At 39.1% G+C, this 72,089-nt stretch overlaps 1 protein-coding gene and 1 pseudogene across 1 annotated transcript; both read left to right on the forward strand.

Annotated features, from left to right (window-relative positions):
- Positions 1 to 8,651: 8,651 nt before the first annotated feature.
- LOC121989653 lies at positions 8,652 to 13,393 on the forward strand (annotated as a pseudogene).
- A 35,983-nt stretch (positions 13,394 to 49,376) lies between these two features.
- LOC121991571 lies at positions 49,377 to 49,796 on the forward strand. The gene is made up of 2 exons (XM_042545561.1): positions 49,377 to 49,565; positions 49,626 to 49,796. Exons 1-2 carry the CDS (start codon positions 49,377 to 49,379, stop codon positions 49,794 to 49,796), a joined length of 360 nt encoding a protein of 119 aa, XP_042401495.1.
- The last annotated feature ends 22,293 nt before the right edge of the window (positions 49,797 to 72,089 follow it).

Genomic DNA, 72,089 nt, shown 5'->3' on the forward strand with positions numbered 1-72,089 from the left:
CTACTCAATACACTCTAAGTGTACTAGTGTAATTATATAGTTAAGATAAACTAATACCTAATTACACTACGACCTTCCAATGGTTTGTTCCTTTCCATTATGATCGTGAGCTACTGTTTATAATTTATAAGGTACTGATAACATGATCCTCTGTGTGTGACACCACACACCATGTTATCTACAATATAAATTAATTGAACAACTACATTTATCATAAATGTAAACATTTGACCAATGTGATTCTTATTTCTAGAAAAATGTTTATACCAAAAGCTAGGCTTTTAGTATACACTCTAACAATCTCCCACTTATACTAAAAGACTAAGCTGCCGTATCTGCTGCCATACATCTGATTCCCATGCCTTTCAAAAAGCTCTTGCCTTAAGGACCTTAGGTTATCATCTGATGTAATCTAGGCGGCAACAACTTCTCCTCGTTTATACGATTTCTCGTATTGGGTGGTACTTGCGCTCTATTGTGTTTTCTTACTTTATAGACTTATGGTTTCTTCAAGTTTGCTACTGCACCAATGTTATTACAATAAATTGTAATAATCTTTGGACAAACCAGAAATCATATCTAAGTCTATCTTGAGGTTATTGAGTCATTCAGCTTTTATGGCTATCTCAGAGGCTTGCCATATACTCAGCTTCTATGGTGGAGTCCAGAAAAACACCTATGCTTATCACTCTTCCATAGTTATGACTTTACCTCCTAAAGTAAACACAAAACCCCGAGGTTGACTTATTATTGTCCCTATCCGATTGGAAGTCAAAATCCATGCAACCCACAGGACTAAATGCCTTGTAAGCTAGCATATAATCTCTAGTTCCTCTAAGGTACTTTAATATATGCTTTACTGCAGTCCAATGTCCTTGTCTAGGGTTACTTTGATATCTACTAACTATGCCCTTGACAAAACAGATTTCTGATCTCGTGCATAGCATACATTAGGTTGTCTAACTGCCGAAGCATAAAGAACTGCCTACATGTCCTCAATCTCCTTTGATGTCATCAGAGACATCTCTTTAGATAAAGACACTCCATGTTTAAAAGGTAAGAAACCTTTCTAGGAGTTTTGCATGCTTAAAACGAGCAAGGATTTTTCTGATGTATCAAGCTTAGGATAAGTATATTTTTCTTGCGATCCTTTGATCTCAAAAATATATACATTCTCCCAAGTCCTTTATATCGAATTATTTGGACTACCATACCCTTACTTCTGACAATATTTTGATATTGTTTCCAACTACCAAAAATGTTATCTACGTATAGTACAAGAAATACCACCACGTTTCCATCACACCTTTTGTATACACAAGACTTATCCGTTTACTCAATAAATCCATAGGTCTGGATTACTTTGATAAACTGGATGTTCCAAGACCTTGAAGCTTTGCATCAGTCCATAGACTGATTGAGCTTGCACACAAGATACTCTTAGCCCTTTGCAATGAATCCTTCTGGTTACTTTATATGGATGCTTTCTTCAAGACTTCCATTAAGGAATGTTGTCTTGACATCCACTTACCAAATAGATAAAAGTATCCGGATAGACTTAAGCATGGCTACCAGTGAAAAAGTTTCCTTTTTCATCTAGCCTTGCTTTGAAAGTTTCTACCTTCCTGTCTATCCCTCTTTTCCTATTATAGACCTTTTTATACCCAAAGGCTTTTACACCATTTGGTGGTTCTACAAGCTTCCAGATTTTATTAGAATACATATATTCTAATTCTGTTATTCATTACTCTTTGCCAAGATATTGCATCTTTATCTTGGAATGCTTCGTCATATGTCCGGAGATCAGGTTCATGTCCTCCAGGGATCGAGTCCAAAAACTCTCCCAAAACATGAATCTTTTTAGGTTGCCTAACAACCCTCCCACTACGACAAGGCACTTTCTGCAATTGTGTATCATTTGTGATACGTGTTGCAGTTTCCTTGTGGTATCTCATCTTGTACAATTGGTACTAGATTGGACATGCCTTTTATTATTTCCTTAAGAACAAATTTTCTTATGGGCACGTGGTTTATTACATAGTCCTTTTCTAAAAATCGGTCATTGATGCTAACAATGACCTTCTGATTTTTAAGACTATAAACCTACTTTCATTTCTCTAGGATAACCCACAAACAAGTGAATTCCTATCCAACTTATCATTGTCTCTCTTCAGCATATGTGCTGGACTACCTGAATCCGAATATGCTTCAAAATAGGCTTACGCCTATTCAGCAATTCTATATGAGTAGAGAGTTCTGACTTTGGAAGGTACTATATTCACTTCCGTTTCCAGAGTATATCCTAAAAATGATTTTGGTAATATTCTAAATAACTCATCAATCTACTTATTTCCATAAGAGTCCTATACCTTCCTTTTTCTACACCATTCTGTTGGGGTGTACCAGGTGCAGTTAGTTGGAATTGAATCCCTACTTCTGATAAGTGACTCCTAAATTCTCCCAAGAGGTACTTGCCACTATGTTCTAACCATAGTGACTTTTACATTAACATTTCTCCGCATCAGCCTTGTACTATTTGAACTAATCAAAGTACTTAGTCTTGCGGTACATTAAGTAAATTTATTTGTATCTTGAATAGTTATCTATAGACGAAATATTCAATACTACCTCTTGTCTGGATAGTCATAGGATCACACAAACCAGAATGAACCAATTTCAATATATCTTTGACTCTATACCCCTTAAACTTAAAAGCTTCTTGGTTATTTTTTCTTCCAAGTAAGACTCACAGGTTGGAAAGATTTCCACTACCAATGAACCCAAAAGTTCATCAGCTACCAATGAATCCTACTCAAGTTAATATAACCTAGCCTTAGATGCCAAAGATATTAATGGTTCATTTCCAAAGGTTGCTTTCTCTTAAAATTAGAAGATATGTTACTAATTTCCATTTGTTGCATCGTGGGAGTTATTGGATTTATAAATTGCCAACCAACGTACCAGAACAGATAACTTCCCTCTTTTTCTTAATAACAACTTTGTTATTAAAAGAGGCAGAATATCAAGTTCTTTGAATAGTTTAGAAACTGAAAACTAGTTCTTTCTAAACTTGGTGCGTAAAGACAATTACTCAAAAATCCATGTTTTATTCTTATCAAAAGATAAACATCTCCCACTGTAACAGCTACCATTTTTACAGTAGTGCCCATGTGGACGGTGTTTTAATTTTCATTTAGTTGCCGGATTTCCTGGAACCCTGCAATGAATTGTGGACATGATTGATGACATTTGTATCTACACTCAAGGTTCTGGTAGATAACACCACTAAACATGTTTCAACTAATGAATTAAATACACCTATATTGTTCTTAGTTCTAAGAAGACAGTCTACCTTAATGTCCAAGTCTTATTTCCAATCATTACAATTGAGACTACTAAGTCTTTTCTATAGTATAACAACTAGGGGATTGACAAACATTTTAAATCCTAAGAATCACAAAAATATTTGGTCAAGATCAATTCTTTAAAATCCCCATGAATTTTGTATGCCACGATAGTGTGGACGTATACAAAATCAAAGAGGAGATTTTATCCATTAATTTTATTATCTCGTCAACTTTACTTTATGACGAATAAAATTAATAGTTGATCTGTCTTTGATCAAATATTTAATCAAAACTTTTTGAATTTAAAATAAAATATTGATTTCTCAAATAATATTATTTAAATTCACCAACACCTCAAACACCGTGAATTTTACATGCCACGTTAGTGTGGACGTATACAAATTCAACATTTGTAAAAGGAGGGTTTTACCCATTAACTATCTTGTCAACGTATCTTTATGACAAATAAAATTATCTCAAACACCGTTAATTTTGTATACCACGTTAGTGTGGACGTATACAAAATCAATCATTTGTAAGAGGGGTTTTAGCCCTTTAATTTTATTATCTTGTCAACCTAGTTTTATGACAAATTAATAGTTGGTTTCATTTGGTCACACAAATAATAGCAGTGACTCCGATGGGGAGGATACTATTAGATGTGTCTAAGTGTATACCATTACTTGACACTAAGTCCATTAATAAGATTATGCCCCTTCCGTTGGGGAAGATCACACGCTCTTAATTAACTTCCTATAGTCATCCAAAAATGGAAGTCTGTTCTAGTGATCCACAAACAAGCTCATCCGTTATGGAGGAATGCACTCAGAGCCAACGCGCAAGCTTGTTTGCATCACTTACAAACCAGTAATGGAGACCATGGGATTTATTTAAAAATCCCTCTCCCACTTAGTTATTTATAAACGAAGAATTTTAACTATGCTAGCCTACTAGTCATGTATACTAACATGCACACACAGCACAATATAAAAGCAATAAATAGAAAATCTAATTTTCAACTATTATGGCTTTTATCTCTAGTTGTCCTCCGTGTGTTGTCATCCCAAGCTGCTGCCATATTTGGCCACCGCCACCGGGTCTAGCTGTCGCATCCATCTTGCTCCTAGTTCCGCTGCGCCTCTGGTCCTTAGAAGGTTCCACGCTTTGCAAGATTCGATCCGCGACATAAATAAAATTTTACATTTTGATCCTATATTCCATAAAAGGAATGTACATGTATCTAGATCAAAAATAAAATCCTAATAAAACTAAATACAGCTCCTGCTGTATTTTAATACAATCATGCACACACAGATAAATGCCATTGACATGTCCAAGGGTCCAATCACACACATAATAACTAAAAGCCATAATAGTTGGATCCTGCATCCACAAAGTTAACACATCCTACTATTAACCTGCCTAAATTATGTATGACATATGCATAATTAAACTAATACCAAATACACAGAGGCAAAACCCTAGCTCTGATACCAATTGTTGGTTGCTACTCGGAAAACCTAGAGGTTCCACTATACAAAAATTTTGTACAAAGGTCTGAACCTTTTCCTAGCTACCATGTGTTCTTTTAAATTAAATTTTGGATCGCCTGCGGAACTTAACACGTTTGATCCAAAACTTAATCTATTTATTCTTTTAGGTTTTGACTTGGATCTCTTGCGGAACTTAACACGTTCGACCCAAGTCACCTTAAGTTATTAATTCCATTAAATATTAATTTCCATAATTGGTTCCCAGTACTGACGTGGCGAGGCACATGACCTTCTTGGATATGGGAGCAACCACCACCGACTAGACAAAACCTTTTATAGAAAGCTAATATTTAATTTCCTAAAATAACTTTAGGTTAACCGAAAAGAACAATCAAATCACAAGGGAAAGAAAAACAAAAGAACACTATATCGAAAACAAATTCGAAACTCTAGAATCGTATGCCTCTTGTATTTAGTATTATTTCCAAAAATAACTAGTATGATGCGGAAACAAAAATTACTAGTTATACCTTTTAGAAAGACCTCTTGATCTTCTACCGTATTCCTCTTCTAACCTCGGACGTTGTGTGGGCAACGATCTTCCGAGATGAGAACCACCAAGCACCTTCTTCTTCCTTACAAGTTTCGGCCATCAAAACTTCTCCTAGGATGAAGAGGTTCGACCACCACCACCATGCTCCAAGGGATGCTAGAAAGAGGCTTCTTTTCTCTCCTTCTTCTCCTTCTTAGATCCGGCCACCAAAGTTATCTCCACCATGAGAAGGTTTCGGCCACACAAAGGAGAGGAGAGGAAAGAAAGGGCCGGCCACACCCAAGGAGAAAAGAGAGGAAAAATAGAATAGAGTCGTTCACCTTGAATCTTCCTCTAGCCCCTCTTTTATAATCCTTGGTCTTGGCAAATAAGGAAAATCTAATAAAAACTTCCTTAATTCTTTTACCATTGAAAAGAAAAATTTATTTAATTAAAATAATTTTCTCTTTTCAAATTATAATGGCCGGCCACTCTTCTCCCCAAAACAAGGAGAGTTTTAATTAAAACAAAAATTAAAACTTCCTAATTTGTTTCTAGAAATTTATAAAAATTTCTCCAATAATTTTAATCCCTTCATGATTGGTTAATAAAAGAAATTTTATAAATTAAAATCTTTCTTTTAAACATGTGGATAATTTTCAAAAAGGAAAGTTATCTCTAAAAATTAAAATCTCCTTTCAATCTACATATAAGGAAAGATATTAAATCTTTTCTTAATCTTTTGTAGAAACTAATAAAAGAGAATTTTTAATTTTCAAACTTTCTTTTAAATCATGAATATAATTAAAAGGAAAGTTTTTACCAAAATTAAAATCAACCTTTTAATCTACAAATAAGGAAAGAGATTTTAACTCTTCTCTTAATCTTTTGTAGAATCTTATAAAAGGAAGGATTTAAAATTTTAAACTCTCTTTTAAATTATATTATCCACATAAGAAAAATTTTAAAATTAAAATTCCTTTTTATTTTAATAGGGACGACCACATGAATTCACCCATGAACATACCCATGGCCGGCCCTAGCTTGGTCTCCAAGCTAGCTTGGCCGGCCCCTATAGGATGGGTAAGAAAGTGGGTATAGTACTCTATAATTAAGAGGCTACGATAGGGACCGAGAGGAGGAATTGGTTTTGGTCTCCCGATAAAATTAAGCATCCCGTGTTCGCCCCGAACACACAACTTAATTTTATCAATAATAATTCATTCCACTAGAGAACTATTATTGAACTACCGCACCAATCCCAAATTACATTTTGGGCTCCTTCTTATCATGAGTGTGTTAGTCTCCCTGTGTTTAAGATAACAAATGTCCACTAATTAAGTAAGTTACTGACAACTCACTTAATTAATATCTAGCTCCAAGAGTAGTACCACTCAACTTCATCGTCATGTCGGACTAAGTCCACCTGCAGGGTTTAACATGACAATCCTTATGAGCTCCTCTTGGGGACATTCTCAACCTAGATCACTAGGACACAGTTTCCTTCTATAATCAACAACACACACTATAAGTGATATCATTTCCCAACTTATCGGGCTTATTGATTCATCGAACTAAATCTCACCCATTGATAAATTAAAGAAATAAATATCAAATATATGTGCTTGTTATTATATTAGGATTAAGAGCACACACTTCCATAATAACTGAGGTCTTTGTTTCTTTATAAAGTCAGTATAAAAGAAACGACCTCTAATGGTCCTACTCAATACACTCTAAGTGTACTAGTGTAATTATATAGTTAAGATAAACTAATACCTAATTATACTACGACCTTCCAATGGTTCGTTCCTTTCCATTATGGTCGTGAGCTACTGTTTATAATTTATAAGGTACTGATAACATGATCCTCTGTGTGTGACACCACACACCATGTTATCTACAATATAAATTAATTGAACAACTACATTTATCATAAATGTAAACATTTGACCAATGTGATTCTTATTTCTAGAAAAATGTTTATACCAAAAGCTAGGCTTTTAGTATACACTCTAACAGTCCAGTCTTCCACATGATGTCCGCGACCTCCAGGACTTTCAATTACTAGTGTTATCGACTCTAGGATTTTTTTTGCCCGACATCCTTGACCTGCCAAGACTTCGCCCAGTCTCCCGGACTAGGACTTCCTTGCCTAGTTGCAACTAGAACTTTCTACCTACCTTGTGTCTACTTGGACTTCTTTGCCTAGACTCAACTAGGACTTTCACTTTGCCTAAGATTACTTTTAACTTTTTTCTACATACTTAGTCAAATTTATCAGCACAATAGTAAAACTTAACTTTGAACTCTTTGTCAATATCAAAACTCAGATTTGATTATCTGATATTCTTTACACCAACACTCGTTTGTTAGATGATGTTTGAGATAATAGAATTGCCGTTGAATATCCACAGGTGCATTAGGACCTTATTGAAACACTCTGTATGACATCTTAACAGTGTTGTTATTCTATCTGAACCCAAATTAATAATCTGAATCATGTTTCTTCTGTTAACTTAATCAATTTAATGATCTACCTGCTTTTTTGCCATCTTATCAAATGAAAGAGAACAAGTCAAAACTCAGTTAACTCGTAGTACTATATACATCTTTCAGTTGTTGCTTGTTTTTGAAAAAGAGGCTAAGATAAATTGGGACTTTACATTTCCCTAGTAAACAAGGCAAAGGACATCTTTCTTACCTTTTCATCCTTCAATGTTAAGTACCTTGCAAATAAACAAATGGGAGGATTGATGTCTCACTTCCCCTCTCATTTCAAGTACTTGAACAATTCATATTCTTTTCGCTTCAAGTTTAAGCTTAAAGGGCGGTACACGGCAGCAACGTTATCATGCCAAGGATCCCCATCAAGTTTAAATTTATTTATTAAAAATCATATCTCAGCTTTAGAATAATTAATTATATCTAAACTAGTTGGCTTAGTAACTCCTCGGAGCTCCAGCTAAAACTATCAAAATTTACATTAATGAAAAATTGGCTAAATAATTTACTTGTATTTGAACTTTCACATACCATTACACCAACCATCTTCCATAAAATATATTACATTTTTAAAGAAAAAAGTTACATCATAATCAACATTTTAATAAATACCATAATAATTTATTAAAAAACAGAATTTTCAGAGAATTACGTTAACAAGTATTTCTCATGCAAATAATTGAATTATACAAACATGATGAAAATATTATCTGGGCCGTTGTCTTGTAATTGGGCCGTTGCCTATATAGAGTACTAAACGGATCATGAACTGGGCCGTTGCTAGTAATATTCCATAATCGAAAGGGCCGGAGCAGTAGCGAACTCGTCTGAGCTTCCCTGTATCTCCGATCTCAGCTTTCGTCGACAATTCTACTACGAGGCGACGGTGATGGCGGCCACTCCCGATCTCCTATTCGCACTCCGGAATAGCTTTTACTTGGGTGATTATCAATCCTCCATCAACAGTAGCGACATTCCAAACCTCCCTGCCGACGACGCCCTCGAGAGCGACGTCATCGCCCTCGAATATTGTCAGGTTTGCTTCCCCTTCTGATGCTTGCTTGTTCTTTTCCTTTGGATTTGTTCTTATTTTTCCAAAGATTTTGGATCTCTGACTGCATCTCCGTTTTTTTTTGCGGTTTGTCATAAATGAGATCGATTCGTCAGTTCCTACGGCTCTCCAAGCTGTCGAAGTGCTTGCTCTTTACCTATCAGAAAGTAAAGTTTGAGTTTTTCAATTCATTTCTTCTTATGTGGAGATCTGATCTTGAATTGGATGGGCTAGATTTTTGAGACATTCTCAACATCCTTCGATCCAGAAAGTTTGAGCCTCAAAGTAGTCTTGATATTCTTCTTTTTTGTTCTTTCAGATTGAAATTCCAAATCTAAATTTTAATTGGCAAACAGAGGACCTTTTCTTTTATTTTTTTCTGTTGTCAGATTATGCTCAACTTGAGATATAGTTACTGATTTCTCTCATAAACATGTATTAACAAGTATTGAGAGATTTCATGAGTATATTCTCCATGATTTTGGATCTTAATCATGAATGAACTTTAAATATGGACACCAAATAATTGACTAGATTGACTATATCTCTACTTTTATTAAAGTAAAAGATAGAATTCTACTGCAAATAGAACCAAATTATTGTTTCCCAATGAAGTTGACATATGAACTTGATGTTAATACAAGGTATTTTAGTCATGATAATATCAAAAGGGAACATTGTGGTGGTTCGGTAAGGTATATCGAACCCTAAACTACATATCGTATACCATTCCGAAAATTTCAATATAAAAAAATTTTATACCGATATCGTACCGAAATTTTGGTATACACAATAATTTTCGGTATATCAAAATTTCCGTACAGTATAAATTTATACCATTTATAGTAAATTTTCAGTATTGATATGGTATACTAAAAATTTCAATATAAATCTCATGCTAATACCGATATCAAAAAATTTGGTACTATATAATACGGTACCAAAATTTTTGGTATACCGTTAAATCGGTATGGTCGATATATTTCGGTACAATATGGATGGTATATCGAATTTTTTGTAGTTTTCCACCCCTATTTGTTTAGTGGAATGAGGAACTTGAATCATTATAGTTATTATTTTAATTAAAAATACAATATTTAATTTTGACATTATAATCTAAAGGTTTATGGATGAAAAAGCTAGCTGTATATATTTGTTCTAATTTTGATAGGATGTTATAGATACGTCAAATTAAAAGTACTCAATGATTGATAAAATTCATCCTGATTATAATCTTTTTAGCAACTAACCTTATACTTTTGAACTATCTATTTAAATTTGATGAATATTATTTTTTTATGTGGTCTCTTATTTGTTGAAAATCCACAAATGTTGGAAATCCAAAGTTTTCTCCATGAATACTTTCTTTTGTAAACAAGTCATTATTTCCATATGTTTGAATTAATAGGCAGGAAGAAGAATGGTTGACAATAGAAATAGAGATAATGATTTAGAAATGTTTTGAAACAAGGATGAGATTCATAGGGAAGAATAACTAGTCAATGATGTTGTTGAAGCAGTTCAAAAAGGTAGCAGCAAAATTTTCCTTTTGTTTGGCACAGGTTTGTAATCTCAAGCTTTTAAGCATCTGGATTTAATCTCTTATATCAAGGGACAAGTGACTAACCTTTTTTTTACAATTGATTAAATTGGGGATACAAAATGTATTTTAAGGTTCAGGGATTTCTCAGTATATGGGGATTAAGCTATTTCATTATTTTTGTATGCTTCATCGTGATAAATATACCCTAATGGATTCTCATTGTATCTTATTTTTGTTATCTAGGAAGCTGCTATTTCGAGTATCTAGGAGTGGTTAAGCGATGCTGCAATAGGAAACAATCCTGACCTTTGTTTGGTTGCTGGAATCATATACATGGACCAACAAGACTACAATGGGGCACTCAAACATACCAATGCTGGTGGAACAATCGAACTGTGAGTGACCACTTTCATCAAAGCTAAAGATGTGCTTATCTTGTATTATTTGGTTCTTAGTATGAATTTTATACCTGTGGTTTATGTTCTCTTTTATATTTCACCCAAAAACTAAAACTTCTTGGCAAATCTGCTTGATGGTGATTTTCTTGAAATTGCATGCTTTGTTCATGAAAATTTACTGATCCATTTACTATTTGTATCTAAAATGTCTGCTTCTTATAAAGTTCCTTCAACTTTAAGTATAGTGAGTTTCCTTTTTTATATAGATTTTTTTGGGTTCTAACACATATTTGGCTGTGACAACTGGATGCCCTTGTTTGTATATGATTCATAATAAATATATGACGGTTTTTTTACTTTCATATGTTCCCGAAGATTAAAGTTTTAGAATGCTAAAGAATCTAATTATATGTAGGTGAGATCTGTAATTATTTTCACCAGACAATCCTTTTATAAAACAGTAGAACAGCTAAGTAACATTGGATAAAGGTGGCCATAAAGTTCAATGCAACTTCTTTATTATAGCTAACTGTTAATGGTTTCTGAAGTACTGTTGGGTTTTAATGCCTTTTGCAGCCATGCACTGAATCTTCAGTTATTCATTAAGATACATAGGCCAACTATGCAGAGAAACAACTTAAAATCATGCAACAAATTGATGAGGATCATTCACTGACACAACTTGCAAATGCATGGTTAGATTTGGCTGTGGTAAGCCTAGTAATTAATGATTGCAGCAAATTTTGATATTCAGCTTTCATGAGTTCACCTAATTATTTTCTGTTTCAGGGTGGTTCTAAGATACAGGAGGCTTATCTAATTTTCCAAGACTTCTCTGAGAAATATGGAATGGTTTTAAATGGTAAGGCTGTTTGTTGTATTCACATGGGGCGATTTGATGAAGCTGAGTCCTTACTGCTTGAAGCACTAAACAAGGTAGATTTGAAAATATGTTTATTCGCCTCTGTCAATCAAGCACTTTGTCAGTTATATTTTCATGGATGTCATTCTAAATTCCATTGCAAGCTATACAATAGATGAACATGAGAATTTTGATTTCAGGATGCAAAGGATGCAGAGACCTTGGTCAACCTTGTTGTATGCAGTCTTCACCTTAGCAAGCCTTCCACAAGATTTCTCAAGTAAGCATGACACTGTTTTCTCTAACCATATTCTATGTTTCTCAGATTTGGATATGAATAACTTACCTAGGTACTAATCTAGATGCACAACATATCATTTTCTATTAGTGGCAATGTGGGGTCAAGTAGATATATGTTTCCAGTACATGATACACTACCAGGTCTGTGTCATGTCTACACTGGTTGGGGGGCTGCTAACAAAGACAATATTAAAGAAATTCTAGCATATAAAGGCATTGTTTTTGGGGGACTAATGTTGTCACAGTCAAACGATTACCCAATCCTTAAGGCTTAGAGGATGTATACAAACAAAATGTTCAGTATCTAATACCTTGAGATAAGATCTAATTTATGTTTGTTCAGAACAGTGAGTGTATAAACTTGAATGTTCAATTTGGATGGCTTGACTAACAAGAACATGACAAAATTTGATAGTCACGAAGTGGTGATTAAACATGCGGGGTGGTTTTCAAGTATGTGGGGTAATTAACTTTGTTTGAGTAAAATAAAAGTGGTCATTTCCCAACTGTTACCATCACAATTACGAAGTTATTTTTTTGTTTGACAAGGGATAGAAACAAGTAGATTATTTTCTATAAACTCAATTACTAGTAAATACCTCTCTGATCCAGATATTGGTTGGAGTCATAAATCTCCAATGTAAATTCAACCCACTCCTAGTATATAATGCCTACTATCTGAAGCTTGTTTTCTTAATTTGTGTTGATCCTAAATCTTAGAGATAATTGTAGCTTGAATAGTAACTGTTCACTATTGAAGCAGTCACTTGAAGGTTAAACTGTCATACTATAAGTTCTCATTTATAGTATCTGACACCAGCAATGTTCACTAAATTGAACTGCAATCTCTTCCAAAGGATTCGAGAATTGCATCTCTGGCACTTCCTGTGGCCTATTGATGAGCTGCTTTGTCTTGACTTGCAGGCCTAGTGATGATCGATAAGCTTTGACAGATTTCTTAAGATACTACTAGTTAAAGATAAATCTTGTGTTTGTGTTAATACTTTTAAGCAATCATATCCATTTATTAAATTCAAAGTATATATTACTTTCGAGCAAATCAGACCCATTTACCAAATCACCCAGCTTCAGGTCACTTGTTCATTCCCTTATTCTTTGATCATGCAGTCAGCTGAAGCTGTCACATCCGGACAATATGCTTCCTAAACGCCTAGCAGCAGCCAAAGATAACTTCGATAGAGCTGTTCAATCCATCACATGATTCTACTTGATCTTTGCTTTATTCTCGCCTTCGTTTTTTGTTCTTGTTTTGTGATTGATACTTTAATGTGCTTTATTCTTGCCTTTGTCGTTGAGTTAGTTACAATGAAATGGAAAACAAACAGGTGATAAATAATAGAAGTTTTTGAAGGTATATTAGTATCTACAATCGTGCTAAAGAGGTCAGAACTCACAAATTCAATCTCCATCTCATCAAAAATACCTCTAGCATATAAACTACCAAAAATGAACTCACTTAAACTTCTCCCAAGTCATAATTCTCATCAAACAACCTGGTGCCATCATATTATTTTAACTTGAATAGCATTTTTCAAGAGGTAATCATGAGTTGTGGATGGATGTAGTGCACCAATCACTATTGAACTTGAACATTAATTAGAGAGCAATTGTACATATCAATTCTTCTGTTTTGGAACAAATTAATTGCAGCTGCATGGGAGGGTGGATTTGGGTGATTAGTTAAGGTAAGATTTCTATGATTAGGGCTGCTGAGTGTTGCACCATTACCAGAGCGGAACATGGAGCTGCAGGACAGCCATCTCAATGAAAAAAGTAAGTGGCAATGATAAATTAATCTGATGGATTTCGGAACTCAATCACTTCTTTTATTGAGGATCATCATATAGCATCTCCCTTTCCACCTCCTTTAATAATTGGACAGTACTAAATAGTTAGAATCTGATCAGCTTAGAATGACATTCTAGCTGGTCAGATTTTAACCATTAAAATTTTAGTGTTAAATAGTTAGAATTTGATCAGTTAAAATGTCATTCTAGCTGGCATCTAGCCTGTTAGATTTACTCTTCCTTCTTGAAAAGGTGACTATCGGTCATTCCTCGAATCAAGCCTATAGTGACAAGTAGTATCTCCTCAGTTGTTGACTTTGTATTTATTAAGCAGAAAAAAACACAATCCAATAAAAGTGATTGCATTATACAATGAAAGGAGGAACACTTTAGATCACATAAACCAACCAAGGGATCATCACAGAACTCAAACTAGTTCTATCCTCTTTAAATTAAGATCGCCTGAATTCTATTCATTCCTTGAATCAAACCTTGAGGGTGGTGTCTCCTATTTTAATCTCCTCATTATTGAGAGCTATGCGTATTTAATAATGTCTAATTAATTTTTTAGTTGAATCTGGTCATTAAGATTTATGTTATTGCATGATTTTATTTTTAGGATATTATTTATGTTAAAGACTTAACAATTGACGATATTATCACATACTTGTTTTGCTCATTACAGTGTAAACTATTTTTCCTTCCATTATGTAAATATTACATATCTGTTTATCTAAGAAGAAAAACTTGATTATTTGAAATTATGCTATTATTATTTTTTAATCATTTAGTTTAGGGCACTTAGGTGATGATAGTATAACCTTAGCAATAATTTTCTCTAGTTTAGCTAGTTGACATCCTCCAATCCTATACTCATATTTTATGCAACATAATGATAGTAAGATATTCTTTTCCTTTTTAAAATTCCACAAAAATAAAAGCACACGCGAAGTAAACCAACAACGACAATATATTACCTATTAAACTCATCATGTTTAGATAATACATAATGAAAGCCCATGTGAGAAACAAAAAAAAAAATGAAGAAGTATACAAACCATGAGCACTTCCAACATAATTTGTATGGGTCTTCTTCTTGATTGCCATCATCCACTTGTTTGGCGATTGTCAAGAAGAGATGATGAAGTCATAATGATGCTCGCAACGATGAGAAAGGGCAAGATGATGAAGAGCGCAAAGACCATGGCGTAGTTAACCGAATGAGTTTTCTCCGTCTCATGAATCCACTGTAGAATGTAAAAGAGAAGCCCGAGCGGAACGACTACCATAATACAAGTATAAGACACCATTTCTAAAGTAGAAAATTGAGATGAAAACTTGGAGGTCAGATGATTCTCTTAAGCTACTTCCCCCATTCCCTATTTGTTGTTTTATCTTCTCCTTAAATTAAGAATAAAGGGAAAATTTTTTAAAAAAAATTGACAAAAAGAAAGTAGTTTATTGGATGAAATTGAAAAGGAAGGAAATATTATGGCTTGCTTGTTTTGATTATTAAATCTTAAACTATATTTTCTCTTGCAGGTTGAAAATAAAATAAAATAACCGAATAAGATTAATTTTCTTTCCTTTTCTATTTATTCCAAGTAATAAGATAAAATAGCTAGTTAATCCTTTCCTTCCTTTTCCAACACAGCAGTCACATCACCATTCGGACAAGTTTTTTGCCGATCAGATATTGATTACTCTGACCGATTGTTATAGTCAACCTCCACTCTTCCAACACAGCAGCCACATCACCATTCGGAGAAGTTTTTTTGCTGATCAGATATTGATTATTCTGACCGATTGTTATAGTCAACCTCCACTCGAATACTGTAAGCGAACATTTTGATATGTTAGTATTGATCATCTTGACTTTAATCTCCACCTCGACATTTGACGTGCGCCGGACGGACCCCCTTTATTTCTGCATCAATTAGCATTTAAATCTTCACAGAAATTAGATGCGGTCATTAATTCATGATTTACATATGCAAAATATATTTTTAAAAAATCACTATTTTATAACTGATGTGGCGATAAAAGGGAGTCTACTTGTCACGGGTTAATTGACACCGTATCGGTCAAAGTCAAAGTGGTCAACGTCGAGGCTTACAAAAAGAGCCTCGGCCAAAGGTGGTTGTCTAGTTATCCCAGTCGACAAATAAGTGGCCGAGTCGATCACACGGCCGGTCAGACGAATGGACAACTCGTAGTTGGTTATTTTGGTCGGCAGGAAACGAGGCGCTCGGACAGCCTATCCAATAGGAAAGCGAGCTGCTCGGACCACCTGTCCGGCGCAAGAATGACACTATACAGGAGAAGATGATGAGAAAATAAAAGAGAACACTCCATCTATCATCATTAAATATGAAGAAGTCAAGACTAAGAAGAACACTCCATTTAACATTAATACACAAAAGTCAAGACAAATAAGTCTTCCTCTGACAATTAATATCATTAAATAAGGGCAGATAAACGATCACAAAGAAAGGTATAAAAGGATACACCAGGTATGAGGAAAGGCAAGATTCATCTATTTCTCAAATACTCATTTTCTCTTCCTGATTCTAACTTAAGTGTCGGAGGGTCAATGTCAGGGACCCCTTCCCTAGTTTGGTTTTGTTCCGTAGGATTGAGGTCTTCATTGTTGGAATGTATACTAAAAGTCTAGCTTTTTGTATAAACATTTACTTAGAAATAAGAATAATATTGATCAAATATTTACATTTATAAGCTAAGTGTAGTTGTTCAATTAATTTATATTGTAGATAACATGGTGTGTGGTGTCACACACAGAAGATCATGTTATCAGTTTTTTTATAAATTATAAACAGTTGCTCACGACTAAGATGGATAGGAACAAACCATTGGAATAGTCATAGTGTAATTTGGTATTAGTTTATCTTGACTATAAAATTACACTAGTACACTCAGAGTGTATTGAGCTGGACCATTTAAGGTAAGTTCTTTTTATACTGAATAAATAAAAAAATAAGACCTTTGTTATTATAGAAGTGTGTGCTTTTAATCATGATATAATAACAAGCACATATACTTAATATTCATTTATTTGATTTATCAAAGGATGCAATTTAGTTCGATAAATCAATAGACCCGATAAGTTGGGAAATGGTATTACTTATATGGTGTGTTGTTGATTATAGAATGAAACTGTGTCCTAGTAATGTAGGTTGATAATGTCCCCAAGAGGAGCTCATAAGGATTGTCATGTTAAACCCTGCAGGTGGACTTAATCCGACACGACAATAAGGTTAAGTGGTACTACTCTTGGACTAAGATATTAATTAAAGTGAGTTGTCAGTAACTCACTTAATTAGTGGACATTCGACATCTTAAACACAGGGAGATTAACACACTCATGATAAAAAGAAGCCCAAAATGTAATTTAGGATTGGTGCGGTAGTTCAATAATAATTCTTTAGTGGTATGAATTATTATTGATGAAATTAAGTTGGGTGTTCAAGGCGAACATGGGAAGCTTAATTTCATCGGGAGACCAAAATCAATTCCTCCTCTCGGCCCCTATCGTAGTCTCTTAATTATAAAGTATTATACCCACCTATACCCACCTTAAGGTGGCAGGCCAAGCCTAGCTTGGAGCCCAAGCTAGGGTCGGCCAAACCAAGGTGAGTTGGATCCAAGGTGTGGCCGGCCCTAGCTTGAACCCAAGCTTGGTGTGGTCGGCCACAATAAATTAAAAGGTTTTTATTTTTTTAAAAATCTTTCTTATGTGGAAGTCATGGTTTTAAAAGAGAGTTTAAAATTTAAATCTTTCCTTGTATAGCTTTCTACAAAAGATTTAGTGAAATGTTTGATATCTTTCCTTATTTGTAGTTAAAATGAAGATTTTAATTTTTGATAAAACTTTCCTTTTATGAAACCACTCTCATGATTTTAAAAGAGAATTTTAAAATTAAATCTTTCCTTTTATAGCTTTCTACAAAATATTAAGAGAAAGATATCTTTCCTTATTTGTAGTTAAAAGGAAGATTTTAATTTTAGAGAAAACTTTCCTTTTTGTAAATCATCCCCATGTTTTAATAGAGAGATTTTAATTTATAAAAGTTTCATTTTATAACCAACCATGAAGGGAATTTTTAAAGGAGAAATTTTTATTTTAAAATTTTCAGAAATAATTAGGAAGTTTTAATTTTTATTTAAAACTTTCCTTATATGGAGGATGTTGAGGTGGCCGGCCAAATAAAAACAAGAAAGGAAATTTTAATTAAATTTTCCTTTCATTGGCAAAGAGGATAAGGAAGGTTTTATTTAAATTTTCCTTATTTGTTAAGGCCAAGGAATATAAAAGAGATGGTAGAGATGCCTCACCTTACAATAACATATCATCTAGTGTTCCTCTCTTTTCTTCCTTGTGGTGGCCGGCTCTTCTCTTCATCCTCTTCCCCTATTCTTCTTCTCAAGTGGCCGGCGGCATCATCTTCTTGGAGTTCTTGTGGTGGCCGGATTTTGCTTGGAGAAGAAGGAGAGATAGGAGACTTTGTTTCTTGCATCCCTTGGAGCTTGGTGGTGGTGGCCGAACCTCATCTTCTCTTGGAGTTCTTGTGGTGGCCGAAACTTGCTTGGAGAAGAAGGAAGATTGGGTGGTTCTTGTCTCGGTAGATCGTCACCCACACGACGTCCGAGATAAGAAGAGAAATACGATAGAAGATCAAGAGGTTGTTACTTACAAAGAAAAGTATAACTAGTAATTCTATTCCGCATCATACTAGTTTTCTTTGTATAGATTTTGAAATACCAAACACAAGAGGCATATAATTCTAGGTTTCAAATTTGTGATTCGAGTTTGTGTTCTTTTGTTTTTTTTTTCCGATCTTGTGATTCGATTGTTCCTTTTGGTTAAACCTAGGGTTACTATAAGGAAATTAAATATTGAATTTTGTTAAGAGGCTTTGTCGTGGCAGTGGTGGATGTTCCCATACCCAAGAAGGTCAAGTGCCTCACCATGTTTGACCTGGGAGCTGATTTCCGAAATAAATATTTAATTGAATTTGTAACACGGGTGGATTTGGATCTATAATGTTAAGTATCGTTTGCGATCAAAGTCTAAACCTCTAAGAACAGATAAGTTAAATTTGGAATCAATAATGTTAAGTTCTATTTGCGATTCTGAATTTAATTTCTAAAGAACACAATAAGTTGTTAGGAAAAGTTCAGGACTTATACAAAATTTTTGTATAGGGGAACCAGTACGATATTCCTAGTAGCAACCAACATTCATCCCGTCAGTAGTCACCCTTTCCCCGGCTTTCCAGCTTCTTTCATTCAGACAGGATCAATTTGGCGTCTGTTGGTGCGGGTAGCACTAACGGTCTAACCCAGGTTTTGATGAATGACAAATAGGTTAAGTTAGTTGTGTTGTTGTCTGACACTTTGATCGAGTGTGCAGGAGAAGTCCAGACAGGTCGACGGGCTGACCAGATGTCTGGCACGAAGTCCAGCTAGGTCGACGGGCTGACCGGATAGCTGGCGAGAAGTCCAAGCGGGTCGACCGGACGCTTGGCGAGAAGTCGGCTAGGTCGACGGGCTGACCGGATAGGTGGCGAGAAGTCAAGCGGGTCGACGGTGGCCGGACGCTTAAGAAGTCCGAGGTCGACGGGCCGGACGTCTGGCGGTAAGTAAGGTAAGTCGGAGGAGTCTGCGAGGACGTGTTCCCGGGAAGGGAACATTAGGCGTTGATCCGGCTTAGATCCATTTCGGATATCTAAGTCGAGATCGTGACTAGATTCCGGTCTCGGAAAGACGGAATCTAAGTCATACTCTTGATGCTAATTTTTATTACCTAACGTATCTGTAAAAATGTGCTAACCAACTGTGCTGCAGGGTTTATTTGCCTCGGACTAACACTGTTTTGCAGGTAGGGAACAGTGAGGGTCCGGGCGCCCGGAATGGCTCCGGGCGCCCGGAGGCAAATTTTATCCCCAGGACGACGTTGACACTTGGAGCATGCTGGTTGGGAGTGTTACGTCACATTCCAGGCGCCCGGAAGGGATCCAGGCGCCCGGAGCAGCATATAAAAGAAGCCCCAGGCAGGAGCTTCTTAACATCAGTCTTCTGAGAACTCTGAGTCCAATCACTCTGCTGCTCTGCGCTCCAACAACGTTCACAAAGCTCCGACGACTCACTCCGGCTCTCTTTTTAATTCATTGTTTGTCGGTTAGCTTTGTTTTCTTTCTTTTTCATTAGCAATATTTGTACGTAAATTGTAATTATCCGAATTGCTAGTGAATTGCCCAACGAAAGTACTCAAGGAGTACGGGCCTTGAGTAGGAGTCGTCACGGGCTCCGAGAAGTAAAAATCAACAGTGTTCATCTCTTTACTGCTTTACTTTTCCGCTCGAGATTTTGAATCGATATTCACCCCTCTATCGAATTCAACGGTCTTACAAGTGGTATCGGAGCGGTGCCTCGATTTGGTGCAACCACCAATCCAGGGGGTGAAATCATTTTTTAACAATTCCAAACTGATATTATTATCTTTTGGAAGATTTTTTCGTTGCATTTAAAATCTAAATTGGTACAACACCAACCTAGAGTTTCTATTTCTCCCGATCGCTAATCCAAGACGAAGTCTTGGAATTTTTATTAATTTAGTGTGTGCAGGATAAGATGTCTCAACAAGAAGGCTTGAGCATGATACGTCCTCCCCTATTCAACGGGGATGACTTTTCGTACTGGAAGAGGAGAATGGAGGTCTACATGAAGACAGACTACGACCAATGGATGAGCGTCACAAGGGCTTACAAAATTCCAGTAGACAACTCCGGGAATATAGTAGATCCTGAAGACTGGACAAATGATATAAAGAAAAAGGCATCAATTGAAAACAAAGCCATCAATACTCTACACTGCGGACTAACACGAGAAGAACTGAACCGGGTCGGACCGCATCAAAACGCTAAGGAGCTTTGGGATAAACTGATCGAGCTGCACGAAGGAACAAGCGACGCGAAGGTAACAAAAAGAGATTTGCTGTTAAATAAAATTTTTAATATAAAAATGCAGGAAGGAGAAACGGCAAGTCAGCTCCACGCGAGGGTCAAAGATATCCTCAACGGTCTCCACGCGATAGGCCACCAAATGGAGAACCGAGACTTAATCAGGTACGCGTTAAATGCTTTTCCGCGAAACAATTTGTGGGCATCAATCGTAGATGCCTACAAAATTTCAAAAAATTTATCTAAATTAAAATTGGACGAACTCTTTTGTGAATTAGAACTTCATGAGCAAACTAACGCCGGGGTCGAGAAAGGTGTAGCTTTATTTGCAGGTTCCTCTAAAGAAAAGAAGAACAAGCCCGAATCTAAAGAAGATTCCGATCAAGACTCTGAAGACGAAGAACACCTGGTGAACCTGGTAAGGAAAATGTTCACCAGGAAAAAGAGAAGCTTCAGCAAACAGGATCTTCAGAAGATCAGTTCGCCAGCCGACTCAAGAAATGTCACATGTTTCGGATGTAACAAAAAGGGGCACTACAAGAACGAATGCCCAAGATTGAAACTTGACAAACCAAAGTCAACAAAGAAGAAAGCCCTCAAAGCAACATGGGACGATTCCTCCTCAGACGAATCAGAAGGAGAAAGGTAAAAGCACCAAAGTCACCTCGCGCTGATGGCTTGCGAAGCTGAAACAGAAGACGAATCAGAGGAATCGGAACACGGGTCCGAACCCGAATCGAGCCACGAGTCCGCACTCGTTTCTGAAGGTTTCGAAGAGGTATACCTAAACTTAAATCGTAAATTCTTTAGAATTATCTCGTGTTTAAATAAAAAATTAGTTAAATTGGAAAATAAAAATAAATCGCTTCTTGAGGAAAATCAAAACCTCAAGGAACAATTAAAAAATTCGAATCCAACTCAAGATCGAACACTTGAGGAGGAGAATTTATCATTAAAAAATGAAATTAATAAGTTAAAAGAATTGTTGAAAAAATTCACAACAAGATCTAAAAATTTAGATTTAATTCTAAATAACCAAAAGACATGCTATAATAAAACCGGACTTGGATATAAGTCAAACTCAAACAAAACCTTTAAATCATTATTAACCCAACACAAAGCAACTAAACAAGCTTGGGTCCCGAAAGCGTGCTTAACCACGCAAGTAGGACTTAATCAATTCTATATACCTAAAGATAAAATACATTATATAAACTTGAATAAATCAGATCAAAAACTAAAATATAAATCTAAATTAAAATCAAAATTCAAAACTCAACAAAATTTAGATTATCACCAAGTTGATTATAACTATAAAAAGAATCGACACAAACCCAAAATCTAAATTAATGGCCAATAATTCAGGGGGAGGCTCCAGAATAGCTGGCACCTCCAAAACTAACCTACCCGACAGGGTAACAAAAAACAAACTAACCGGCAGGGTAATTAGGATTAGTTAAAAAGAGACCAAGTTTAATTTGAAACATGGTACTGGTGAAATTTTTGGATGATAGTACGTTAGGGAAACTTGGGCATCGCATGTCTAGAAAGATATGGTTTCGATCTGGTGCATTTGGCCAAGTGGAACTGACCGAAGCTACCCTTAAACGAATCCTAACCAGTTAGACCAAGATTTAGTACTAAGTTCCGTGGATAGGACTATTCGGAAAACTTCGAAAGGTTGGTTACTTATAATGATGTCCATGTGACTCACCAAGCTTAGAAATTTATCCGAAAAATGCCTATTTGTGGAAACCAAAACTAAATCTGAATCTAACACACGTTAAACCAAAACTCCATAATTAAAAATCTAATTTCATCTCACAAAATCATAGGATTCCCTGATTGATAATATAGATCGGGTGAGATGAATAAGGCTTAAAAATTAATTTCAAAATTTCAAAATTTTAAACTTAAAAATTATTTTCAAAATTTTAACTTAAAAATTATTTTCAAAATTTTTAACTTCAAAATCTTAACTTAAAAATTAATTTCAAATTTTCAAAATTTTAAACTTAAAAATTATTTTCAAAATTTTAACTTAAAAATTAATTTCAAAATTTCAAAATTTTAAACTTAAAAATAAACCACTCCCTGAAAGTGAATTTAGCAACTTACGACGACAATTAGGGATGTGCTCAATAGACTAGGAAATTTCAAAATACTTTCAAAATTTTAAACTTGTTTGTTTTCAAACTTTCCATTTTTTAGACTTTCGAAAACAGTTTCGGCCTTAGACTAGTTTTGAATCCTTAGAAAGCATGTACCCATAGGTTTAGTTCTTGAGCATCTCACCAACATCTTAGGTTTACCTTGCTTGTGTTTGATAAACATAGAAAGGGGTGAGATGCATAGGCCAACTGTCTGGACTTAAGATGCTTATTTCAGTGCATCAACATAAGTCTGGACATTAAATACAATTCAGATATTAATCAGATGAAAGTTCATCAGTCAAGTCAAACACTGACTGATCATAATTAACTTAATCTGACTAACCAAGTGAAAGCTACTATCTTCTGATAGTTAGTTAGTACCTAATTGGTTAGACAGCTGGTAAGCGTTTAGTATCAAATTCAGGGGGAGAAATAAAACTACTTTAGTTTTTCAAATTAAATTTTAAACTTAACTTTGAAAATCAAAATTTAAAAACAACTTGTTTAAAATTGTGAAAATTTTCTTAATTCACAAACTTTTTATCCTTTTTACCTAGTCTTTGAAAACTGAACTTTTCAAGTATTTTAAACCATGGTTTTGAATCTAGTACGTTTAAACTTCAAACAATTTGATTTCGGAAAACAAATTTTATCAAAATATTCTAAAAAGTAAAGATTTAAATTTAATTTAACCTTACTTTGAAATGTTCCTGAATCTAGTTCTTAACATTTGATTTTACTTAGTTTTGATAATTTGATTTGAAAGTTAAATTTTACAAAACTTATTTTACAAACTAAGCTTCTCAAAAACATTAGTTTTACAAACTTGATTTTTGAAATTTGAATCTTTTACAAACTTAGTGTTGAAAAATAAATTTCAATTTGTTTGGAAAAATAGATTTTTCAAACTTAGTTTTGAAATTTTGGTTTTGAAAACTTATGTTTGAAAAGCGTTTTCAAAGTTGAAACTTGTTTTGAAAATTTAATCTTGAAATTTAGACCTTATACACTTATGTTTGAAAATTAAACTTAAAAGTTTTCAAATCTTTATACTCCCCCCAGTCAACTTGATTGTTTCTTGGATTTAAAAATTGTACTTTTGTCCTTGAATCCTGAACCAAACTCAGTTATTTTTCAAGATTAAGCGTTATTGTTTTAAGTAACTCTACTCTATGATTATTTACCCTTGTTTTTTTGATGAATGCCAAAGGGGGAGAAGGGTTAGGTGGTTAAGTTAGCTAAACCAATCTGAAAAACACAAACTAACTTTAAAACCACACAAATGCATGATGTTTCGTACATATGCTTTCACTAACTTAACCAGGTTGTCATTCCATCAAAAAGGGGGAGATTGTTGGTGCGGGTAGCACTAACGGTCTAACCCAGGTTTTGATGAATGACAAATAGGTTAAGTTAGTTGTGTTGTTGTCTGACACTTTGATCGAGTGTGCAGGAGAAGTCCAGACAGGTCGACGGGCTGACCAGATGTCTGGCACGAAGTCCAGCTAGGTCGACGGGCTGACCGGATAGCTGGCGAGAAGTCCAAGCGGGTCGACGGGCTGACCGGACGCTTGGCGAGAAGTCCAGCTAGGTCGACGGGCTGACCGGACGCTTGGCAAGAAGTCCAGACGGGTCGACGGGCTGACCGGACGTCTGACAGGTAAGTAAGGTAAGTCACTGGTGTTGGTTGCTACTCGGAAAACCTATAGGTTCCACTGTACAAAAATTTTGTACAAAGGTCTGAACCTTTTTCCTAGCTACCATGTGTTCTTTTAAATTAAATTTTGGATCGCCTGCGGAACTTAACACGTTTGATCCAAAACTTAATCTATTTGTTCTTTTAGGTTTTGACTTGGATCTCCTGCGGAACTTAACACGTTCGACCCAAGTCTCCTTAAGTTATTAATTCCATTAAATATTAATTTCCATAAAAGGTTCCCAGTACTGACGTGGCGAGGCACATGACCTTCTTGGATATGGGAGCAACCACCACCGACTAGACAAAACCTTTAATAGAAAGCTAATATTTAATTTCCTAAAATAACTTTAGGTTAACCAAAGAGAGCAATCAAATCACAAAGGAAAAGAAAGAAACAAAAGAACACAACTTCGAAAAAATATATTCGAAATTCTAGAACGTAAGCCTCTTGTATTTGGTATTATTTTCATAAATAACTAGCATGATGCGGAAATAGAAATTACTAGTTATACCTTGTAGAAAAACCTCTTGATCTTCTACCGTATTCCTCTTCTAACCTCAGACGTTGTGTGGGCAACGATCTTCCGAGACGAGAAACCACCAACCACCAACTACCTTCTTCTCCTCCAAGCAAGGTTCGGCCACAAAGGAAGAACTTTACCAAAGAAGAAAATCAAAATACTAACCAAGCTCCAAGAGATGCTAGCTTTCTCTCCTTCTTCTTCTTCTTCTCCAAGTAGTATCCGGCCACCACAAGAACTCCAAGAAAGATGAAGTATTCGGCCACCACAAGAGGAAGAGAGGGAGAGGGTAATGGCCGGCCACAACACCAAGGAAAAAGGGAGAGAAAACAATAGAGGTTGTGTCTCATGAAGGCACCCCTACCCCTTCTTTTATATTCCTTGGCCTAGGCAAATTAGGAAATTTATTTACAATAAAATTTCCTTAATTTCCTTGACATGATTTATTTGAGAAAAATAAAATAAAATTTCCCAAATAAACTCTAATGGCCGGCCACATCAAGAGGAAGCAAATTGGACAAGTTTCAATCAACAATTAAAACTTTCCTTATTTGTTTCCGGAAATTTTAAAAAATAAAATTTCTCTTTAAAAATCTCTTCATGGTTAATAAAAGGAAATATCTATAATTTTAATTTTATTAACATGTGAATAATTTTAAAGAGAAAATAAAATCTCTCCAATCTACAAATAAGGAAAGAGATCTAATCTCTTTCTTTAATCTTTGTAAATCTTTTACAAGAGATATTTTAATTTTAATTCTCTTTAAATTATATCTACCACATAATAAAATTAAAATTAAATTTCTTTTTAATTTATTTTGGCCGGCCCTAGCTTGAGCTAGGGCGGGCCACCCAATTTTATACCTAGGCCTAGCTTGATCCCAAGCTAGCTTGGCCGTCATGATGGTGGGTATAGGTGGGTATAGAACTCTATAAATAAGAGGCTACGATAGGGACCGAGAGGAGGAATTGGTTTTGGTCTCCCGATAAAATTAAGCATCCCGTGTTCGCCCCGAACACACAACTTAATTTTATCAATGATAATTCATTCCACTAGAGAACTATCATTGAACTACCGCACCAATCCCAAATTACATTTTTGGGCTCCTTCTTATTATGAGTGTGTTAGTCTCCCTGTGTTTAAGATATCGAATGTCCACTAATTAAGTGAGTTACTGACAACTCATTTAATTAATGTCTAAGTCCAAGAGTAGTACCACTCAACCTTATCGTCATGTCGGACTAAGTCCACCTGCAGGGTTTAACATGACAATCCTTATGAGCTCCTCTTGGGGACATTAACAACCTAGTATCTCTAGGACACAGTTTCCTTCTATAATGAACAACACACACTATAAGTGATATCATTTCCCAATTTATCGGGCTTATTGATTCATCGAACTAAATCTCACCCATTGATAAATTAAAGAAATAAATATCAAATATATGTGCTTGTTATTATATTAGGATTAAGAGCACACACTTCCATAATAACTGAGGTCTTTGTTCCTTTATAAAGTCAGTATAAAAGAAACGACCTCAAATGGTCCTACTCAATACACTCTGAGTGTACTAGTGTAATTATATAGTCAAGATAAACTAACACCTAATTACACTACGACCTTCTAATGGTTTGTTCCTTTCCATTCTGGTTTATAATTTATAAGGTGCTGATAACATCATCTTCTGTATGTGACACCACATACTATGTTATCTACAATATAAATTAAATGAACAACTACAAACAAATATAGATAATTAGACCAAATGTGATTCTTTATTCATAATGAATGTTTACAAAGCTTAGGCTTTCAGTATACACTCCAACAATCTCCCACTTATACTAATGACTAAGTTGTCATATCTTCTACCATACATCTGATTCCCATTCCCTCCACATACCGATCGAAAGCTTTCGCCGGAAGGGCCTTAGTGAAAGGATCTGCCAGGTTATCCGCTGATGCAATCTTGGCGATGACAACTTCTCCTCGCTTCACGATATCTCTTATCAGGTGGTACTTGCGCTCTATATGTTTACTTGCCTTATGGGCTCGTGGTTCCTTCGAGTTTGCTGCACTGCTGTTATCACAATAAATTGTGATGATTTTGGGCAAACCAGAATCACATCTAAGTTCATTAGAAAGTTCTGAGCCATACCTTCTTTAGCCGCCTCAGAGGCTGCTACATACTCGACTTCCATGGTTGAGTCCAAAACGCATTTGCTTAACACTCCTCCATAAAATGGCTCCACCTCTAAAGTAAACACATAGCTGATGTAGACTTCTTGTTATCCCTATCGATTGGAAATCAATCGTGTAACCCACGGGGCGGATCGTGCTGGTAAACTAGCATATAATCTCTAGTCCTTCTCGGTACTTTAATATATGCTTTACCGCGATCAATGTCCTTGTCGAGGTTACTCGATATCTCTGACCATGCCCACAAAATGATATCGGTCTCGTATAGCATTGCATACATTAGGCTTCCTATTGCATAAAGAGCTGCTTTCATGTCCTCTATCTCTTTCGATGTCTTTGGAGGCATCTCTTTAGATAGAGCTACTCCATGTCTAAAAGGTAAGAAACCTTTCTTGGAATCCTGCATGCTAAAACGAGCAAGGATTGTATCTATATATGAAGCTTGGGACAGACATAACATTCTTTTCTTACGATCCCTTATAACTTTGATCCCAAGAATGTGTGCACAATCTCTTAAGTCCTTCATATCAAATTGTTTGGACAACCATACCCTTACGTCTGATAATACCTTGACATTGTTGCCAATTAACAAAATATCATCTACGTATAGTACAAGAAATACCACCACGTTTCCGTTACACTTCTTATATACACAAGACTCATCCGGACTTTGAATAAATCCATATGACTGGATTACTTCATTAAACCGGATGTTCCAAGACCTTGAAGCTTGCTTCAGTCCATAAATGGACCGATTAAGCTTGCACACTAGATGCTCTTTGCCTTTTTCAATGAACCCTTCTGGTTGCTTCATATGGATGTTCTCTTCAAGACTTCCATTAAGGAAAGCTGTCTTGACATCCATTTGCCAAATCTCATAATCCATATGAGCAGCAATGGATAAGAGTATTCGGATAGACTTAAGCATGGCTACCGGTGAAAAGGTTTCCTCATAATCGATTCCCTCTTTCTGAGTGTACCCTTTCGCAACAAGCCTAGCTTTGAAGGTTTCTACCTTCCTGTCTGTCCCTCTTTTCCTTTTGTAGATCCACTTGCATCCAACGGCTTTTACACCATCAGGTGGTTCTACAAGCTCCTAGACCTTATTAGAATACATGGACTCTATTTCAGAATTCATTGCCTTTTGCCAAGATGCTGCATCTATATCTTGGAGTGCTTCGTCATATGACCGGGGATCAGGTTCATGTTTACCCGGGATCAAGTCCGAAGACTCTCCCAAAAACATGAATCTTTCAGGCTGCCTCACAACCCTCCCACTACGACGAGGTACTGTTTGTGGTTGTGCATCATGTGTGACACGTGTTGCAGTCTCTTGTGGTACTTCATCTTGTACTGTTGGTACTGAAGTAGACATGTCCTCTCTAAGTTCTTCTAAAACAACTTTACTACTGGGCTTGTGATCCATTATATAGTCTTCTTCTAAAAACTGGGCATTGGTGCTAACAATGACCTTCTGGTCTTTAGGACTATAAAATAAACCACCTTTCGTTCCTTTGGGATATCCTACAAACACGCGAACTTCTGTACGAGATTCTAACTTATCATCATCTGGTTTCAGCACATGTGCTGGACTACCCCAAATCCGAATATGTCTTAGACTGGGTTTTCGCCCATTCCACAATTCTATGGGAGTAGAAGAAACTGATTTAGAAGGTACTAAGTTCAGAACGTATACTGCTGTTTCCAGAGCATATCCCCAAAACGAATTTGGTAATTCTGAATAACTCATCATCGATCTAACCATCTCCATAAGAGTCCTATTCCTTCGTTCTGCTACACCATTCTGTTGGGGTGTTCCAGGTGCAGACAATTGGGATTGAATCCCAGCCTCTGATAAGTAATTCCTAAACTCTCCTAAGAGGTATTCGCCACCACGATCAGATCGTAGTGTCTTGATACTTTTACCTAATCGTTTCTCCACATCAGCCTTGTATTCTTTGAACTTGTCAAAGCACTTGGACTTGCGGCGCATTAGGTAAATGTATCCATATCTTGAATAATCGTCTATGAAAGAGACAAAATATTCAAAACCTCCTCTTGCCTGGACAGACATAGGACCACACAAATCAGAGTGAACCAACTCTAACACTTCTTTGGCTCTATACCCCTTGGCCTTGAACGGCCTCTTGGTCATTTTACCTTCTAAGCAAGATTCACAAGTTGAAAAATTTTCCAACTCTAATGAACTCAAAAGTCCATCGGCTATAAGCCTCTGAATCCTACTTAAATTAATATGACCAAGTCTTAGATGCCAAAGATATGCTTGGTTCATTTCTGAAGGTTCTTTTCTCTTATTAGAATTAGAAGATGAGTTATAAATTTCCATGTTTTGCTTTGTGGAAGAAATTGGATTTAAAATATACAAATTGCCAACTAATGCACCAGAACAGATAATCACTTTATTTCTTTTAATAACTACATCGTTACTGAAAGAAACTGAATATCCATCTAAAAACAGTTTAGAAACTGAAATTAAATTCTTTCTAAAACTGGGTACATAAAGATAATTTCTTAAAACCAAAGTTTTATTTCTACTAAAAGATAAGTAGACGTCTCCCACTGCAACAGCTGCCACCTTAGTAGCATTGCCCATGTAGACGGTAATCTCCCCTTCAGATAGTCGTCGGGTTTCCTGGAACCCCTGCAAGGAATTGCAGACATGATCAGTGGCTCCCGTATCTACACACCAGGTGCTGGTAGATAACACCGCTAAACATGTTTCAACAACTAGAGCATGAGATATACCTTTGTTTTGGTTCTTACGAGGACAGTCCGCCTTCCAATGCCCTGACTGTTTGCAGATGAAGCACTTGCCCTTCGGCTTCTTCACTCCAGCTTTAAATCCTGTACTCTGAGATTTATTCACTTTCTTTGCTGAACCAGCTTGTTTCTTCTTCTTCTTTCCTCTCGGTTTAGAAGTAGAACCATTTTCAGCATAGTGAATTTGAGAATTTTGACGAAATAATCCTTCTGCCGCTTGAAGTTCTGTCAGTAGTTCCCCTAATGAATAAATCCTCTTATTCATATTATAGTTCAGGCGGAACTGCTCAAAACTTCTAGGTAGCGTTTGGAGGATCATATCGATCTGGGTTTCCCCATCAATTTCTCCTCCAAGGATCTGTATCTCGTTCAGATAAGCCATCATGTTTAGGATATGATCCCTTACAGGAGTACCCTCTTGCATGGTGGCTGTCATTATCTTTCTCATAGCTTCTTGTCTAGAAGCCCTATCCTGATGACCAAAGAGTTCCTTGAGATTGTTCATAATATCATAAGCTGTTGGTAAATCTTTATGCTGATGTTGCAATACATTTGACATTGAAGCCAAAATGTAACACCGCACCATCTCATCTGCCTTTACCCATCTCTTATGATATTCAATCTTCTCTTGGGTAGATTCACCAGTGGGTGCATCAGGACAAGGTTCAGTCAGTACAAATTTATAGCTTTCAGCAGTCAGAACAATATCCAGGTTTCTTTTCCAATCTATGTAATTTGGTCCAGTAAGTCTATTTTGTTGAAGTATGATGGACAGTGGGTTGAAAGTCATCCTAAGAATCACAAATAACTTTTGGTCAGAACTCTAGATTTAGAATAATATTGATTCCTCAAACAATACTATTTTAAATTAACCAACACCTCATAACACCGTGAATTTTGTATGCCACGTTAGTGTGGACGTATACAATTTCAACATTTGTAAAAGGAGGGTTTTAACCCATTAATTTTATTATCTTGTCAACCTAACTTTTTGACAAATAAAATTAATAGTTGGTATTATTTGGTCACACAAATAATAGCAGTGACTCCGTTGGGGAGGATACTATTAGATGTGTCTAAGTGTTCACCATTACTTGACACTAAGTCCATTAATAAGATTATGCCCCTTCCGTTGGGGAAGGTCACACGCTCTTAATTATCTTCCTATAGTCATCCAAAAATGGAAGTCTGTTCTAGTGATCCGCAAACAAGCTCATCCGTTATGGAGGAAGGCACTCAGAGCCAACGCGCAAGCTTGTTTGCATCACTTACAAACCAGTAATGGAGACCATGGGATTTACTTAAAAATCCCTCTCCCACTTAGTTATTTACAAATGAGGAATTTTAACTATGCTAGCCTACTAAACTTGTAAACTAATATGCACACACAATATAAAAGCAATAAATAGAAAATCTAATTTTCAACTATTATGGCTTTTATCTTTAATTATCCTCGTGTGTTGTCATCAAGCTGCTGCCATATTTGGCCACCGCCACCGGGTCTAGCTGTCGCATCCATCTTGCTCAGTTCCGCTGCGCCTCTGGTCCTTAGAAGGTTCCACGCTTTGCAAGATTCGATCCATGACATAAATAGAATTTTACATTTTGATCCTATATTCCATAAAAGGAATGTACATGTATCTAGATCAAAATAAAATCCTAATAAAACTAAATACGACCTCCTGCTGTATTTTAATACAATCATGCACACACATATAAATTACCCTTGACATGTCCAAGGGTCCAATCACACATATAATTAACTAAAAGCCATAATAGTTGGATCCCGCATCCACAAAGTTAGCACATCCTACTATTATCCTGCCTAAATTATGTATGACATGTGCATAATTAAACTAAATACCAAATACACAGAGGCAAAACCCTAGCTCTGATACCAATTGTTGGTTGCTACTCGGAAAACCTATAGGTTCCACTGTACAAAAATTTTGTACAAAGGTCTGAACCTTTTTCCTAGCTACCATGTGTTCTTTTAAATTAAATTTTGGATCGCCTGCGGAACTTAACACGTTTGATCCAAAACTTAATCTATTTGTTCTTTTAGGTTTTAACTTGGATCTCCTGCGGAACTTAACACGTTCGACCCAAGTCTCCTTAAGTTATTAATTCCATTAAATATTAATTTCCATAAAAGGTTCCCAGTACTGACGTGGCGAGGCACATGGCCTTCTTGGATATGGGAGCAACCACCACCGACTAGACAAAACCTTTAATAGAAAGCTAATATTTAATTTCCTAAAATAACTTTAGGTTAACCAAAGAGAGCAATCAAATCACAAAGGAAAAGAAAGAAACAAAAGAACACAACTTTGAAAAAACATATTCGAAATTCTAGAACGTAAGCCTCTTGTATTTGGTATTATTTCCATAAATAACTAGCATGATGCGGAAATAGAAATTACTAGTTATACCTTGTAGAAAAACCTCTTGATCTTCTACCGTATTCCTCTTCTAACCTCAGACGTTGTGTGGGCAACGATCTTCCGAGACGAGAAACCACCAACCACCAACCACCTTCTTCTCCTCCAAGCAAGGTTCGGCCACAAAGGAAGAACTTTACCAAAGAAGAAAATCAAAATACTAACCAAGCTCCAAGAGATGCTAGCTTTCTCTCCTTCTTCTTCTTCTTCTCCAAGTAGTATCCGGCCACCACAAGAACTCCAAGAAAGATGAAGTATTCAGCCACCACAAGAGGAAGAGAGGGAGAGGGTAATGGCCGGCCACAACACCAAGGAAAAAGGGAGAGAAAACAATAGAGGTTGTGTCTCATGAAGGCACCCCTACCCCTTCTTTTATATTCCTTGGCCTAGGCAAATTAGGAAATTTATTTACAATAAAATTTCCTTAATTTCCTTGACATGATTTATTTGAGAAAAATAAAATAAAATTTCCCAAATAAACTCTAATGGCCGACCACATCAAGAGGAAGCAAATTGGACAAGTTTCAATCAACAATTAAAACTTTCCTTATTTGTTTCCGGAAATTTTTTTTAAAAAAAATTTCTCTTTAAAATCTCTTCATGGTTAATAAAAGGAAATATCTATAATTTTAATTTTATTAACATGTGAATAATTTTAAAGAGAAAATAAAATCTCTCCAATCTACAAATAAGGAAAGAGATCTAATCTCTTTCTTTAATCTTTTGTAAATCTTTTACAAGAGAGATATTTTAATTTTAATTCTCTTTAAATTATATCTACCACATAATAAAAATTAAAATTAAATTTCTTTTTTAATTTATTTTGGCCGGCCCTACTAGCTTGGGTTCAAGCTAGGGCCGGCCACCCAATTTTATACCTAGGCCGGCCCTAGCTTGATCCCAAGCTAGCTTGGCCGGCCCCTATTGGGTGGGTATAGGTGGGTATAGAACTCTATAAATAAGAGGCTACGATAGGGACCGAGAGGAGGAATTGGTTTTGGTCTCCCGATAAAATTAAGCATCCCGTGTTCGCCCCGAACACACAACTTAATTTTATCAATGATAATTCATTCCACTAGAGAACTATCATTGAACTACCGCACCAATCCCAAATTACATTTTTGGGCTCCTTCTTATTATGAGTGTGTTAGTCTCCCTGTGTTTAAGATATCGAATGTCCACTAATTAAGTGAGTTACTGACAACTCATTTAATTAATGTCTAAGTCCAAGAGTAGTACCACTCAACCTTATCGTCATGTCGGACTAAGTCCACCTGCAGGGTTTAACATGACAATCCTTATGAGCTCCTCTTGGGGACATTATCAACCTAGTATCTCTAGGACACAGTTTCCTTCTATAATGAACAACACACACTATAAGTGATATCATTTCCCAATTTATCGGGCTTATTGATTCATCGAACTAAATCTCACCCATTGATAAATTAAAGAAATAAATATCAAATATATGTGCTTGTTATTATATTAGGATTAAGAGCACACACTTCCATAATAACCGAGGTCTTTGTTCCTTTATAAAGTCAGTATAAAGAAACGACCTCAAATGGTCCTACTCAATACACTCTGAGTGTACTAGTGTAATTATATGGTCAAGATAAACTAATACCTAATTACACTACGACCTTCTAATGGTTTGTTCCTTTCCATTCTGGTCGTGAGCTACTGTTTATAATTTATAAGGTACTGATAACATCATCTTCTGTATGTGACACCACATACTATGTTATCTACAATATAAATTAAATGAACAACTACAAAGAAATGTAGATAATTAGACCAAATGTGATTCTTTATTCATAATGAATGTTTACAAAGCTTAGGCTTTCAGTATACACTCCAACAACTGGAGGGGAGTGACTGCGAGGGCGCGTTCCCGGGAAGGGAACATTAGGCGTCGATCCGGCTTAGATCCATTTCAGATATCTAAGTCGAGATCGTGACTAGATTCCGGTCTCGGAAAGACGGAATCTAAGTCATACTCTTGATGCTAATTTTTATTACCTAGCGTATCTATAAAAATGTGCTAACCAACTGTGCTGCAGGGTTTATTTGCCTCGGACTAACACTGTTTTGCAGGTTGGGAACAGTGAGGGTCCGGGCGCCTGGAAGGGATCCAAGCGCCCGGAGGCAAATTTTATCCCCAGGACGACGTTGACACTTGGAGCATGCTGGTTGGGAGTGTTACGTCACATTCCAGGCGCCCGGAAGGGATCCAGGCGCCCAGAGCAGCATATAAAAGAAGCCCCAGGCAGGAGCTTCTTAACATAAGTCTTCTGAGAACTCTGAGTCCAATCACTCTGCTGCTCTGCGCTCCAACGACGTTCACAAAGCTCCGACGACTCACTCCGGCTCTCTTTTTAATTCATTGTTTGTCGGTTAGCTTTGTTTTCTTTCTTTTTCATTAGCAATATTTGTACGTAAATTGTAATTATCCGAATTGCTAGTGAATTGCCCAACGAAAGTACTCAAGGAGTACGGGCCTTCGAGTAGGAGTCGTCACAGGCTCCGAACGAAATAAAAATCAACAGTGTTCATCTCTTTACTTCTGTACTTTTCCGCTGCGTTTTAACTCGAGATTTTTGAATCGATATTCACCCCCCCCTCTATCGAATTCAACGGTCTTACAGCGTCGTCTGTGGGAACGTGGCCTATATCCGAATAAGAAGATGGAAGACGCTGGACAACTCACAACAATGACGCTGACGCAAGAGGATTTCAATGCACTAATACAAGCTCGAGTGACGAAAATATTGGAGCAACAGTAACAGGCGTTGGCCGATCGGCCAACGCATGAGCCTGCCGCTTTTGCAGCAAGTCAACATTATGAAAGAGAAAGAGAAGATTGAGTGGATCGGCCGACGCATGAGCTTGCCGCCTCTGCAGCAAGTCAACAGGATGAAAGAGAAAGAGAAGATTGAGTGGATCAACTTTCCGCTCGGGAGCCAAATAGGAGACCAATTGGTTCATATGGGGACACTCACAATGTGCCAATCCCCTTCAACTAAGCACTATCATGGGCTCCTCCAAAAGAAGAGGTCGAGCAGATAGAGACCGGGGATCTTCTTCGGATGAGGTGCCCGTGTGAGATGCACGAAAGGGAAAATCTCCGAGGGAAGACGACTCGCCTAAGTCGGTCAATCAACAATTTTCGGAGGGGATTCTAAATGACCCTCTGTCGAAGCATTATACCCCGCTAATGATCGGGGAGTACAATGGAGCAACCGATCCCGATGACCATTTGGCCAAGTTTGACAACGCGGCAACCCTTCACCAGTATACGGACGGGGTGAAATACCGAGTCTTCCTTACCACTTTATCTGGATCGGCCCAACAATAGTTCAAATGGTTGCCAAACAGCTCGATCCACAGCTTCAAGGACTTCCGAGCGACATTTCTACATCACTTTGCTAGTAGTCGCCGCCACCAAAAGACGAGCGTGAATATGTTCTCGCTGAAGCAAGGGCCCCTAGAGGCCCTGATGACCTATATCCAATGCTTCAATCAGATAGCAATGGATATTCCAGTAGTCTCTTCAGATGTATTGGTGAACACCTTCACCTAAGGGCTCACCGAGGGAGAATTCTTCCGATCGCTCATTCGGCGGCCGCCAAAGTACTTTGGTAATCTCCAAAAGAATGTCAATGAATATATTAATGTGGAAGAAGCTCAGGCGGTAAGGAAAAAGGAGACAGCCGCCGAGCCCACAAGAGCATCCAAACGGCGTTAACCGAACACTCATCAACCGCCTAAAGGGCCTCGGTCGGGAGCCACTCCACACCAGGAGACTCGGCCACATGTCGTACAGCAAGTGACGACCGCTCATCCAAGAAGCAAGAGGTGGGCATCGATGTTTTGCACCTTCCACTTGTCGACAACGCACAACACCAAGGACTGCTATGACCTGGCATGGCAGCTAGCAGGTCGGTTTCGCGCGGATACCGCCGACAATTGGTACTTCCGGATCGGTATCACCGAAGCCAATCTGCAGAACGAAGGAATTCGGAAAGGACGACCGGGTCACCCCACCACCAACCACAAAGGGATTGAATCCCTACCTGAGCCTCCTTCGAACGGACCAGGTCATCCACAAGGAAAGAAGAGAATCGAAGTAACGCCGCTCGAGGGGAGATAGGAATGATCGCCGGCGGGCCGACCGGCGGAGATTCTAACTGAGCAAAGAAGTTACATGCGGGGTGGCTCGAGATCCACACTGTTGGCTCCAGCAAGAAGAAAGTTGAGGGACCCGAGATTAGCTTCGGGCCTAAGGATTTGGAGAGAGTGGAGGTCCCCCACGACGATGCATTAATCATTCCAGTGGTAATTGCCAATTATACAGTCCATCGCACTTTTATTGATACAAGGAGCTCGGTAAATATCATATACATGAAGGCATTCGATCAATTGCAAATTGACCGGAGTGAACTGCTGCCCATGTCGACTCCGCTTTACGGTTTTACGGGCAACGAAGTGTTGTGGATCGGCCAGATCAAGTTGGTCATCTCACTCGGAGAAGAACCCCAGAAACGGACAAGGACTACAAATTTCATAGTAGTAGATGCGCCCTCAACCTACAACGTTATTTTGGGCCGACTGACACTCAATGAGTTTCGAGCCGTGGTGTCCACCTACTGCTAGAAGATCAAATTCCCAGTGGACAGTAAAGTAGGAGAAGTCAAAGGAGATCAGTGTTGGGATCGATGATCGCGGCTAGAGAGGGGGGGTGTGAATAGCCGACCCCAAATCGTTTGTTTCTTTCTACAAATCAAAGTTAGCGCAGCGGAAAATAAAACAAAGAAACAAAGACAAGAAGATCAAACCTCAACACGCAGCGATGTAACGAGGTTCGGAGATGAAACTCCTACTCCTCGGCGTGTCCGTAAGGTGGACGAAGCCTATCAATCCGTCGGTGGATGAGTCCCCGGAAAACCGGCTAATAAGAACTCCTTCTGGGTGGAGAAACCTCACCACAAACTCTTGCAACAGCAAGATCAGAGTACAAGTACAAGAAGCACAACAAGATACAAATATAAAGATAAATGTAACAACTCTTGCTTGCCTTCTCGTCGTCGACTGAAATCTGTAGATGAAGCACCAACTTCACAGAATCACAGCAGCAGCTGAAACCAGTCGAAGAAGTCGAGGAAGCTCACGCGAAGCTTCGGAAGCGAGCTTAACAAAGCTCTAGAACAGCACTTGCAGAAGCAAGAAGAAGATCAAGAGAGAGCCTCCACTGTAGAAGCCCTCAGCCCTCTTTTATACCTGCATCCACCTGCGAAGAAGAAGCCAGAAGACAGAAGACCGTTGTGAGCCAACGGATAGTTACAGACCGATCGGTGGCTGATTGGTCGAGGCACCGATCGGTCACGGGACCGATCGAGGCCCCATCTGATCGGTCCCGGACTAATCCCACCTCTGCAGAAGAGGTGGTGCGTCTCGATCGATCGTGGAGACCGATCAGACTCCTGCTGATCGGTCTCGCACCGTCGATGACTTAGAACCCTTCATTTGTTATCGATCGGTCACGGACCGATCGATACTCGACGTATCATCGATCGGTCACGGACCGATCCGGTTTAAACTCGACCCTAAACCCTAAATGGTCACGAGAATACTGAGCCCTCTCTTGACCTAGTCCGGAGAGCGAGCTGAGCCCTCTCCGACTTCGTTCGGTCCAGAGACCGACTCTCTCCGGTCAGGAGAACGAGCTACCGAGCCCTCTCCGACTTTCCGTGCCAAGTCTCCAACTTGGTCTTCTCCGTGCCAAGTCTCCATACTTGGACTTTTCCCGTGCCAAGCTCCCTGCTTGGACTTTTCACCAGATGTCTGGTCAACCTTGACCCATCTGGATTTCCCTTGCCTGGCTTCACTCACCAGGACTTCCAAACTGCCTAGCTTCACTCACTAGGTCTTTTCCCTGCCTGGCTTCACTCACCAGGTCTTTCCCAATTGCCTAGCTTTACTCACCAGGACTTTCTCTAACTGCCTGGCTTTACTCACCAGGACTTTCACTTACACCTAGCTTCACTCACTAGGATTTTCACCTGGCTTCACTCACCAGGATTTCCAATCTGCCTGGCTTCACTCACCAGGACTTTCCAGTCAAGTATCCGGTCAACCTTGACCTACTTGACTCTTCTTCATTCAACCTGATCAGACCCTGATCAGTATCTCTCCGCATGGACAACTGCATCTGCATTGTCCATGTCTACATGTCTTTCTGTATTGTCAAACATCAAAACCATGACCAAGGTTTACGCTTGGTCAACTAGGTCAACCTTGACCTACTGGAAACTGCACCAATAATCTCCCCCTTTTTGATATTTGACAATACCTTTAAGTTAGGCTAATCCAATAGCCTCAACTTTCTTCATGCCACTAGGTAATGAAACATAAGTTACAACCTTACATTCTCCTTCTAAGAAGGCAACCTCCTTCTTAGATAATGAAGGCCTAACTTAAATCCTTCATTCTCCCCCTATTGGCACACATCAACAAACTCTCCCCTTGAAGAGTAAGTTATCGTTGTTCACAACTTCATTTGTTGTGATCAACAAACTCTCCCACTAACTCCAATGTTCTTCCTTGAACATTCTCTAGACATTCTCTCCCCCTTATTGATACACATCAAAAGGAGTAAATCAAGGTCAAGAGTTTCTTCCTAATGAAAGTCTCATACCTTTCATTGAAACCCTTAATTTCCCCCTTGACACTAGAGTCAACAATTAACGTAGTGATAATCCCATATCACTTAAGTCTTTTAGGAGTAAAAACTCCCTCTAAAAGTCAACTCCCCTTGACTAATAGGTAAAATTCCCCCTAAAGGTCAACTCCCCCTTGACCATTGCACCAACAATGTCTTGGAGAGTTTCAAACCTTTAGAACTCTAAAACACCACTTCCATAGCTGCAATTTCAGACAAACAGTCGAAATTCAGCAGGTTGGCACGCCCTGATCGGTCACCAGACCGATCAGGTCTTCCCTGGATCGGTCACAGTGACCGATCCACAACTGCCTGGACCGATCAGACTCCCTTCTGATCGGTCCACAACCTCTGATATCTGATTTCTGAATTTTTCTTCTCCCGAAATTCAGAAACCTCTAGAAAATCATAGAAAATTCAAAAAATTGTGAAATTTTGAGGATACATTCCTCATACCACATACTATCATGGAAAAATAGTTTTCTATAAAAATAGCTTCCATTTTCAAAACTTGATACAAAGTTCGAAAAACTTTGAAATAGTTCAAGTTTAACTCAACTTTGTATCAACTTGCTCAATGATGAATGCTATCACTAGAAAAGCTTCATCAAGGTTTTTCAAATTAATTTTGAAATGATTTTAAATCATTTAATTTAGGACCACAATCTTTGGGCTAAGTGTACATGACTTGTACATAAGCTTTCCCTATGATCCCCAATTTCGAATTAGGCTCATCTAGGTACAAGAACTATGCACCTTGATCCTAACTCATGATCCTAATATCTCACACACATCTAAGGTGTATCAAACACATCCAAGTCAATTTTGATGTGAGATATGAGTTTAGGTCATCTTAGGCTAAGTTCTCATGCATTTTCTAAACAACAATTTGATCTCCATATCAAATTGTGTTTTAGTCCTTAAATCAATTTCATTGATCATTAATGCACAAGATGATGACATGACATATAATTGTATCATAAATGGAAACATGTGCCAATGCCATGATGTCATGGCATAAAGTATGAAACTTAAATAAATCATGACATTTAACTAACCTAAGCATTATCATGACATTTCAAATGATCATAAATTAAATATGATGTCATGACATGGCATATGACAAACAATATATGACAAATAACATGTCAAGGTATAGAAAATACATAATTCTAGCCTTAGTTGCCATTTTTGATAATTTCGATCATTTTGCCATAAATTCTATATTCCTAAGTGTAATAGACCTAGCATCTTATACCAAAGATTTTTATATCACTATGTGTCAATTAGATTGACTCTAGAAAATTCCTCAAATGAGATTGGCACATCCTAATTATCTTAGGAATAATTTTCACTTTCATTTTCAAGGCTTGATTAGACCTTGAAAATTCCTAAAGTGCCACCTTTTGCCATGATTAGGTTAACTACCTATTCAAGTAAGGTTGACACACCCTAACTCATCTAGCGTGATGAAATCACACTCCTAGGAACCCAATACCTATTTGAGCTCATTGGGTTCACTAAGTATTCACTAGGGATGACTTCCCTAGCAACCATTCTAATGACCCTCCTAGGCTTTGAAGCCTTGGTCATTTGGGACTCATCAAGATCAACTCTAGGGGTGACTCCCCTTGTGACCTTGGTGATGGTCTTCCTAGCCCTAGATTTTGTTCCATAATCGAATGGAACATTGTGATAAGTGGGCTTGACCATTTGGGACTTAGGTTTGTGACCCAAACCTTTCATGTCCTTGGACTTGGGTTTTTGACCCTTAGACCCTAGAGTTGACTTCTCTAAATTTTTAAGGGTCTTTTCTAAAGTGTCAAGTCTTGACCTCAATACTTGATTTTCCTTCTTTAATACCTCAAGACTTGATTTGTCATTTTTCTTTGAGGCATTCCTAGGCATGTGTCTAGTTGATTTGGGATTCCTACCTAGGTTTTCCTTAGCCTTAGATGGGTTAATTCTAGGGTTGGCTTTCCTAGTGTTATCCTTATCTAGGCTCACATGTTTGGCACCTAAGCATGTGTATCGATTTCTAATGTTATCATGCTTACCATTATTAACAATAGCAATAAGGCTACTAGCATGTGTCTTATTATTATTGCAATAATGTGCCTTAGAGATTACCTTAGGATTTGCCTTAGCTCCCCCTATCGATGTGCTCGGTCTCTTGTCCTTGTGAGATTGCCTCCCCCTCGGACATTGGCTCCGATAATGTCCCCTTCGCTTGCATTGGAAGCACACCACGTGCTCCTTGCCCTTGCGTGTCGGGACTCCGGCTTCCTTGACCTTTGGCTCCGGTGAAGTCTTTCTAATCCTCTTTGGACATTTACTCTTGTAATGTCCAAATTCCCTACACTCAAAGCACATTATGTGTAATTTGCTAGAAATTAAATGGCTTGAGTTACCTAGGGTTGAGGATGGATGAACGCTCTCTCCTTCATCCCTTCCGGAGGTAGAAGCTTCTTCTTCTTGCTCCGAACTTGAAGAAGAACTCTCCTCCTCTTCTTCTTTAGATGTTGAGTGGCCCTCAACTTCTAAATCCATTCCTCCATGAAGTGAACTCCTTGGCTCACTTGACTCCTCTTCATGGCTTGAAGTGGAGTTCCCCTCATGGAACTTTGCCAAGTTGTTCCACAACTCCTTGGCATCGTTATATCCACCTATCCTACACAAAACATCATTAGGTAAAGAAAATTCAAAAAATTTCAATACCTCATCGTTGATGGTTGATTGGTGGATTTGCTCCTTCGTCCACTTCTTCTTCTCCAAAAGTTCTCCTTCTTTATCCAATGGAGGCTTGAAACCTAATTGAACACAACTCCAATTTTCAAGGTTAGTCATAAGAAAGTACTTCATTCTTACCTTCCAAAACGCGAAGTCGTCGCGATCGTAGAAGGGTGGAATCGTGATGTCCTCCCCAAGCCGATCCATCTCTAGCTTGTGCTCCCTCGGGTGTTAATCCGGCGAAGAGCGACCTCGCTCTGATACCACTTGTTGGGATCGATGATCGCGGCTAGAGAGGGGGGGTGTGAATAGCCGACCCCAAATCGTTCGTTTCTTTCTACAAATCAAAGTTAGCGCAGCGGAAAATAAAACAAAGAAATAAAGACAAGAAGATCAAACCTCAACACGCAGCGATGTAACGAGGTTCGGAGATGAAACTCCTACTCCTCGGCGTGTCCGTAAGGTGGACGAAGCCTATCAATCCGTCAGTGGATGAGTCCCCGGAAAACCGACTAATAAGAACTCCTTCTGGGTGGAGAAACCTCACCACAAACTCTTGCAACAGCAAGATCAGAGTACAAGTACAAGAAGCACAGCAAGATACAAATATAAAGATAAATGTAACAACTCTTGCTTGCCTTCTCGTCGTCGACTGAAATCTGTAGATGAAGCACCAACTTCACAGAATCACAGCAGCAGCTGAAACCAGTCGAGGAAGCTCACGCGAAGCTTCGGAAGCGAGCTTAACAAAGCTCTAGAACAGCACTTGCAGAAGCAAGAAGAAGATCAAGAGAGAGCCTCCACTGTAGAAGCCCTCAGCCCTCTTTTATACCTGCATCCACCTGCGAAGAAGAAGCCAAGAGAGAAGATTGTAAGACCGCCAGAGCGGATAGTTACAGACCGATCGGTGAAGCTCGATCGGTCGAGCTCGATCGGTCCCGGGACCGATCAGGCCCCATCGGTCCCGGACCGATCCCACCTCTCGTAAGAGAGGTGGTCGTCTCGATCGATCGTGAGACCGATCGGACTCCTGATCGGTCTCGGGCGATCGGATGACTCTGAACCCTACATTTGTTATCGATCGGTCACCGGACCGATCGATACTCAGCGTATCATTGGATCGGTCACCAGATCCGGAGCCCTCTCCGACCTCAACCTAAATGGTCACGAGAACGAGCTACCGAGCCCTCTCTTGACCTAGTCAGGAGAACGAGCTACCGAGCCCTCTCCGACTTCGTCCGGTCCAACGAGCTACCGAGCCCTCTCTGACCACAATCCGGAGAACGAGCTACCGAGCCCTCTCCGACTTTCCGTGCCAAGTCTCCAACTTGGTCTTCTCCGTGCCAAGTCTCCATACTTGGACTTTTCCCGTGCCAAGCTCCCTGCTTGGACTTTTCACCAGATGTCTGGTCAACCTTGACCCATCTGGATTTCCTTTGCTTCACTCACCAGGACTTCCAAACTGCCTAGCTTCACTCACTAGGTCTTTCCCCTGCCTGGCTTCACTCACCAGGTCTTTCCCAACTGCCTAGCTTCACTCACCAGGACTTTCTCCAACTGCCTGACTTCACTCACCAGGACTTTCACTTACACCTAGCTTCACTCACTAGGATTTTCACCTGGCTTCACTCACCAAGATTTCCAATCTGCCTAGCTTCACTCACCAGGACTTTTCCGTCTGCCTGGCTTCACTCACCAGGACTTTCCAGTCAAGTATCCGGTCAACCTTGACCTACTTGACTCTTCTTCATTCAACCTGATCAGACCCTGATCAGTATCTCTCCGCATGGACAACTGCACCTGCATTGTCCATGTCTACATGTCTTTCTGTATTGTCAAACATCGAAACCATGACCAAGGTTTACGCTTGGTCAACTAGGTCAACCTTGACCTACTGGAAATTGCACCAACAATCAGTTGGTCGCTCGGCGTTGTTACGTCGAGATGGTCAGAACGAAAGCACGAGCCGCTCGAAAGCCACCTCGCCTGGAAGTGAACGTCATCATTGAAAAACACCCCACGTTGGTCTACGAAGAAAAAGAAGAGTTCAGATCCACCCTGACCACCCAGAAGCAACTACCTTCATCACTGTCGATCTAGAGGGTGAGAAAAAGATGGAGCTGGTAGCTTGCCTCAGATAGAATCACGATGTGTTTGCTTGGTAGACACATGAGCTTTCTAGTATTTCATCAAGTGTGGCTCAGCACGAGCTACACGTCCGACCGAACGCTCGGCCAGTAAAACAAAAATAAAGGGACTTCAACACGGAACAAAATTTGGTCATCAGAGCGAAGATAGAGAAATTGCTAGAAACCGGCTACATACGGGAGGTACAATTTCCAAGCTGGCTTGCTAATATCGTACTGGTCCCCAAATCGGACAACAAATGGAGGGTATGCATAGACTTTCATGACCTGAATAAACGTGCCCGAAGGATTTCTATCCACTGCACCAGATAGACAGATGGTGGACTCTACGGCAGACTGCGAGCTGATCTGCATGTTCTACGTATATCATGGTTATCACCAAGTGTCGCTCACCCAAGAAGAACAAGAAAAGGTCAGCTTTATCACGACCGACGGGACATTCTGCTACAACATCATGCCGTTAGGACTAAAGAACGTCGGCGCCACCTACCAGAGGCTCCTGAACAAAGTGTTCCAGTAGCAGACCGGTCGAAACATAGAGATATATGTCGACGACATATTAATAAAATCTCCAAGAGCTGTTGATCTTTACATAGACATTAAGGAGACCTACCAAACTCTGAGGGCTTATGGAATAAAGCTAAACTCGAATAAGTGTCTGTTCGGCGCCAAGAGCAATCGATTCTTGGGATACATCGTCACCGAGTGGGGGATCGATGCGAATCCGAGCAAGGTCAAGGCTCTGCAAGATATGCCACCGCCACGCAACTTGAAGAAAGTTCAACGGCTGACCGAACGTATTACTGCTTTGTCTAGATTCATATCCAAATCATCCAACTGGAGCCTACCATTTTTCAAGGTGCTGTGTCGGGCGATAAAATTCCAGTGGGATGTGGAGTGCGACTGGGCGTTTGAATAGCTTAAAGATTATCTCAACTCCTTGCCTATATTAGTTAAGCCGAGCACAAGAGAGCCCCTCTGGATCTATTTGTCGTCCACCGAAAATGCTGTCGGCTAGGCATTAATTAAGAAGAATAGGTAAGAGCAACAGCCCGTGTATTTTTTAAGTCGTATATTGAAATACGCTGAATCCCGCTACACTAGTCTGGAAAAATTAGCTTACACTTTGGTACTAACCGCTCAGAGACTCCGCCCATACTTTCTCTCCCATCCAATCATCGTGATGACCAACAGTACCTTAGGAAGAGCCCTCCTCAACCCAGAAGCATCTAGTCGGCTGATCAAGTGGACAACTGAACTAAATGAGTTCGACATCCAATACTAACCTCGAACAACGATAAAAGCTTAGGCTTGGCTGATTTTGTCACAGAAATCCAGAACGACGAGCTAGAATCAACTTGGATAATATATATTGATGGCTCTTCCACCCGACAAGACAATAGGATTGGCATCCTGCTCATTTCCCCAAGGGAAGACCGAATGAAACTTTCCGTTCGGCTGGATTATCTCGCCACCAACAATGAGGTTGAATATGAAGCCTTAATAGTCGGCTTGCAAGCAACACGGCACGTCGGAGCCACTATGGTCCTCATTCACTCAGACTTCCAGTTGGCCACCCAGCAACTAGCGGGGGCGTTCAAGATTAGCAACCCCCAACTCAAGTTATATGCAGAAGCCTTCGAGAAGCTAAAGATAAATTTTCAAAATGTCATTGTACAGAAGATCCCTCGATCGGACAATCAAGCAACATATGAACTGACTAAGTTAACTAGTTCATTATGACCAGTTGTGATCAACCAGCCGATTGAATAGGTTTCTTTGGTGGTGCATATTGACTGGATGAAGGGAGTTGTCTTTCCGAACGACTGGAGAACACCATTAATCGAATTTCTCCGATCGGGTAGTACGCCGGCCGACCAGGAAGCGGTGCATCTATTAAAGAAGAGGGTCGGACGGTTCACCTTAGTCGGATATTAGCTGTATAAAAGAGTCTTCTCTAGGACCTTGCTCAAGTGTGTTGGACCAAAGGACGCAACGTACATCTTGCAAGAAGTACACTAAAGCTCCTGTGGAAATCATCCAGGCGGTCATTCACTAGCTCAAAAGATTCTCCTGGCCGAATACTTTTGGCCAACTCTCCAAGAGGATGTCGCTCGGACGACAACCACATGTCTGCTCTACCAAAACTATCACAATATTTCACATTGAATGATCGAAGAGATGAAGTCATCCACTGTATCTTACTCGTTCAACCAATGGGGCATGGACATCGTGAGACCATTTCCCATGGCGATGGATCAGCGAAGTGTTAGAATGTATACTAAAAGCCTAGCTTTTGGTATAAATATTTATCTAGAAATAAGAATCACATTGGTCAAATGTCTACATTTATGATAAATGTAGTTGTTCAATTAATTTATATTGTAGATAACATGGTGTGTGGTGTCACACACAGAAGATCATGTTATCAGTACCTTATAAATTATAAACAGTAGCTCACGACCAAGATGGAAAGGAACAAACCATTGGAAGGTCGTAGTGTAATTAGGTATTAGTTTATCTTAACTATATAATTACACTAGTACACTTAGAGTGTATTGAGTAGGACCATTAGAGGTCGTTTCTTTTATACTGACTTTATAAAGGAACAAAGACCTCAGTTATTATGGAAGTGTGTGCTCTTAATTCCAATATAATAACAAGCACATATATTTGATATTTATTTTTTTAATTTATCAATGGGTGAGATTTAGTTCGATAAATCAATAAGCCCGATAAGTTGAGAAATGATATCACTTATAGTGTATGTTGTTGATTATAGAAGGAAACTGTGTCCTAGTGATCTAGGTTGAGAATGTCCCCAAGAGGAGCTCATAAGGATTGTCATGTTAAACCCTGCAGGTGGACTTAGTCTGACATGACGATGAAGTTGAGTGGTACTACTCTTGGAGCTAGATATTAATTAAGTGAGTTGTCAGTAACTTACTTAATTAGTGGATATTTGTTATCTTAAACACAGGGAGACTAACACACTCATAATAAGAAGGAGCCCAAAATGTAATTTTGGATTGGTGCGGTAGTTCAATAATAGTTCTCTAGTGGAATGAATTATTATTGATAAAATTAAGTTGTGTGTTCGGGGCGAACACGGGATGCTTAATTTTATCGGGAGACCAAAATCAATTCCTCCTCTCGGTCTCTATCGTAGCCTCTTAATTATAGAGTACTATACCCACCTTCTTACCCATCCCATAGGGGTCGGCCAATCTAGCTTGGAGACCAAGCTAGGGCCGGCCAAAGTTTGGTTCATGGGTGCTTCAAGGTGGTCGGCCCTAGCTTGGGTTCAAGCTTGGTGTGGCCGGCCCAAATTAAAATAAAAGGATTTTATTTTTTAAAATTTTTCTTATGTGGATAACATGATTTAAAAGAGAGTTTAAAAATTTAAATCTTTCCTTTTATAAGATTCTACAAAAGATTAAGAGAAGAGCTAAATCTCTTTCCTTATTTGTAGATTAAAAGGTTGATTTTAATTTTGGTAAAAACTTTCCTTTTAATTATGTTCATGATTTAAAAGAAAGTTTAAAAATTAAACATTCTCTTTTATTAGTATCTACAAAAGATTAAGAAAAGATTTAATATCTTTCCTTATTTGTAGATTGAAAGGAGATTTTAATTTTTAGAGATAACTTTCCTTTTTGGAAATTATCCGCATGTTTAAAAGAAAGATTTTAATTTATAAAATTTCTTTTTATTAACCAATCATGAAGGGATTAAAATTAGTGGAGAAATTTTTATAAATTTCTAGAAACAAATTAGGAAGTTTTAATTTTTGTTTTAATTAAAACTCTCCTTGTTTTGGGGAAAGAGGTGGTCGGCCAAATAAATTGGAGAAGAGAAAATTATTTTTAATTAAATAAATTTTCCTTTTCATGGAAAAAGAATTAAGGAAGTTTTTATTTAAATTTCCTTATTTGCCAAGACCAAGGATTATAAAAGAGGGGGTAGAGGAGGTTTCATGGTGAACGACTCTATTATTTTCTCCTCTCTTTTTCTCCTTGGGTGTGGTCGGCCCCTCGTCTTTCTTTCTTCTCCATTTTGTGGCCGGATTCTAGCTTGAAGAAGAAGGAGAGAAAGCTTGCATCCCTTGGAGCTTGGTTGGTTGAAAAAGTTCTTCATCCTTTGGAAGTTTTTGCTTGGCCGAAACTTGAAGGAAGAAGAAGAAGGTGCTAGGTGGTTCTCGTCTCGGAAGATCATTGCCCACACAATGTCCGAGGTTAGAAGAGGAATACGATAGAAGATCAAGAGGTCTTTGTCTTCAAAAGAAAGATATAACTAGTAATATTTTTTCGCATCATGCTAGTTTTATTTCTTTGTAAAAATACCAAATACAAGAGGCATACGATTCTAGTATTTCGAATTTGTTTTTGATATTGTGTTCTTTTGTTTTTTTCTTTTTCTTGTGATTTGATTGTTCTTTTCGGTTGACCTAAAGTTATTTAAGGAAATTAAATATTAACTTTCCTTAAAAGGCTTTGTCTAGTCGGTGGTGGTTGTTCCCATATCAAGAAGGTCATGTGCCTCGCCACGTCAGTACTGGGAGCTAATTTTGGAAACTAATATTTAATGAAATTAATAACCTACGTGATTTGGATCGAACGTGTTAAGTTCCGCAGGAGATCCGAGTCTAAACCTAAAAGAACAAAGAAATTAAACTTAGGATCAAACGTGTTAAGTTCCGCAGGCGATCCGAGTTTAATTTAAAAGAACACATGGTAGCTAGGAAAAGGTTCAGATCTTTGTACAAAATTTTTGTACAGTGGAACCATTAGATTTTCCGAGTAGAAACCAACACGAAGGTTCATGTTCGTTGTTGTGGACTACTTTTCAAAATGGGTGGAGGTTGAGCCCCTAGCAAAGATAAGTGAGTAGATGGTCATCAAGTTCATATTGCAGAACATCCTCTATCGGTTCGACATCCCCTGCAGACTCGTCTAGGATAACAGGAGGTAGTTCGCGGGTCAAAAGCTCAAGGAGTGGTGCGATGGCTATGGCATTCAGCAAGCCTTCACCTCAGTCGCCTACCCCCAGAGCAACGGCCAGGCGAAGGTCACAAACTGGGAGATTCTCAAAGGCTTATAAACTTGGCTCGACCACGCAGGAGGTAGCTGGGTCGACGAGCTCTCAAGTATCTTGTGGGCGCTTCGCATGACTCCAAAAGAGGCGACCGACGTAACACCATTCCAGCTGATATACGGAGGAGAAGCGGTGGTTCCTGTAGAGGTTGAAGTAGAATCCGACCCGATGCGACTCTACGACGAGGCAAATGGCGAGCGAAGGTTAATGGAGCTCGACTTGGTGGATGAAACGCAGGATAAAGTGGTCGTTCAGCTAATGGTTTACTGACAACGGATGAGGCAGAACTACAATAGGTGGGTGATCCCTAGATCCTTCTAGGTCGGTGATATGGTGTGGAAGAAAATCAAGTCAGTCGGCAACGTCACCAAACTTGAGGCACCATGGGTGGGACCTTACAAGGTCGTACAGAAACTCCACTCGGGGGCCTATTACTTGGAAAATGAAAACGAGAGACGACTCAAGCAGTCGTGGAGCGCAAATCATCTCTAATCCTACATACTCGGGTGAGAGGTGCGTGAGCAAATATAAATGTATGTGTATATGCCTTCTGGATGCAGGGCCAATATGAATAAAAACTAAGCTTCCCAGACTCTTTGGCCAACCAGGCCAAGTTAAAAGTCGAGCGGCAACTATAACCCTTGTCTCCATCAGCGATCGAGCGACGACCTTAAACCCCTATCGTCATCAATGGTCGAGCGGCGACCTTAAACCCCTGTCATCATCAACGGTCGAGCGACGACCTTAAACCCCTATCTCCATCAACGGTCGAGCGACGACCTTCAACCCCTGTCTCCATCAACGGTCGAGTGGTGACCTTAAACCCCTGTCTCCGTTAACGGTCAAGCGGCGACCTTAAACCCCTGTCTCCGTCAACAGTCGAGCGGCGACCTTAAACCCCTGTCTCCATTAACGGTCTAGCGGCGACCTTAAACCCCTGTTTCCGTCAACGGTCGAGCAGCGACCTTAAACCCCTATCTTCGTCAGCGGTCGAGCGACGACCTTATACCTCTATCTTCATCAACAGTCGAACGGCGACCTTAAACCCCTGTCTTCGTCAGCTATCAAGCGACGACCTTAAACCCCTGTCTACGCTATATCGATCAAGCGACGACCTTAAAAACAAAACGGATCGATCGGCTAAGTAGATAAGCCATTGCCGATCGGAAAAATCACGAGGCCACACGAGTTTACGCGACGCTTGAAAAACGAGTCGAAAAATTAAAATACTAGAAGAAAATAATGGTTTGTCGGACGGGCAAGCATTCATTGAAACTTTAATTTTTTTACAGAGGCAGAACTCTTAACGGGCTCACTTCATATAATCTAAGACATCATCTGGCAGCAACTCGGTCAACTTATCTCTACTGATGACCTTACTTGTCAGAGCGGCGGGGAGGTAGCCGTCTTCCCTGAGTTGGTTGAGCGTCCCGTCGATCACAAGGTCAAACAGACAAAGAGCCCGATCGATGACTTTGTCATTAAAAGCATCCGAGCATATGTAGGCTTGCTTCATAAGATCAAATCTACTCGATTCAGCTCCCTGATAAGTCTCTAAGGCCGCTCGGGAGGCCTCCAGCTCTTCCTTCAGCTTGGTCAGCTCTTCATCTTTAGCATCGAGCTGGGCCTTCACTGCAGTCTACTCAGCTGATCGTCCGTCTCGCTCGGCCTTCAGCACGGCTTCAACCTCCTTCAAGTTCTAGGTCAACACCCGAAACTCTTTGTTTTTTATCTCCATATATTCAATAGCCCGGAGTTTCATAGTGTTGGACGAATGAATTTTTGATTCAAAGGTGTTGGCCTATTTATTAAGCCGAGCTAATTGGGTGGCTTGCTCCGCGTTTTTTCCCTTCTCCGCTTCCAGCTGCTCAGCGCTCTTAGCCAAATCGGCTCTTAGTTGAGCCACCTCAATACTCATCTACTCCAATTGTGCCTGGGAAGCAAATGATTGGCCGCTCGGCGCATGCAGCTACTTGACTTCTTGCTCTAAAAATGTCAACCTTTGACACATGGCTAGACTCTCCATCCAATACTGCGAGGAATCATGAAATTATAAGCATTGATCGGAGATACATTAAGAATATACAAAACACTTACCCCAGTGGACATCTGGGTATGGTTGTCCGCAAGCGCCCCCAAAGGCATGACTGTCACACGGGCTCGTGCGTCCGCCCATATTTGTGCGAGCAACCCCTGAATGATTATCTGGTGCTCGAGGGATCGGGATTCAGCATCGTCTGACTCACGTCATTCCTCAGTCGGAAGATGGATAACCGTCGTTATGTGGCACTGGCTACTCGGGGCTGATTGGGCCGAGGTCGCTCTGTCAGATGTTCGAGATGTTGACGCCGGCCGAATACCAGACTTTTGAATCTTCGGCGGTGGTGGCATAAAAGTAACTGGCAGAGCGCAAATAGTTCCCTAAGGCAGACCGGACAAGGATGGTGTCCGATCCAATGACGAAGGGGAACGGTCGCCGTGGCGGGGGCTGGCGTCAAGGCTTCAACCTGTTCGGCGAAAGGAAGGCGCGGGCTAGTCCTGGTGGGGGTCCGCACCAAATCACGATGTCGCCTCCGCCCGATGCCTCTTGCAGCTTATCAATGGTTCCTCGGAAGAGGCCGAGTCTGATGTCCTCTCAATCGGAATCACCGGCAGTCATGCGGAGGGAGGATTCGATACACCAACCGCTCCATCGCTAAGCGTCCGGCTGGCTATTCCTTCGCTCACTAAGGGTAGCACTCCCTCGGTCTCTCCAAGAGGGTCTTCTTGTGAATCGATTGGCTGCACACCTCGACTCTCCAACTCAGCCATGACCACTGCATTGATCTCAGCATCCGCGAGCTTGGCTTTGCCGGCCAGACATGCACGCAACATGACTTGGGCTGCAAAAGAAAAGGAAAAGTCAGTTAGATTCAAAAGTTATAACCAAGCAGGAGCGTACCTAGGCTAGACGGAAGCTTCGTGCGGATCCAGCTCAAACCGAACATGTAGAGGACCCCCTCGTGCAACAATTTGTGAATATGATACTTTTGCCCGACCAATTGTGACGCTGCATGGAGGTAGTCTGAGCGGCTCTTGTATTTCTTGAGCTCTGGAGGATTCGGCACCTCTAATTGCTAGTCGGTCGGGAAATCGGGACGATCGAGGAATTTAACAAAAAAAAAGTAGTACTCCCTCCAATGTTTATTGGAGGATGACATCTTATCGAAAAAGACCATGTCCACTCGGGCTTGGAATAAGAAGGTCCCCGGCTTGAACAATTTGGAATAATAAAAATAATGGAAGAGCCGAGGAATAAGGGGAATGTCGTGCAGGCGGAATATAACAACGACCCACACAGCAGTCGAAAGGAGTTTGACACTGTTAGAGTGTATACTAAAAGTCTAACTTTTGTATAAATATTTATTTAGAAATAAAGAATCACAATGGTCAAATATCTACATTTATTTGTTAAATGTAATTTTGTTCAATTAATTTATATAGTAGACAACATGGTGTGTGGTGTCACACACAGAAGATCATGTTGACGGTTTTTTATAAATTATAAACAGTTGCTCGCGACTAAAATGGAAAGGAACAAACCATTGAAGTAGTCGAAGTGTAATTAAGTATTAGTTTATCTTAACTAATAAATTACACTGATACACTCTAAGTGTATTGAGTATGACCATTTTAGGTAAGTTCATTTTGTACTGACTTTATAAAAGAACTAGACCTTAGTTATTATGGAAGTGTGTGCTCTTAATCCTAATATAATAACAAACACATATATTTAGTATTTATTTCTTTGACTTATCAATGGGTGAGATTTAGCTCGATAAATCAATAAGCCCAATACGTTGGGAAATGATATTATTTATAGTGTGTGTTGTTGATTATAGAAGGAAACTGTATCCTAGTAATCTAGGTTGAAAATGACCCCAAGAGGAGCTTATAAGGATTGTCATGTTAAACCCTATAGGTGGACTTAGTCCGACATGACGATAAGGTTGAGTGGTACTACTTTTGGACTAAGATATTAATTAAGTGAGTTGTCAGTAACTCATTTAATTAGTGGACATTCATTATCTTAAACGCAGGGAGACTAACACACTCATAATAAGAAGGAGCCCAAAACGTAATTTGGGATTGGTGCGGTAGTTCAATAATAATTCTTTAGTGGAATGAATTATTATTGATAAAATTAAGTTGTGTGTTCAGGGCGAACACGGGAAGCTTAATTTCATCGGGAGACCAAAATCAATTCCTCCTCTCGGCCCCTATCGTAGCCTCTTGTATATAGAGATTTATACCCACCACATACCCACTCCTTACCCAACCCAAGGGGGTTGGCTAAGCTAGCTTGGAACTCAAGCTAGGGCAGGCCAAGACCAAGTGGTTGAGCCAAGTTGGTGGTCGGCCAATGCTTGGAGTCCAAGCGTGATCTGGCCGGCCACATCACATTAAAAGGGATTTTATTTATAAATTTTTATTATTTTATTTATAAATTTTTCTTATGTGGATTCCATGGTTTTAAAAGAGAGTTTAAAATTTAAATCTTTCCTTTTATAGCTTTCTACAAAAGATTAAGTTAAGATTTGAAATCTTTCCTTATTTGTAGATTGAAAGGTAGATTTTAATTTTGAGAAAACTTTCCTTTTTTAACCATGTTCATGATTTAAAAGAGAGTTTAAAAATTAAATATTCTCTTTTATAAGTTTCTACAAAAGATTAAGAAAAGATTTGATATCTTTCCTTATTTGTAGATTGAAAGGAGGTTTTAATTTTTAGAGATAACTTTCTTTCTGGAAATTATCTACATGTTTAAAAGAAAGATTTTAAAAATTTTCCTTTTACAAACCACCATGAAGGGAAAAATTATTAGAGAAATTTTTTATAAATTTCCGGAAACAAATTAGGAAGTTTTAATTCTTGTGAATTAAAACTTTCCTTGATGGAGAATTTTAAGTGGTCGACCATATGATTTAAGAAAAGGTTTTTAATTTTAATTAATTAAATTTTCCTTTTCATGGCAAAGGAATTAAGTTTTTATTTAAATTTCCTTATTTGCCAATGCCAAGGATTATAAAAGAGGGGGTAGAGGTGCCTTCATGTAAGCTAACTCTATTCTATTTTCTCCTTGGGTGTGGCTGGCCCCTCCTCTTTCTCTCTTCCCCTTCTTGTGGCCGAAACCTCTTCATTGGTGGAATTGCTTTGGTGGCCGGATCAAGCAAGGAGAAGAAGGAGAGAAAGGAAGCCTTGTTTCTAACATCCCTTGGAGCATTGGTGGTAGCTGAACCTCTTCATCTTTGGAGGAGCTCTTGGTGGCCGAAACCTAGAAGGAAGAAGAAGGAGTTTTGGTGGTTCTCATCTCGGTAGATCGTTGCCCACACAACGTCCGGGATAATAAGAGGAATACGGTAGAAGATCAAGAGGTCGTTGCATACAAAGGAAGGTATAATTAGTAATAATTTCTGCATCATACTAGTTATTTTTCTTTGTATGAATTACAAACACAAGAGGCATTAGATCTAGTTTTTCTGAATTAGTTTTTCGAGTTTGTGTTTTCTTCTTTTTCGAATTTATGATTCGATTGTTCTTTTTGGTTAACCTAGAGTTATTTAAGAAAATTAAATATTAGCTTTCCTTAAAAGGCTTTGTCTAGGCGATGGTGGTTGCTCCCATATCCAAGAAGGTCATGTGCCTCGCCATGTAGTCCTGGAAGTCAATTTTAGAAATTAATATTTAATGGAATTAATAACATAGGTGGATTTGAATCAATAGTGTTAAGTTCCACTTGCGATTCAAATCTAAATCATTAAGAACAGATAAGTTAAATTTGGAATCAATGATGTTAAGTTCCGTCTGTGATTCCTAATTTAACTTCTAAAGAATACAATAGGTTATTTAAGGAAAGATTCGACACTTGTACAAAAAAAATTTTGTACAATGGAATCGGTACGTTTTCCTAGGACTAACCAACAGACACTAGTTGGTGGAGAGAAATACGAAAATATTTACAAACAGTAGAAAAGAAAAGGTGAATCAGGAACTGCAGACCGGCTATAAATTGGTCCCTGAAAAATGTTACGAAACCGGGCAGTGGTTTGGCCGGGCAGTCAATGGCAGAGGGGAGACCAATTTGATAGTTAGGCGGAATTTCATATGCAGCCCTCAAACTCTCCGCATCGCCTGCGTCGAACCTACACTCAATGGAAGTGTACCAGAGTCCAGGGATGGCGGCGGGAGGCTGAGATGAGCTTGCCATTGAAAGAACGAAGGAACAAGATTGAAGATGAACGATAAAAGAACACTAGACCGAATCGATCGAAGACCTTACAAGGAAGATTACATAGAATTGATCAAAGAAGCAGGAGATTACTGGAGTACAGGGAGATCATCGACGAAGAAGTGGAATGCTACAACGGCGAAGCCCGAAGACGAAGGCACGAAGTGGAGAAGATGATGGCACATGCGAGGTTTATAAATCTCACGACCGGTCGCTCTCAACCGTCCGATCCAAGGTTTCAAAAACCTAGAAGAAGATCTTGTTGAACCCCGTGATTGTTTTGATGTGATCAACAAAGTTAGGTTAGGTCCTATTTGATTTTAATCCCTGTGTCTAAGTGTGTATGAGCTTAGGAGCGCAGGAAGTCGAGCGGAAAACGCAACTAGCGAGGACGGCACGGGAAGGGAGATGATGGGTTCAGTGCGTCTGAAGGACGAAAGAGCTGCGGAAGAGTACATCGGTGGACGAGAAGAACGTACATGACATTCGAGGGATGAGAAGCCGGAGTGGAAGCCTGCTCGAGGAGAAGGCCAGAAATTGGGTTCGTGTGAACCCTATTTCAGTTGGCCGAAATCACCCAAGCGATCGGAGCTTCAGAAGAAGAAGTAAAAGAGAAGTTGGAAGTTATTTATACCATGCAGGTTGAAGGCGCCCTCAACAGCATTGAAGGCGCCCTCAACAGCATTGAAGGCGCCCTCAATGCCATTGAGGGTGCCCTTAACCCAGTCTTTGTGACCGTTGGCAAGCGGATAAAACTTTATCCACTTATCCACCTTGGAGGCGCCCTCAACATTCGAGATAGGTTTTCAGGAGCTATATAAAAGCCCCTGAAGCTAGGAAATTAATCATTCAACTCTGCATTCAATTCCTAGCAACATTTGAGGTTCCTTAGTGTGTAAAAAGGTTTCTCCGCCTACAGTGAAGGAGACATTTCTAGCAGAGCTGTTCAACTGCCTTGGATTAACAACCACTTAGGTTGTAACCAAGTTAATTTCCTGAGTCTCTTATTTTCTATTTCATTTATTTTTATTATTGTTGCCATTTTAAGAGTTGAAAGCACGAGGAGGGTGTATTTTATTTTGTAGGTAATTCACCCCTCCCCTCTTACCGGCCCCGCTGCACCAACAAGTAGTATCAGAGCCAGACCACCTCAGAAGGAGTGACCGTCAACTGAAGCAACAATAACCAAGACGATGGTTGGTGCAAGTATTCATCCCCCAAAATTCGACGGAGACTTTGCGACATGGAAACGCCGAATGGAGGTATTCTTCAAAACATAATTTGTTATTCTTTTAATTATGAAATATGGTTTTTCAGCCCCTAAAGACAAGGAAGAATACAACTGGACAAAAAAGAAGCAAGCTAATTTCGTGGCCAACGGAAAAGCAAAATTCCATCTGCTCAACATCCTACCTGTTGGTCAGTCCTAGGAAAACGTACCGGTTCCACTGTATAAAATTTTTTTGTACAAGTGTCGAACCTTTCCTTAAATAACCTATTGTGTTCTTTAGAAGTTAAATTAGGAATCGCAGACGGAACTTAACATCATTGATTCCAAATTTAACTTATCTGTTCTTAATGGTTTAGATTTGAATCGCAAGCGGAACTTAACACTATTGATTCAAATCTACCTATGTTATTAATTCCATTAAATATTAATTTCCAAAATTGCCTTCCAGTACTACATGGCGAGGCACATGGCCTTCTTGGATATGGGAGCAACCACCACCGCCTAGACAAAGCCTTTTAAGGAAAGTTAATATTTAATTTCCTTAAATAACTCTAGGTTAACCAAAAAGAACAATCGAATCACAAATTCGAAAAAAAAGAAAACACAAACTCGAAAAACTAATTCGAAAAACTAGATCTAATGCCTCTTGTGTTTGAAATTCTTACAAAAAGAAATAACTAGCATGATGCGGAAAACAATTGCTAATTATACCTTCTCTTTGTAAACTAATGACCTCGAGTTAAAATCTTCCTCTAGTTTTTCCTTTTCCCTTTTAATTTTCCTTTTCTTTCCTCTTGATTGAATCAATCACCAAAAATAAATTTGATGATCTTATAATTTTAAACATGGTCGGCCACCTTGCTTGGGCACCAAGCAAGGGTGGTCGGCCCCCATAAGAGGAAAAGGAATTTTAATTTTTTTTAGAAAATTTTACAAGAAGAAAAAACTCTTATAAAATTTTACAAGCTCTCTTTCCTAAAGTAGAAGTTAAAAAAGAAAAGTTCTAAAAATTAAAACCATGTTTTAAAATTTAAAACTTCTCTTATAAAATTTCCTTTTTTAACATGATGATAGAAAATTTTAATTTTAAAACTTATCTTCCTTTTTTTTCTTAAACCATGAGGATGGTTAAAAAAGGAAAGTTTTAAAACTTTTAAAACTCTCTATTAAAACATGTGGTCTAATTCAAATAAGGAAAGTTTTAAAAATTAAAATATCTTTTTTAAAACTTATAGTTTTCTACAAAGAGAAAATTTTAAAAATTTAAAACAACCCTCCCTTTTTGAATTATAGTGGTCGGCCCCTTCATGCTTGGTCACCAAGCAAAGGGCCGACCCCTTGGAAGAGGATGTGGCCGGCCCTTGCTTGGTCACCAAGCATTGGACCGGCCCCCCTTCTTGGACACCAAGAAGAGCCTTACATTTGGATGAACTTGAGGTTATAATGGGGCTACGACAGGGACCTAGAGTAGAAATTGGTTTTGGCCTTCCGATGAGCTTGAGTATCCCATGCTCGCCCCGAACACACAACTCATGATCATCGATAATAACTCATTCCACTAGAGAGTTATTATCGCACTACCGCACCAATCCCAAATTACATTATGGGCTCCTTCTTATCATGAGTGTGTTAGTCTCCCTGTATTTAAGATAACAAATGTTCACTAATTAAGTAAGTTACTGACAACTCACTTAATTAATATCTAGCTCCAAGAGTAGTACCACTCAACTTCATTGTCATGTCGGACTAAGTCCACCTGCAGGGTTTAACATGACAATCCTTATGAGCTCCTCTTGGGGATATTTTCAACCTAGATTACTAGGACACAGCTTCCTTCTATAATCAATAACACACACTATAAGTAATATCATTTCCCAACTTATCGGGCATATTGATTTATCGAGCTAAACCTCACCCTTTGATAAGTCAAAGAAATAAATATTAAATATATGTGTTTGTTATTATATTAGGATTAAGAGCACACACTTTCATAATAACTAAGGTCTAGTTCTTTTATTAATTCAGTACAAAAAGAACTTATCTAAATGGTCCTACTCAATACACTGAGAGTGTACCAGTGTAATTTATTAATCAAGATAAACTGATACTTAATTACACTACGACTATTCTGATGTTTTATTCCTTTCCATCTTAGTCGTGAGTAACTGTTTATAATTTATAAAGAACCGTCAACATGATCTTCTGTGTGTGACACCACACACTATGTTGTCTACTATATAAATTAATTGAACAATTACATTTAACAAATAAATGTAGATATTGACCAATGTGATTCTTTTATTTCAAAAATAAATGTTTACAAAAGCTAGGCTTTTAGTATACACTCCAACAATCTCTCACTTATACTAAAAGACTAAGCTAGCATATCTGTTGCCATACATCTGATCTCCATCCCCTCCACATGCCGATCAAAAGTTTTCGCCGGAAGGGCCTTAGTGAAAGGATCTGCCAGGTTATTTGCTGATGCAATCTTGGCGACGACAACTTTTCCTCGCCTGACGATGTCTCATATCAGGTGGTACTTGCGCTCTATATGTTTACTTGCCTTATGGGCTCGTGGTTCCTTCGAGTTTGCAACTGCACCGCTATTATCACAATAAATTGTGATGATCTTGGGCAAACCAAGAATCACATCTAAGTCCATTAGAAAGTTCCTGAGCCATACAGCTTCTTTGGCTGCCTCAGAGGCTGCCACATACTCAGCTTCCATGGTTGAGTTCGAGACGTATTTCTGCTTAACACTCTTCCATGCAATGGCTCCACCTCCTAGAGTAAACACATAGTCTGACGTAGACTTACTATTGCCCCTATCTGATTGGAAGTTCAAATCCGTGTAACTCACAGGGAGCAAATCGTCTGCTTGGTAGACTAGCATATAATCTCTAGTCCTTCTCAGGTACTTCAATATATGATTTACAGTAGTCCAATGTCCTTGTCCAGGGTTACTTTGATATCTGCTAACCATGCCCACGGTAAAATAGATATCAGGTCTCGTACATAGTATTGCATACATAAGGCTTCCTACAGCCGAAGCATAAAGAACTGCCTTCATATCCTCCATCTCCTTTGATGTCTTTGGAGACATCTCTTTAGATAAGACTACTCTATGCCTAAAAGGTAAGAAACATTTCTTGGAATTCTGCATACTAAAACGAGCAAGGATCGTGTCTATATATGAAGCTTGAGATAGGCACAACATTCTTTTCTTGCGATCCCTTATAACTTTGATCCCAAGAATGTGTGCACATTCTCCTAAGTCCTTCATATCAAATTGCTTGGACAACCATACCCTTACGTCCGATAATACCTTGACATTGTTGCCAATTAACAAAATATCATCTACGTATAGTACAAGAAATACCACCACGTTTCCGTTACACTTCTTGTATACACAAGACTCATGCGGACACTGAATAAATCTATATGACTGGATTACTTCGTTAAACCAGATGCTCCAAGATCTTGAACCTTGCTTCAGTCCATAAATGGACTGATTGAGCTTGCACACTAGATGTTCTTTGCCCTTTTCAATGAACCCTTCTGGTTGCTTCATATGGATGTTTTCTTCAAGACTTCCATTAAGGAAAGTTGTCTTGACATCTATTTGTCAAATCTCATAATCCATATGAGCGGCAATGGATAAGAGTATCCGGATAGACTTAAGCATGGCTACCGGTGAAAAGGCCTCCTTATAATCAATTCATTCTTTCTGAGTGTACCCTTTCACAACAAGCCTTGCTTTGAAGGTTTCTACCTTCTCGTCTGTCCCTCTTTTCCTTTTGTAGATCCACTTGCATCCAACGGCTTTTACACCATCAGGTGGTTCTACAAGCTCCCAGACTTTATTAGAATACATAGATTCTATTTCAGAATTCATTGCCTTTTGCCAAGATACTGCATCTATATCTTGGAGTGCTTCGTCATATGTTCGGGGATTAGGTTCATGTTTACCTTGGATCAAGTCCGAAGACTCTCCCAAAAACATGAATCTCTCAAGTTGCCTTACAACCCTCCCACTACGATGAGGCACTGTTAGTGGTTGTGTATCATGTGTGACACGTGTTGCAGTCTCTTGTGGTACTTCATCTTGTACTGTTGGTACTAAAGTAGACGTGTCCTCTCTAAGTTCTTCTAGAACAATTTTGCTACTGGGCTTGTGGTCCATTATATAGTCTTCTTCTAAAAATTGTGCATTGGTGCTAACAATGACCTTCTGATCTTTAGGACTATAAAATAAACCACCTTTCGTTCCTCTAGGATAACCCACAAACACGCGCACTTCTGTACGAGATTCTAACTTATCAGCATCTGGATTTAGCACATGTGCTGGACTACCCCAAATCCGAATATGTCTTAGACTGGGCTTTCGCCCATTCCACAATTTTATGGGAGTAGAGGATACTGATTTAGAAGGTACTAAGTTCAGAATGTGCGCTGCCGTTTCCAGAGCGTATCCCCAAAACAAATTTGGTAATTCTGAATAACTCATCATCGATCTAACCATCTCCATAAGAGTCCTATTCATTCGTTCTGCTACACCATTCTGTTGGGGTGTACCAAGTGCGGACAACTAGGATTGAATCCCAGCCTCTGATAAGTAATTCCTAAACTCTCCTAAGAGGTATTCGCCACCACGATCAGACCGTAGTGTTTTGATACTTTTACCAAGACGTTTCTCCACATCAGCCTTGTACTCTTTGAATTTATCAAAGCACTCAGACTTGTGGCGCATCAGGTAAATGTATCCGTATCTTGAATAATCATCTATAAAAGAGACAAAATATTCAAAAACACCTCTTGCCTGGATAAACATAGGACCACACAAATCAGAATGAACCAGTTCTAACGCATCTTTGGCTCTATACCCCTTGGCCTTAAAAGATCTCTTGGTCATCTTACCTTCCAAGCAAGATTTACAGGTTGGAAAATTTTCCAACTCCAATGGACCCAAGAGTCCATCAGCTATGAGTCTTTGAATCCTTCTTAAGTTAATATGACCAAGCCTTAGATGTCAAAGATATGTTTGGTTCATCTCTGAAGGTTCTTTTCTCTTTATTAGAGTTAGAAGATGTGTTATTAATTTTCATATTTTGCTTTGTGGGAGAAATTGGATTTAAAGTATATAAATTACCAACCAATGCACCAGAACAGATAATCACCTTATTTCTCTTTATAACGACATTGTTACTAAAGGAAATTGAATATCCATCCAAATACAGTTTAGAAACTGAAATTAAATTCTTTCTAAAACTTGGTACATAAAGACAATTTCTTAAAACCAAATTTCTATTCCTATCAAAAGATAAGTAGACATCTCCCACTGCAACAGCCGCCACTTTAGTAGCATTGCTCATGTAGACGGTTATCTCTCCATCAAATAGTCGTCGGGTTTCCTGGAACCCCTGCAAAGAATTGTTAGGACCAAAAGTAGCTAGAGGGGGGGGGGTGAATAGCTCGTCGCGTGCCCGTTGTTCGGCGTTGCTTGTTTCTTCAAAGATGTGCAGCGGAAAATACAGAAACAACTCACACAACGCTAACACGGTTGGTTTACTTGGTATCCACCTCACAAGAGGTGACTAGTCCAAGGATCCACACCTACACACACACCCTCCACTAAATAAAACTCTCCTTTATGGTAACTACCAAGGGCGGAGAAGCCCTACAAGACTCAATACAAGAAGAAGAAAGGGTAGTAAAGAAATACAAGCTTACAATGAGTGCACAAACCCTAACCCTAGTTTCTTCTTCTTGCTTTGATCCGCCTCTTGACTTAGAAGAGCCTCCAAGAACCTTCAAGAACTGGCGATCTCGAGCTTGAGAAGAGCTGTGGAGGGTGAAGATCTGAAATGAATCGGTGAAGAACCGCCGAAGACAACGCTCGCTTGCGGCTATAAGACTCAACGGTCGGATCCCAATCTATTCGATTATTCCCAATCGATCGGGAGGCTTTGGATCGATCCACGGATCGATCCGAGCTTCTGGAAACACGCTGGATCGATCCACGGATCGATCCGGTCTTATCGCTGAAAGAACGGCCCAATCGATCCACCGATCGATTGGGACCTCGGATCGATCCACCGATCGATCCGGAGGCTTTCTGGAAAGGTGCGGATCGATCCACTAATCGATTCAGGCCGGATCGATCCATCGATCGATCTTGGTTTTGCCCAAAACCAAGTCTCAAACCTCCCAAACCAACATCCGGTCAAACTTAACCTGTTGGTACGTCATGCCTAGCATCTAGTCACTCCCTTGACCTGCTAGGACTCCCTCACCAAGTGTTCGGTCAATCCCTTTGACCCACTTGGACTTTTCTTTCATGCCAAGTATCCGGTCACTCTCTTGACCTACTTGGACTTTCACCTAGCTTCACTCACTAGGGTTTTCAATCTGCCTAGCTTCACTCACTAGGTCTTTCACTTGGCTTCACTCACCAGGATTTTCATACTGCCTAGCTTCACTCACTAGGACTTTCACCTGGCTTCACTCATCAGGATTTCCATCTGCCTAGCTTCACTCACTAGGACTTTCACCTGGCTTCACTCACCAGGATTTCCATCCAGTCAGGTATACCTACTTGACTCTTCTTCATTCACACTGATCAGCCCCTGATTAGAATCTGCACCTGCATTGTCCATGTGTCTACATGTATTGTCAAACATCGAAACTATGACCAAGACTCAAACTTGGTCAAACCAGTCAACCTTGACCTAAGGGATATTGCACCAACAATCTCCCCTTTTTTGATGTTTGACAATACCTTTAAGTTTGGACCATTCTGAGTTAAGCTAATCTCATAGCCTTAACTCCATTCATACCAAGGTATGAATGTTGGTTCCCTTCATTCTCCCCCTATGACCTCCCCCATAGGTAATGAAGGTCTAACTTAAATCACACATTCTCCCCCTATTGGCACACATCAACCCATCTTTGAGCACACATAAACCCGTGCCTCAATTTTGGGCACACTTCAACAAATGCCCCATTGTTGAAAACTCTCCTCCTGAAGAGTTGCTCATCGTTGTTCACAACTTCACTCATTGTGACCAACACGATAATGAAGGTCCCATACCCTTCATTTATCCTTAACCCTACATTCTTCCTCAATGTAGGCAAATGCCCATCCTTGAGCATTATTCACTTAATGGAAGGTTAACCATCTTCCAAGGTTTATGAAAAATAATTTTCATGCCTTTAAAGAGTCCCTCCCCCTAAAGACATGGTGGTAACTTCTGTCATTGCACCAACAATGACCTGGAATCCCTAAAACTTTAGGAAACCCTATAGAAAAGTTTTGAGGTTCAAATATTCAAAATCTGAAACAAACCTCAACCTAAACTTCAACTTAGCCTTCCTTAACCAATCCATCCTTGTTTTCAACATGAAAACACCCTTTTTTATGTATACAAATGTATTGTGAGGGGCTTGGAATGGTTACCTAGACTAAAATAGGTTTAAAGATGCTGAATTTAGGCTTTCCCAGCCAAAATCAGCAGCTTGGATCGATTGGAGTTGGGTTCCAATCGATTGAACCCTTCTGAATCGATCCACTGATCGATTCAGACTTCCTGGATCGATCGGCTGATCGATCCAGCGAGCTTCTGCTCGCGGGAGACTTGCCTTCTGAATCGATCCATGGATCGATTCAGGCACTCCAATCGATCCATGGATCGATCGGAGCTCTGATAGTTGCTGAATTTCAAAATCAGCCAACTTCAGAAACCCCTAGAAAATTCTACAAAAATCCAAAAATCATGAAATTTCGTGTAGGTATTATTTAGGGTATATACTATCAAGGAAAAATAGTTTTCTATGAAAATACTTCATATTTTCAAAGATTTACACAAACTTGAAAACTTACAAAAACTTTAGTATTTTCTTCAAGTTTGTATCTAACTATTCAATGGTGATTAGTATCAACAGATAGCCTTCACCAAGGTTTTCCAAAATCATTTTGAAAACATTTTCAAACCAATATCCCACCATGTTCCTTGGGCTTAATGCACATGACTTGTACATTAGCTTTCCCAATGATGGGAAAACACATAACTGTGTGTTTTGATGACTCTAAAACTCAAAAGAATGCACTAAATCAGCATCTTGAGTTTTATTCATCTTCCTAACATCTCACTTGTATCTAATGTGCACTAAAACACATACAAGTCACCTTATAGTCCTTGTGAGATGTGAGATTTTGGTTTTGTCCTATTCTAGGGATCATGCATATCTATCTAGGCATTTTAGAGATATTAGACATCCACCTAGGATGTCACTTGTTAATAAGTGTTGTTAAATGTCATTTGTCCTTAATTACAAGGAATTAAACTTAATGCATGATTATGTTATGGCATACATCAAAAGGAAATAATTTTTCAAAAGAAAATATCCTATAGCTACATGATGTATGAATGTCATGACATGGTATTTTTGGGATTTTTCATAATAAAACATGAATGCAAAAATAGACATGATGTCATGGCATATGATGGGCAAACAATCATGGCAAGGTTTAGCATAAATAAAATATACCTAGATTACCTATCTAAGTATCCTTAACCACTTAGCAAAAAAAAATATAAACCCTAGATCACCCAATTTCCTTAAGAAAATGCCAAAACCCAACTTGACATTTCTTTAATCTCTTGATTTGTTTATGCCACTTAAAAATTAAGCATATCCTCAAATGTTGGCATATTCCATTTTTCCTCAAGAGAAAAAAAAACGTAAATCAGGGCCCGGATTGCCTTAAATTTCTAAGAGAATATCAAAATCCCAACTTGGTATTTCTCTAGGTTCTCTCAATTTATGCCATTTAAGATAAAATCAATTTTTCCACCATTAGGCACATTTTACTCTTCCAAAGAGCAAATGATAATTCCATTTCATTTTCAAAGGTTAACAAAAACCTTGAAAATGCTCATTGAGTGTCAATTTCTTCAAAGTTAGGTTAACTACCCTTCTTCTTAGAGTTGACACTCTTTAACCCATCTATGGGGTAGAGAAGATGCTCTTAGGAACCCAACACCTATTGGTGCTCCTTGGATGCTCTAGGTACTCACTAGGGATAACTTCCCTAGATACCTTCCTAGTGACCTTGTTGGGCTTCTTAGAAGCCTTGGTCACATTTCCTAGGTCAACTCTAGGGATAGCCTCCCTTGTGACCTTGTTAGTGACTTTCTTAGACTTCTTAGAAGTCTTAGTCACTTTGGTTGCAAAGATACTTCTAGGGATATCTTCCCTTGTATTTTTGGCTTGCCCACTAGACTTAGGGCTTGTTCCATAACTATATGGAACCCTATGATAACTAGGCACATCCTTTTTGGCTTTGTGTTTGTATCCCAAACCTTTATGGCCATTGGATGGCTTTTGTACCCCTAGACCTAGGCTATGCTCATTTTGCCCTTTTAGGATATTTTCCATCCTTTTTAGGGTCTTTTCCATTTTATCAAGCCTTGACCTCAAGACTTGATTTTCTATCACTAAGTCCTTAGTTTTTGGTTTTCCATTAAATTTATGAGCATTTTTATTTCTAGGCTTGTAGCTAAAATCCTTAGAGTTTTTGCCTAGACTTTTACCTACATTCCTAGCCCTAGGTGTAGTGGTTTTAGCATGAAAAGCTATATGTTTTTCCTTAACGCTATCATGCTTCCTATTTTCATGGTAAATAGCATTAAAATGATATAAGTTAGAACTATCATGCTTTTTACCATAATTTAAAGGGGTAGACTCAATGAAAGTTACCTTTCTTTTTACCTTAGAGGCTCCCCCTTGACTTGAGCTTCCTCCTTGAGCCTTGACCATCTTCTTCCCCTTAGAGCATTGACTCCGGTAATGCCCCTTTTGATTGCAAGAGAAGCACACAATGTGCTCCTTGCTCTTCTTTGTTCCGGGGTTGGTCTCCTTGGGCTTCTCCTTGCCCTTTTGTGTCACTTGACCCTTCTTCTTGGCCAAGTTGGGACACTTGCTCTTGTAGTGCCCACTTTCCCTACATTCAAAGCATATAATATGATTTTTATTATTAATTGAAATATTTATACCTTTGCTTGTAGGGGTGGCATCTTTTCCTTTGGATCCGGAGGTGGAAGCTTCCTCTTGATCGGACCTTGATTCCCCTCCATTTGATTTTTCTTGACTTGTGGAGGTAGAATCTTCTTCCTCCTCTTCGTCTCTTGACCCGGATGTAGAGGCTTCTCCTTCTTCTTGATCCGGCGTCACCAAGGATCGCTCCCCCTCAATCCTAGAGGTGGAGGCTTCATCATCTTGAATATGAAGCAAGGAGTATGCTCCCTCCTTGTTCCCTTCGATGCATTCCCTTGAGGATGAAGCTTCTTCTTGGACTTCTTCTTCAGAGGTTGAGAATCTCTCAACCTCGGAGTCCTCCTCTTGGTCTTGCTCCAAAGAGTCACCCTCTCTGGATACTTCTTGCTCTTGTACAGTGGAGGGGATCTCTTCATGAAGCTTGGCCACTTTACTCCACAATTCCTTTGCATCTTCAAATTCTCCAATTTTACAAAGGATGGTGCTTGGCAATAAATTGACCAAAAGCTTGGTCACTTTGTCATTGGCCTCGCACCTTTGGACTTACTCCGAGCTCCATTTGCTTTTCTTGAGAAGCTTGCCCTTGGAGTTTGTTGGAGCTTCAAATCCTTCCATTAGAGCAAACCATTGCTCTATCTCCATCATAAGAAAGTTTTCGATTCTTGATTTCCAAGAATCGAAGCTCGTGGAAGTGTATGGTGGAGCCACCCTCGTGTCGAATCCGAGCCCATTTCGGAATTCCATTGTAGAAGTTGAGCTTTTGAATTTCTTTGGCTTTGACAATTTTGCTTCAACTTCTTCACCCTCTAGCTCTTCTTGTTATGCTTGACCCTTCCGGCGATGATTCCGGTGAAGAGCGGCCTTGCTCTGATACCACTTGTTAGGACCAAAAGTAGCTAGAATGGGGGGGGTGAATAGCTCGTCGCGTGCCCGTTGTTTGGCGTTGCTTGTTTCTTCGAAGATGTGCAGCGGAAAATACAGAAACAACTCACACAACGCTAACACGGTTGGTTTACTTGGTATCCACCTCACAAGAGGTGACTAGTCCAAGGATCCACACCTACACACACACCCTCCACTAAATAAAACTCTCCTTTATGGTAACTACCAAGGGCGGAGAAGCCCTACAAGACTCAATACAAGAAGAAGAAAGGGTAGTAAAGAAATACAAGCTTACAATGAGTGCACAAACCCTAACCCTAGTTTCTTCTTCTTGCTTTGATCCGCCTCTTGACTTGGAAGAGCCTCCAAGAACCTTCAAGAACTGGCGATCTCAAGCTTGAAAAGAGCTGTGGAGGAGCTGGTGAAGATCTGAAATGAATCGGTGAAGAACTGCCGAAGACAACGCTTGCCTGCGGCTCAAATACGACTCAACGGTCGGATCCCAATCGATTCGATTATTCCCAATCGATCGGGGAGGCTTTGGATCGATCCACGGATCGATCCAGAGCGCCTCTGTGCTCTGGAAAAATGCCTGGATCGATCCAGCGCTTATCGCGCGAAGCAGCAGCGTCCCAATCGATCCACTGATCGATTGGGACCTCTGGATCGATCCACTGATTGATCCAGAGACTTTCTGTTCGCTGGGAAAGGTCTGGATCGATCCACTGATCGATCCAGAGCTTGGTTTTTTCCCAAAACCAAGTCCCAAACCTCCCAAACCAACATCCGGTCAAACTTAACCTGTTGGTACGTCATGCCTAGCATCTAGTCACTCCCTTGACCTGCTAGGACTCCCTCACCAAGTGTCCGGTCAATCCCTTTGACCCACTTGGACTTTTCTTTCATGCCAAGTATCCGGTCACTCTCTTGACCTACTTGGACTTTCACCTAGCTTCACTCACTAGGGTTTTCAATCTGCCTAGCTTCACTCACTAGGTCTTTCACCTGGCTTCACTCACCAGGATTTTCATACTGCCTAGCTTCACTCACTAGGACTTTCACCTGGCTTCACTCACCAGGATTTCCATCTGCCTAGCTTCACTCACTAGGACTTTCACCTGGCTTCACTCACCAGGATTTCCATCCAGTCAGGTATACCTACTTGACTCTTCTTCATTCACACTGATCAGCCCCTGATCAGAATCTCCCCATATGAACAACTGCACCTGCATTGTCCATGTGTCTACATGTATTGTCAAACATCGAAACTATGACCAAGACTCAAACTTGGTCAAACCAGTCAACCTTGACCTAAGGGATATTGCACCAACAAGAATTACAGACATGATCAGTGGCTTCCGTATCTACACACCAGGTGCTGGTAGATAACACCGCTAAACATGTTTCAACTACTAGATCATGAGATATACATTTATTGTTCTGATTCCTTCAAGGACAGTTCGCCTCCCAATGTCATGACTGCTTAAAGATGAAGCACTTGCCCTTCGGCTTCTTCGTTCCAGCTTTTTGTCCCTGAGGTTTATTCACTCTCTTTGTTGAAAAGACCTGTTTCTTCTTCTTCTTGTCTTTCGGCTTAGAAGTAGAACCATTTTCAGCATAGTGAATCTGAGAACTTTGACGAAATATACCTTCTGCTGCCTGTAGTTCTGTCAGAAGTTCCGCCAACGTATATTCTCTTTTGTTCATGTTATAGTTCAGGCGGAACTGCTCAAAACTTTTGGGTAGCGTTTGGAGAATTATATCGACCTGGGTTTCCCGATCGATTTCTCCTCTAAGAACTTGTATTTCGTTCAGATAGGCCATCATTTTGAGGATATAATCTCTTACGAGTGTTCCCTCAGACATGGTGGTCGTCATTAATTTTCTCATTGCCTCTTGCCTAGCAGTCCGACTCTGGTGCCCAAAGAGTTCTTTGAGATTGTTCATTATATCATAAGTTGTTGGTAAATCTTGATGCTGATGTTGCAATACATTTGACATTGATGTCAAAATGTAACACCGCGCCATGTCATCAGCTTTTACCCATTTCTTATGATACTCAATCTCCTCTGGGGTAGAGTCACCGTCAGGTGCATCAGGGCAAGTCTCAGTCAGTACAAACTTATAGCTTTCAGCAGTAAGAACAATGTCCAGGTTTCTTTTCCAATCAATATACTTGGGACCAGTAAGTTTGTTTTCTTTCAGTATAATGGCCAGTGGGTTGAAAGTCATCCTAAAAATCATAAAAAATAAACTTTGGTCATGACTCTAAATTTAGAATAATATTGATTCCTCAAACTATAATATTTTAAATTAACTAACATCTCAAATCACCGTAAATTTTGCATGCCGCGATGGTGTGGACGTATACAAAATCAAACATTTGTAAGAGGAGATTTTACCCATTAATTTTATTCTTGTTAACCTAACTTTATGACAAATAAAATTAATAGTTGGTTTTCCTTCGGTCACACAAATAATAGCAGTAACTCCGATGGGGAGGATATTATTAGACGTGCCTAAGTGTATACCATTACTTGACACTAAGCCCATTAATAAGATTATGCCCCTTCCGATGGGGAAGATCACACGCTCTTAATTAATTTCTTATAGTCATCCAAAATGGAAGTTTGATCTAGTGATCCACAAACAAACTCATCCGATATGGAGGAAGACACTCAGAGCCAACGCGCAAGTTTGTTTGCATCACTTACAAACCAGTAATGGAGACCGTGGAATTTATTAAAATAAATTCCTCTCCCACTTAGTTATTTAAAATGGGGAATTTTAAACTATCCTAGCATACATCACATGCATACACATACATCACAGTAAATAAAAGCAATAGATATGAAAATTTATTTTCCAACTATTATGGTCTTTTTCCATCACTGTCTTCAGTATGCTCCAACCCTAGCTGCTACCATCTTTAACCACCGTCGTCAGGTCGAGTTGTCGCATCCATCTTGCCTTTTATTCCGCTGCGCCTCTGGTCCTCCAATAGTACCACGCCTCGCAAGCATCCGATCCGCGACAAATATAGAATTTTACATATATCGATCCTATATTCCATAAAGGAATGTACATATATTATAGATTGAACAAAAATAAAATTCTAAAAATAATACAGCTCCTGCTGTATTTGATACATACAATCATGCACACAAAATAATGCCCTTGACATGTCCAAGGGTCCAATCACACACAATATCTAAATGTCATAATAGTTGGAGCCTGCAACCACAAAGTTAGCACATCCTACTATTATCCTACCTAAATTATATATGACATGTGCATAATTAATTTGAAAACCAAAACACACAGAGGCAAACCCTAGCTCTGATACCAATTGTTGGTTAGTCCTAGGAAAACGTACCGGTTCCACTGTACAAAATTTTTTTGTACAAGTGTCGAACCTTTCCTTAAATAACCTATTGTGTTCTTCAGAAGTTAAATTAGGAATCGCAGACGGAACTTAATATCATTGATTCCAAATTTAACTTATATGTTCTTAATGGTTTAGATTTGAATCGCAAGCGGAACTTAACACTATTGATTCAAATCTACCTATGTTATTAATTCCATTAAATACTAATTTTCCAAAATTGGCTTCCAGGACTGCATGGTGAGACACATGACCTTCTTGGATATAGGAGCAACTACCACCGCTTAGACAAAGCCTTTTAAGGAAAGCTAATATTTAATTTCTTTAAATAACTCTAGGTTAACCAAAAAGAAAAATCAAATCATAAATTCGAAAAAGAAGAAAACACAAACTCGAAAAACTAGATCTAATGTCTCTTGTGTTTGGAATTCTTACAAAAAGAAATAACTAGCATGATGCGGAAAACAATTGCTAATTATACCTTCTCTTTATAAACTAATGACCTCGAGATCTTCTGCCGTATTCCTCGCCTCGCCTTGGACGTCGTGTGGGCGACGAACCTCCAAGATGAACACTACTCAAAAGCTTCCTTCCTCTTCCACTAAAATCCGGCCACCACCACGACCAAGGAGAAATGAGCAAAACGGAAAAGAGAGAGGAGAGGGAGGGCCGACCACTTGAGGTTCTCCAAGCAAGAGAATAAGAATTGTGTCTCATGAAGCCTCCTCACCCCTTCTTTTATATTAGTTGCCCAAGGTAAATAAGGGAAGAATTTTTACAAAAATTAAAATCTTCCTCTAGCTTTTCTTTTTCCCTTTTAATTTTCCTTTTCTTTCCTCTTGATTGAATCAATCACCAAAAATAAATTTGATGATTTTATAATTTTAAACATGGCCGACCACCTTGCTTGGGCACCAAGCAAGGGTGGCCGACCCCATAAGAGGAAAAGGAATTTTAATT

The sequence above is a fragment of the Zingiber officinale genome, chromosome 6B, assembly GCF_018446385.1.
Source record: "Zingiber officinale cultivar Zhangliang chromosome 6B, Zo_v1.1, whole genome shotgun sequence".
Lineage (NCBI taxonomy): Eukaryota > Viridiplantae > Streptophyta > Magnoliopsida > Zingiberales > Zingiberaceae > Zingiber > Zingiber officinale.

Excerpts from the sequence above, each read along its gene's own strand:
- LOC121991571 (XM_042545561.1), top strand. The coding sequence starts at position 49,377 with ATGACTCCAAAAGAGGCGACCGACGTAACACCATTCCAGCTGATATAC. Across the intron at positions 49,566-49,625 it reads AAGTGGTCGTTCAGCTAATG|GTCGGTGATATGGTGTGGAA; the intron begins GTTTACTGACAA and ends AGATCCTTCTAG.